At 52.1% G+C, this 69,355-nt stretch overlaps 2 protein-coding genes across 4 annotated transcripts; one reads left to right on the top strand and one right to left on the bottom strand.

The window, feature by feature from the left end:
* Positions 1-4,825: 4,825 nt before the first annotated feature.
* CISH (cytokine inducible SH2 containing protein) lies at positions 4,826-10,368 on the bottom strand. 2 transcript variants are annotated; one of them, XM_046646145.1, is made up of 3 exons: positions 9,811-10,016; positions 6,645-6,865; positions 4,826-6,414 (listed from the first exon to the last, which is right to left on the bottom strand). In XM_046646145.1, exons 1-3 carry the CDS (start codon positions 9,930-9,932, stop codon positions 5,882-5,884), a joined length of 876 nt encoding a protein of 291 aa, XP_046502101.1. In that variant the 5' UTR covers positions 9,933-10,016; the 3' UTR covers positions 4,826-5,881. The 2 variants fall into 2 exon arrangements, with proteins under 2 accessions (XP_046502101.1, XP_046502111.1); XM_046646155.1 differs by lacking the exon at positions 9,811-10,016 and adding an exon at positions 10,036-10,368 and having other exon boundaries at positions 4,827-6,414.
* A 5,800-nt stretch (positions 10,369-16,168) lies between these two features.
* MAPKAPK3 (MAPK activated protein kinase 3) lies at positions 16,169-45,669 on the top strand. 2 transcript variants are annotated; one of them, XM_046680337.1, is made up of 11 exons: positions 16,169-16,291; positions 16,565-16,841; positions 36,969-37,108; positions 38,366-38,430; positions 38,889-38,968; positions 40,779-40,902; positions 42,111-42,186; positions 42,526-42,650; positions 43,118-43,203; positions 43,478-43,558; positions 44,294-45,669. In XM_046680337.1, the coding sequence occupies exons 2-11, from the start codon at positions 16,617-16,619 to the stop codon at positions 44,444-44,446; spliced, it is 1,155 nt and encodes a 384-aa protein (XP_046536293.1). In that variant the 5' UTR covers positions 16,169-16,291; positions 16,565-16,616; the 3' UTR covers positions 44,447-45,669. The 2 variants fall into 2 exon arrangements, with proteins under 2 accessions (XP_046536293.1, XP_046536286.1); XM_046680330.1 differs by having other exon boundaries at positions 16,191-16,306.
* Positions 45,670-69,355: the final 23,686 nt, after the last annotated feature.

Below are 69,355 nucleotides of genomic sequence, written 5' to 3'. Positions count from 1 at the left end.
GGCAAGGTGGACAGACTTGGAGAACAACAGGTTGGGGAGTGGGGGTTGTGAGGGTTGTCTCCAAGATGGGAAGAGCATGGACGCATGTGTAGGGGGCAATGAAGAGTCCAGGTCTGGACACAGGGAGTCTGGGAGGGCAGGCACCAGGCTGTTCATGTTGCCAGCCAGCAGGCAGCAGACTCCAGTTCACAATTGTAGGATGAGGGGGACAAGCCCTGGCCTGGGATTCAAAGACCCCGGCTCTAACCCCATATGCCCACTTCCTCTCTGGGTGACTGTGGACAAGCTACTTTGCCTCTTTGGGTCTCAGGCTTGCATCTTTGAAATGAGGGACAGACCCAGAGTCACCTGCCCAGCTTACCTCCTTCACCTGTAACTCATCTCTGAGGGCACAGACTACTGAGAGCTGGGAGAGTAATAGGCCTGAGGGAGACCCACCCCAACGTCTAGGGCAAGGGTAGCAGATGGCTTACTCTCTACTGGAGCTGTCAGAGAAGTTGCTAGAAGGTTGGGCTGGCCTCACCTCCACTCCAGCCCATGCAGAGACCAGACCAAAGTGTCTGTTCCCCAGGACTAGAACCCAAGCCCTAAGTTGACGAATGATGCCTGAGGATGGAGGGCTGGGCTTGGAGGGCAGCATTAGAGCTGATGGGGAGAAGGGCTGTTTATAGCTCAGGGGAGTTCCAGCCCAGCTCCACTGCAGCCCCCATGGGGACCTCAAGGGTCATCGACACCTGCCAGGCCCACCTCTCAAACAGGATTAAAATAGTGGACAAGGAATATTACAATGACAGCTGCAGCAGCTGCCAGGTTGAACCCTATCAGGCTCTCCTCAGCACCACCTCATAAATCCTCCTGGGCCTCCCATCCCCCCTCTGAGAGGTGCTGTCACTCTCCCCACTTCACAGGCAAGGAATCTTCTGAAGTTCAGTGAAGTTGAAGGAAACTCCTAGAACCAAGTGCACAGTTCATAGCCCAGACTGGAGGGGAGGTTGGGGTAAAACCAGGGGTGGGGATTGGGGGTGCTAGCCAGGTTTGAACCTCCAGGGACTTCCTCTATCTTGAGTCTCAGATGTGGGAGCCTTAGCCTGCTGCCCAGAGTGACCATTGGAGTGACCCCTTGGGTAGCTGGCAGTTGGGGACGGGGCCCCACACCCTGCAGTCAGGGGTGGGGAGGACACATTTGCCATGAGAGGCTGTTGAATTTCTGGCAAAGCCCGAACCTGCTTTATATTAAAACTGGTCTAACAGGTTGGTATGACAGGGCTGCCCAAACCTGCACAGGCTCCACTGCTGGAGGAAGAAGTCCTTTGGGAGGTCCCCAGAATCCTCCTGCCTTCTTGTTCAGGCCTTGTTTCAGGCCTCTTGCCCCTCCACTTTACTGTGGGCAGCTGTGCAGGGTGAGACGGCTCCCAGCTGAGAGTGGAAGCAGCCCAGTCATGCCCTCGGCCCTATTCAGACCTGTGTTCAGCCCAGCAAGACTTGCTCAGTGGGCAGATTAAAAGCTGGGCCCAGGTGCAAGGGCCCCGGTGCAAGGGCCCCGATGATCCAGGGGGTGTTAGGACACTTGGTGATCTTGGTCGAAGCATCCCAGCAAGACCTCTCACTGATGAGAGAAACCTGGATGACCTAGTGGCATCTCTGTTCCAAAGTCATTCCAGAAGGGTGTTGTGAGTTCAGGGAGGGACACCATGCAGGATCAAACGCCAAACTCTCCTCCCTGTGGTCTGGTAGAATCCTCCAGCCCCAGCCCCTGTCCTCCAGAAAGCCCTCCTGAATCACCCTGCCCCTTCTGCATGCCCTCAGCACCTTGTGGGGGCCAAGGCTTCAGCATGCCAGCCCCTGGGAGGCAGAGCAGAGCAGTGGTTACACAAGCAAGGTCTTGAATCAGGGTTTGAACCCTGGCTCTCCCCCTCACAAGCTGTGTGACCCTGAAAAAGCCACCACATCTCTTAGTCTTACCTCTTCTGCTTTGAATTGGGACAACCTCTGCTGGTGTGCAAGCCTGCGTGAGAACTCAAGGGGCACGAAGCCAGCCCAGGATCACAACGTTGCAGCCTTCACCTCCTCCTCCCTCTCACACCCTACCCTGCCATATCCCATACCTCTTAAACTCCTGTCTGGCCTCCTGCCCCCAGGCCCTTGTGGGGCCATTCCTGCCCAACTGACAGGTTCACCCCTTAGAAATGAGCATTGGATCACAGCATTTCCCTGCTAAACTCTGAAGAGGCGCTCCACACACCAGAATAAAATCCACGTGCCCCCCTATCCTCTCCACCCTTCCTCTACCTCCTCAGCCTTCCTGGGCAGCCATTCCAGACTCCTTACTCCTGATCACACCAGGTTTGTTCCTGCCTCGGGGCCATTGCTTTGGTGGTTCCTTCTACCTGGGATGTCCTTTCCCTAAGTTGTCCGTCCAGGTTCAGTGCCACCCTGTTCCACAGCTTTCCCTGACCCTCTCATCTGCAGCAATGTCCCCACACCCAAAGCCACTCTCTGCCCTGCCCACTGGTGTGCTTTTGTCTCAAAACCTTCCTGAGCGCCCATTTGTTCACTTGTTCATTGTCTCTTGCCCACCAGCCCATGAATCCCACAAGGATGGGGACTGTGTCTGTCTTGTTCCCTGCTGTGTGTCCAGGGTCTAGCTGGAGTCTGACCCAGTTGGTGCCCGAGGAGCATGTGTGCTGGTAAAGGACTCAATCAGTAAAGGGTTGCCATCAGTTACCGTCTGTATGTTGTGCAGGCTTCTGTGAGCCCACCAGATGGCTCCTCTTTCTCCCCAGCCAGTGTCAGCAGGGCATGCCCCTTTTCCTAGCTCAGAACCACCCAGGGGTAAGTGCATTGCCTAGCGGATTTTCAGCATCTGTTAGGCTGGGTCTGGGGCCCGAAGGCATGCCCTCACTTGCCCCTGTCCTAGGCAGGCATCACTCACTCCCCTGATTGGGAAACACGAAAAGAAGATTGAAGCAGAAAAATATCAGAGGTCAGAAGTAGCTGGCAGCCCCTCCCCAGGCAAGAGTTGGACCCTGGCTTGAGCTGAGGCAAGGGTGAGGAGGATAGGATTCTCTTAGCCATGCCACTGGCTCCAGAGACCCTAGCATGCAGGGACACAGGCATAAAACCAATGTCCAAGAGCAACTCTCCTGAAAGCTGCCACTGTGGCTGCCTGTTCTTGCCATCTCATGTAGCAGGCCAGGGGCAGATGGGCAGTTGGGACCCCTCGGGGTTAGCTCTGTTCTGTGCCTCACTTCCTTAGCCAGTCCCTTGCCCTCTCTGGGCCTCAGTTTCCTTACCCATGGAGTATGGGTAATATTTAGACCCACTCCCAGGGTTGTGGTGAGCACTACAGAGGGTGTAAAGCACTGTCCGTTGCCAGCACCTGGCAGGCCTCCTGAGATGTGTCCCCCTCTATGGACAATGAAGAGTTTCTGGGCTTCTCTTGCTACAGCAGCTTTCTGTCTAGGCTACACAGCACCAGGTAGGGAACAGCCTGCCTTTGGCTCCTCTGTGTCCACTACTCGCCCTCTGGGTGACTTAGATCTGGGAATGGAGCAGACTGAGGGGCCAACTCAGGCATTTTGGGAGTCAGAAAAGGGCTGGGATCCAGGCTGAAGCAATGAGGAACCACAGACATCCCTGGCAGGGCCACGGTGACCTGGAGGAAGTGTGCCATCAGGCCCTGCAGTTAGCAGCAGAGAAAGTGCCAGCTTGGACATTTGGGGCCTGGGCACCACTCCCAGTAAAAGCAGCCCTCATCTACCTCTGGCTCACTCTCCCCCAGCATCAACTCCATTCTTTGCCACGACTATCTCCATGTCCCCAAGGTGCTGTGCCTCCATAGTTCTTGCTTTTTATCCTTTCCTGCCTCCTCCTTGTTATCAACATGTCACTCTTCACACCTCCCTGCTCTCAATCTGCCAGGATTTGCCTTTTCTAATCTGCAACTTCTAACTATCTAAGGGCTAAGAAAACAGGAAGGTTAGAACCATTTCTAAAATAAGGGTTAGAAGGCTATGAATGAGGTTCAGAGGAGCTTTCTTATGATGTATTTAAGTAAAGCTGCAGAAAATTTCAGGATGTAGTGGGATTATAGGCTGAAGTATTCCAAAGTCAGATCATCAGATAATGGAGAGTTTTCATTTTAATGGCTCTTCCACCCACTTCTGGTGTGCAGGACCCTGAATGAGAGAAGAGGGTCCCCCAACTCCAACCAGCCTGGGCCAGAACCCCACCAGCCTCCACCTCAGGCCAGGCCCTGCCAGCTTACTGGCCACTATCCCCAACTCAACTATTCTTCCCCACAGCACAGAATGACCCCTCCCCAGGCCTCTCTATGGTCAGGAATATGAGCTTCCCAGTCACGCCCTGGTGATTTCACACGACCTGTACCTTCTCCCCGGAATGGCTGGCCCTGATTCCTCTGACTGTTGGCCTCATCTCAAATATGCTACCCCCAGGAGTGGTCCACATCACTCATCCCCCAGAATTCTCTACTTTCAATCTTTAATTGGCATCTCCTGTTTACACATCTTTCAGGTCTGGTGCTCTTCTGTCCACCTGCCACCTGGCAGTGACCTGGGCAGTGACTCTGCAGGAAATCTAACTGGCCTTCACCTCCTGCCTCCCATCCTCCAAGGGGAACAAAGGGGAATGAGAGGAAGGCTGTTCCCTGTCCCATCTATTTTACAATGGTTCCCCCGGCAGGGCCTGCTCAGCCATATAAGGTCTCTAGGCCTCGGCTGACTCAGATGTAAAGCTGAGGATAGTGATAATAAGATCAAAGGGGACAAACTATGTACAGAACTCAAAAGAGGCCCCAATGGGTGTTCCTTAAATGAAAGGTACGGTTTTATTGTGATTACAGAAAAATCAGTGGAAGAAAAAGACTACCAAACTTTTTTTTGTTGTAATAATTATTTTATAAAATCTTATCAGGTGTGTATTTCTTCCCCTTTCTCATGTGCAGGCACCTTCCTGGGCAGGAAGCAGCCCCAGCAGAGCGCGAGCGGCAGCCCTTCAACCAGCACCCCCTTTCCTGACACAGCACATGTGCTCACGTGGGGCCTGTACCCCAGCAAGACCAGCTCTGCGCAGATGGAGCTCTGCCCTGCAAGAGGGTGGAAGGCAGGCTCTGCTGGAGACTGACACTTTGGTTCCAATTTCTTGTCCATTCACTCACCCTCCTAAAACAGGGCTGCGGGCAGAAGAAGGTGGACACATTGACAGGCAGGTGGGTCAGTGCCAGGACTTCCAGGACTGCCTTGGGTCCAGCAACATGTCTCAGGATGGGGCTCTCCGTAGGGAGGAACCAGAGAAGCTGGGGCAGAGCTGGAGTCTCCAGAGCACTCAGGGCTCAGGGCTGAGAGGTGGGGTTGGCTTACCCTGAGACCAACCCAAGAATAAATAAATAAATACTATATAACTGTGCAGTCCCCAGCCCGGCCTGCTCCCCTGCTCCAGGGGACTGTTACTGTCAACCTCAGTTCCTCTGGCTGCCAACCTCCCTGAGATGGCTGGCTGGAAGGAGGGGGCCCGCCCCGCCCTATGGACTAAGAAACCAGGGTTAGGAAAGTCCACATAGTTCAGGAGGCCACAGCAAACCTGTGCCCAGCCCACAGGGTAAGACGAGGTCCTGCCTGTCTCCCTCTCTTCTGACACAAGGCTCACCAAAATGGAGCCACATGGGAGCTGGGGGCACAACCTCCAAGCTGTGTGACATTTCCCCCTACCCCTCACCTCCAGCCTTGCTCCTGCTGGCTCTTCCTGCCAGATCCATGCAGGCACCAGGATGACGGGAGGAGGGACAGTGGGAGCCCAAGTCCAGCTGGGCCCAGTGTCTCTAGGGGATGGCTGGGTAAGGCTAGGCGGATGCTTGGCTGAGTCAGAGCTGGAAAGGGTACTGTCGGAGGTAGTCAGCCATGCGCCGGGGCAGTGGCAGGCAGTCCACGTCGGCCACCAGACGGTTGATGACAAGGCGGCACAGGTGCTGCAGGCTGCGGGCACTGCTTCTGCGCACAAAGGGCTGCACCAGTTTTAGGTGCACAGCAGTGGCCGCAGGGGCAGGCAGCGTTGGGTCACCAGGTGCATCTTCCTTAGGGGTAGGCAAGGCCGGGGTGGGTGCAGGCTCAGTGCTGTCACTTCGGGTGTCAGCAGCACAGGAGGCCACATAGTGCTGCACAAGGCTGACCACATCTGGGAAGGCCAGGATGCGTGGCCTGGACAGGCAGTTGGAGTCCAGGCGGAAGCTGGAGTCGGCGTACTCAATGCGCACATTGGTGGGGCCGCGAGTGGTTTTGACTGACAGAGTAAACAGGTAGCTGGGGTGAGTGCTGTCCCGTACTAGGAATGTGCCCTCTGGCATCTTCTGCAGGTGTTGCCGGGCCTCGCTGGCAGTAATGGAACCCCAATACCAACCTAGGCAAGTGAAGAGGGGACCGAGAGACTGGTCACAGTGGAAATTAGCTGGGGACACCAAACCAGGGCAGGGCTCTGTCTCCCCCTTCCCACTTTCTGGGCAGGGCTGTACCTCTTCCAGCAGACTCTCCTGGGCAGGGGCATGCCTCCCAAATCAGACTCAACAGGCAAAGCCAAGCTTCCCCTATCAGACTTCCCAGGGCAAGGCCTGTCTCCCTCCTCAGACTCACCGGATTCCCGAAGGTAGGAGAAAGTCTTGGCTATGCACAGCAGATCTTCCTCGGGGTCCAGCACCTTGGGCTCACTCTCTGGCTGGGCTGGGGTCTCCTCTACCACCTCCTCCAAGAAGGTCCCAGCAGGCAAAGGCTGCATAGCTGGCTCAGGCAGCTCCAGGGACTGGGCCCACAGGGGCCGTTGCCCAATCTGCTCCACGGCCAGCAAAGGACAAGGTCTAGAAGAGGGTGGATGGGCAGTGAATGGAGGCCCGGTTCTCTCCCCATTTCCAGAAATCACCTACACCCAAGACTGGCACATGACATCTGGCCAGTTCATCTTACTCTGAGCCTGTTTCCCCTCTGCCCACCCAGGGGCTCAATGAGACCAGTACTTCACCTCCTACTTGTCATCACAAAAGGCCCCTTGATGGCTTCCCATACATGTGGTCCTCTTTTGAAAGAGACTTCTCCACCCTCCTGCATTTATTAAACAGTACTCTCTCTTTCTCTGTTTTGCACTAACCAAAAACACGGATCATTAACTATAGGCATTTCTAGCTCACAGTGGCCAGTTAGCGTCCCCACCACACTGATAGGATCCAGTGCAAAGAAGCCTCACATTGGTGCCCTCCTGGCTGAGGTGGGCTGATTAAATGGCACTGGTTCTGGTTGGGTCATGGGATGGGCCTGCGTGGGGTCCTCCAGAGAGGCCTCAAGATTATGGTAGGAGGCCTGAGGTCACATGCTGCTACCTCCCCACAGATAAGAGTATCTGTCACAGGGACCTGGGTCCACACTGGCCAGGACTTAGAGGCTGGAACAATCTCCCCAAACAGGGGAGACTCCTGTTCTCTGCTCCTCCAAGCCCAAGCTCTGAGGTGGACAGTGGCCTATAAAGGCACTGGTAAGTCCCACCTCCAATAAATATGAGCTCCCACCAAAGGGCAGGGTACTCATCCCACATTCCAGATCCCACCCTGGCAAGTCAGCTGTACTAGGCTCTATGATATTTTACAAACCTTGCCCTTCACTAGGCCTCAATTTCCACCCTGCAATGAGGGGTCCTACCACCCCAGATACTGACGGGTGCGGCCACTGGTATTCTTAGATGGCTACGCCTGGGTTGCTGAGTTGGCCTCAAACAGAGCAGTAGCTTCCCTCTAGGGTAAGCCCACCCAGCCAGCATGGTGATCCTGGGGCTTCCTGGGAGTGAGAAGCAGGGCATGGCCCTGGTTGCCAAGGAAGAGAGCGCTGGTCCTCCCTCCCTCCTCACAAAATACATCCTCAGGCTGGTCCCCTGCTGGGCCTTTGAAAACAAAGATAATGAAACCATGGGCCCTGCCCTAAAGGAGAACTTACAACCCAAGTGAGAAAAGCAAAAGTGTCATTGGGGAGTCAGGGTCTGCCTGCTCCTGAGCTGAGTCTGCCAGGTTAAAGGAAGGAGGGGGAGGCATTCTGGGCAGAGATGACAACAAGGGTAAACGGTCCCAGGTAGTGCTTACAAGGCAGGAAGAGCTAGGCAGGAACTGATGGCAGGAACCAGATAGAGGAGTCAGATCTGACAGTGTAGGTTATAGGTGACCCTTAGAAGATTTTAACAAATCAGGGCCCCATGCCCACTCATGAGGAGAAGGGGCAGCAAGACCCTGGCACACCAAAGCCTGCCTAATACTTTTCCACACCCAACCTGGCTGCACTATGGGAGCTCTGGAATCCCACTCGGGGAGCTGGAGGCTGAGTTCCAGGGAACTGACTTGTGGCCTGCCTGCTGGGGCCCAGAGTTCAGCTCAGGCCCAGGAGCCTTCCAGGAGCATGGTAGTAGCTAGGTGGTCAGGCCAGAGCCTCTGGGGGTAGCCATGTCCAGGCAGTTTAGCAGGGCACATGAGGGCCTGGGCACCTCTGGGGCCGATACGGTGTGTAGGTGTGTGAGTGGCTATATTGGTCCCCACAGGCTCCTGGTGAGTGACTGTGTATCTGAGGAGAGGTGTGTCCAGGGCTGTGTCATCGTCATGGCAGGGGAGGTGGCTGGTGTGTTCCAGGTGTGGGTGGCCTGTACGTGTGTGTGCCTGCTGTGGAGCCCAGCCTGTGAGTCCTGCCTGGGGACGCATGCCAGTGGGGCACACTCAACCCCGAGGGAGGAACCCTCAGCAAAGCTAGCAGCCCAAACCTACAGTTGGGAATCCCTGCCCGCTACCCCAAGAGGGCACCAGCTGGTCTGTGGCTCTGTGTGTGGTCTTAAAAATCTTACTCCCTGACACCCAACATGCGCTCTGAGGCTCCAAGGGGAATTTCAGCTGGAGCAAAGTGAAAAAGAGTGTGGGACCCAGAAACTGGGAGGGTCCGAGGAGGAAGGCAGTAGTGGGGGAAGTGTTCAGGAGTCCCGAAATTCAGAGAGGAGGAAGGTTGATGCTGGAGACAATCAGGGAGAATTACAGGACAGTCTTCCTGGCACCTCCAGGTCTCCTCCCTAGAAACAGGACTGCTCAGAGCAAGGGGCACTTCAGCCTTGCCCCACCTTCCACCCTTCCTCACTTGGTACCACGCCAGTTCTGATAGCAGCCACTGGGCCACCCGGCTCTCCCTGGGTGTGGAGCACCCAGGCATATCTCCTTTCTCTCTCCCTGGAGTTTTCTGAATTCCTGTCAGATCAGTCTGGAGAGCATCAGACTCCTTTGATGAAGGGGACGCTGAGGCTCTGGGTGGAAGGAATATGCCAAGAATGCTCAGCTGAAGCCAAGACTCTGTCTTATTAGCTCTCACCCCACCTCCACAAGTCTTTGGGAAACTGGAGAAGGGAGGCAGAAGCTGAAGTCTTTCTCACAATGGGATCCCAGGCTGGGCTGAGAGGAGGGGTGAGGCGATGGTAGGGGTACCCCAGGAAGGACCAGGCCAAATCCAGACTTTTCCAAGAACTGCTGGTCAGTAGGTCAGCCTGGGGAGAGGCAAAGATCTCAGGCTGGCTTCCCAAGAAGAGCCTAATTTGCTAGCCCACGGCAGGAGAGTGGATGACAGGATAGAGAGGGGCAAGGGCTGGCCCAAGGTCACCACTAGGTCGTGTGGCTGGCAGGCTAGGGTAGAGCGCTCTGAGCCCAGAAGGGGGTCTGGGCAGGTGAGCCACGTCTTGGAGGACGCGCTGCCGTTGGCGTCCACCTGCTCCAGCCAGAACCCAGGCTTAGCTCACCCTGTGTTCCTCCTGTCGCCAGCCGACCTCACAGTTGCCCTACCCACAGTGCGAGTAGAGGTGGTGACGGTGTTGTCACCATTCCCTGTTGTCACTCCCGAAGTCCTTCCGCGCCAGGTCATCTCCGACCCGTCAAGTCCTCTCAATACCCGGCAGCTAGCATGAGGCCGGTACTCCCCGGTGTTCGGGCGCGGAGGCTGGGCGGGAGCACAGAGCCGCGCTTACCCCTGAACGCAGAGGACCATGTCCCGGCAGCGGCAGCTCCGGAGCTGGGGCTCGGCCGGACGGCGGCGGCTGGAGGGAGCCAGCGGGCGCGGATCGCACTCGTAGGGCAGGCTCCCGGGGCGCACAGGCGGCGGGCAGGGACTGAGAGGCGGCAGCACGGGCGGGCCAGGAGGACGCGGGGGGCGGGCAGGGCCGGGAGGGCGGGGCTGGGCGAGCTACCTAATCTTTTGTCCTCTGTGTCCCAGCCCTTCCCGGAAGCGACGTCTTCCTAGAACCGCCGCCTGTGCGGCCGGACTGGGGATGGGCGCGGTGGGGAGGTGTCAGCTCCTGCCTCTGGGGCGGAGGGTGACTAAAGGAAACACCTTTGACAGATTTCCAAGAACTTTCCAGGAAAATAGGGCGGGGCCACACGCGCCGACCAATCGCCTCGGAGGAGGCGGAGCCAAGTGGCCAGGGCGGGCCAATTGCAGTGCGTGAATCCGAGGCGGACGTGACCCAGCGGCGTTGAGCGTGACCTAGAGACCAGTAGTGAAAGACCCAGTTGAAGAAGGCCAGGGATGGGAAGGGAGAGGGGCAGGGGTCCTACCTCTCCCCCCCACCCCCACCCCGAGTCCAGACTTCCTTTGGGCGCTCCGCTTCGTCGGGCACAGGGCCCCTTATCTCTCTGCAGAACCAGTGGCAGCGCGAGGGCGGGGTCATGGGCCTGTCCTCCCAGCTAGCGGCTATTGCAAGGCGGTCTGTCTGGTGTGAAGCGCCCCCTCTGGGCCGCGCTTGGATCCCGCCCCCCGTACTCTTTGTGGGACGGTGGGAAAGTGGGTGGCTTGGGGTGGGGTTTGGAGAGAGACACGGCCCGGGGAGGAGTGCAGGGGGAGGCCTTAGATCAACGATGGCCCTGAGCAGATCCACGGGGGTCAAGCCTGCGGCCACCACAGCCAGAAGAATCCGGGAGAGAACGATTTCTCTGAAAGAGATGGGTGTGAAGGCACATCCCAACCTTGTGCACCAGGCAGGGCCATCCAGTCTCGGCCCCACGCTGGCCTCTGGCCGGCCGCCAGCCAGGGAAGAAGTGACTACCGACTTGGAGAGGCAGGCACGGATGGTCAGCTCTAGCTGACCCCACAGGACAGTCCACATGTGTCTCTGGGTTGGTGGTCCCCTGCCCCCAAATGTGAGAAAGAGACCTGGAGCTCCAAACACACAGAGATAAACTGAAGTTAGGAGGATAAAGATAGAGGGATGGAGCAAGGACACCTGCTGCAATCTACATGAAGCAGTTGCTGCGTTTGATCCTCAACAGCTGTTATTGCCCCCATTATGTAGATGAGAAGACTGAGCCCCGAGGAACAAAATGCCTTGCTAGGAAATAACAGGGCCAGAGTTTGATCCCAACACCAAGTCAGAAGTGCATGCTTCTACCCCCCACCCACTCCACCTTTTCCCAGTTCACTGCATTCACCAGGGAGCATCTGGAAAGGCCATAGGGGCTGTGCACACCTCCTCCAAGTCTTTAGGCCCAAAGGAGAGGGAGAGAATTGGACAGGTAGCAGGGTCCACTTCCCCTCACTGCCCAGTGTGTACCCCCAGGTTCCCCAGAAAGAAGGTAAACGTCAGGTTCCCCTGGCAAGGATGACAGACTCCTGGCAGTGTTCAGAAGCCTGAATGATAGTATCCAGGCTTTTCCCAGGGCAGACAGGGCTGAGCTTGCCCTGCCTGGGGTGAGGAGGAGCACAGAGGGGATCCAGCAGCAAAACCCAGTGAGACAGGAAACAATAATTAATTAAGATGAGAAATGACTTCAGGGGACCAACTTCTCTGTAAATTTCCAGAAGGGAAGTTGAGCTTCAGTGTAGCCCTGTGAGCCCCTTCTGAGTAGGCCAGAAGGTGGTTTCTTGGGATGGGGCCTGATGTGGAGACCTCATCACTCACTTTGATGGCTGGGGCACCTGGAGAGCCCAGCATGGGGCCTCTGTGTAAGGTGCTGTCTCTCCAGTAGGAAGTCTGCTGTCCTATTACAATGAAGAAAAAAGGGCTTCACAACTGCCAAGCAACAGAGCTAGGATTTGAACCTGGGTCTCTATGGGGCCAAATCCCAAGCTCTCTACCCCAAGACTCTTCTACCTCCCTCTAACTTTGACTGTTTTACTGAATGCTTACCATGTGCCAGGCACTCTCAGGAATTTCTAGCTTCATTTCATTGTCTAACTACTACATATTGTCCCCTCTGTACAGGTGAGGAAGAGGCACAGAGAGGTTATACTGTACCCTAGATCTCACAGCTAGCCAGTGGTGAGTTGGGGCTTGGATCCCAGGGCCCTTCCCCCACCCCCACTTCCTCTTGAGGCACCTGCGACATGCCAACTCTTAGGCGTCCTTCAGGATCCAGTTTTAACCTTCTCATTGACGCTTACTTGCCCCAGGCCAGTCAATGTCAGAGCACCATGGGTGTCCCCTTGAAAGTGTCCCCTACAGAAATCAGTGATTGCACAGTTCTGTGTGTAAACTAACGGGTCCCAAGGGTTTTGCCTTCCACCCACCCTTTGTGAATTTGAGTGTTACGCACCTCACCTGTGGTGTGCTCCTGTTTTGCCCCAGGCACCTGACTGCCCCATGTGTTGTGGGTCCCTCTGGCCATCTCATTATCGCCTCTCCTGCCCTGGCTGCTCTGCTGGCACCCCTGCTTTGACTGCTGGGCCCACACTGCCACCCAGTGGCAATTCCTCCAGCTAGTGGCAGTTCCTCTTGTGGGTTCACTTGCCAGATCTCCCTAGGTATTTTTGTTTGTTTGTTTGTTTTAAGATTTTATTTTTCCTTTTTCTCCCCAAAGCCCCCTGGTGCATAGTTGTATATTTTTAGTTGTGGGTCCTTCTAGTTGTAGCATGTGGGATGCCACCTCAGCATGGCTTGGTGAGCAGTGCCGTGTCTGCGCCCAGGATCCATGAACTGAACCACTCAGCCACGGGACGGCTCCAACCATAGATTTTTTCCTTCCAGGATAACCCCTCCCCTGCACTCCAGGGATTGGCCTTGCGGGATCTTCCTACCCCTCCCTACCCAGAACGGTCCCAGCATGGGTCATGAGAATACACAGCAGTGCCTTCCTCCAAGTCTGGCTCATTTGGTTTCTACATTCTCACCATGTGCAGCCTCTCCTCTCCTGGAAGGATAGTCCATAGGTGTATGTATGGGGGGGTTGGGGGTGTATATTCAGTACCTCCTCCCTTAGGCACGCATTGGACCCCCCACCCCCCATCTCTGTAAGCTATTCCAAAGGCCTTGGCCCCCATCCCCTTGGACATAAAGCTATCACGGAGGGTTGTGTGGCAGAGTCTGCCACCATGAACCCACCCCTGCCCCAACCTAGCCATCCCAAATACTGAATCCTCCCATCAGTGTGCAGTTGGATGTGGCAGATGGTTACTGGAACATGAGTAGCGAGGGGAAATCATGCATCCTGACTCTTCTAGGTTAAGTGAGCAGTTGTAAAACATCTCTGATGGGCTCATGTGGGGAACGTGGTGCTTGTGTAAACACTGGCATTGGATATGGAGACTGCAAGAGGAGAGGCATCGCCATTGCTTACTTTTTACATTTCTGTATAGTTTGAATTTATTATAACAAGCAAGTTTTATGCAATTAAAAATTTATGGGGCCAGCCGGGTGGCACAGCAGTTAAATTCGCACCTTCCGCTTCTCGGCGGCCCAGGGTTCACCAGTTTGGATCCTGGATGTGGACATGGCACCACCTAGCAAAAGCCATGCTGTGGTAGGCGTCCCACATAAAAAGTAGAGGAAGATGGACACGGATGTTAGCTCAGGGCCAGTCTTCCTCAACAAAAAGAGGAGGATTGGCACCAGTTAGCTCAGGGCTAATCTTCCTAAAAAAATTTTTTTTTAATATGGGGCCAGCCTGGTGGTGCAGCGGTTGAGTGCACACGTTCCACTTCGGCAGCCCAGGGTTCGCCAGTTCGGATCCCGGGTGAGGACATGGCACCGCTTGGCAAGCCATGCTGGGGTAGGTGTCCCACATGTAAAGTAGAGGAAGGTGGGCATGGATGTTAGCTCACGGCCAGTCTTCCTCAGCAAAAAGAGGAGGATTGGCAGCAGATGTTAGCTCAGGGCTAATTTTCCTCAAAAAAATTTTTTTAATATAAAAAAGAGACCAGTTAAAAAATACAATTACAACATTTTTAGGACAACTGTAATCTAACTCCATTTTTATAAAATAAGATAACTCAAAGACCACAGCATATATTGAGTTGCCCTTGGAAGGAACAAGGAGCCAGCCTCCATCCTCAGCTGCCTAGCACTCTGCTATGAGTGGGACCCTGCTTGTCCAGAATAATACCTGCTTAGCTTCAGGTTTGCCTGGCCCAAACCAGTGGCCTCCAGAGGGAGGGTTTGTCTCCAGTCTTTAAGCAGCAGATGCTTCTGGATCACAGGGCTTCCTCCAAGGCTCTGAGATCTTGGATCAGATTCTCAAGTGGGGCTCAGGGACAGAGATTTCTGGGTCCAGCTGTGCATAAATGTGTGTGCATGTGTGGTGTAAACATATGATTGTGTATATATGTGTGCATATGTGAACGTGCGTGAGAGTATGTTTCTACATGTGGATGTGGGAGGGGGGCAAGGAGGCACATGACAGGAGGGCATAGTTTGAGGGTGAGAGCTGGGCCCTGGGGTTGTTCTTGGGGGTTTGGGATGGGGGCTATGCTGTGATAACTACTGACCTTGGGCAGGGCTTGACCTCTCAGGGCTTCTCTCTGTCTTTTCTGTCTGTCCTGTAGACCATGTAGGATGCGTATGACCCTCCCTCCTCAAGTCCCACTGAGGTCATGGGGTGCCCAGGCAGAGCACCCACCCAGCATCTGATCTGAAAGAAGGTTCAATACGGTCAGTTAAGGCTATCATCAGGGTTTCTGTTTCACCGAACCCTGCTAGCTTGAAAGTCACCTCAAGGAGACAAGACAGAGCCCCCACACTCTCATCCAGCTCAATGTCTGCACACAGTGGGTGCCCACTCTCCAGGACCTGCAGCCCAGGCATCCACCGCCACATCACCAGGCCCCAATCCTGAAGCTAGAAGAATGGCTCAGACTCCTATGGGTGAAACCGAGGCCGCAGTGCCTGCAGTCCTGCTGGAGGCCTGTAGATGACAGCAGAGGCCCACTCAGGGATCCTGCCTGAGTTGCCCCTTCTCAGTCCCAATCGAGCCACCTAATTCAGGGGGGTGGGAGAGATGTGCAGTGGTAGTACAGATTTGTCCAAGGAGACAGCAACACCCCCTGCGGCTCTAGATGAGTTGTTTCCTCTCAGGGGGCCTCAGTTTCCTCATTTGTGAAATAAGAGTTGTTTAACAGCCTGTGATGGGAAAACTGGCTCGAAATATGGTCAAAATATGTAAGATAGTCTCTCAGAATAGAGACCTAAATGTGGAAGGGAAACACATAGCTAATGGAGAATATCTGTCACTGGAGTGGGGGGAGAAGACTTTGTGAACACGACACCAAAAGCCCACACCATAAGGTGAAAAAATGATGGATCTGACCAAATGGGAATTTAGGATTTCTGGTTTAAGAACGCTGTATCCCAAGGGGAAAAATAAGCCACGGATGTGAGAAGGAGATGCACAGAGGGGAGAGATGTCAGTGCCAGGGAGACGCCTAGAGCCACCAGGGACTAGAGAGACGCGAATCACAACGAAATGCCATTTCACTGGGGCATGTTGGCAAAAATTGAGACTTCAGGTACGCGGGCGGTGGGCCACCACTAAAGTCGCAAGCCTCACACACCAGTGTTGGAGGGCCGCCTGGCACCGTGCAGAGAAAACACCCAACTCAAATGGCTACCTGAGGTTCCAAGAGAAACAAGACTTCCTGCGCTGTCACTTGCTAGGTCGCTAGTAATATCTGAGGCTCGCACTGCCCATGGGGGACCTGGCTGAGCTCGCGCGGTCTCGCCCAGCTGCTGCTACAGCCTACGAGGTTTCCGCCCCTCGAGAAGCCACGCCCCCTATTTCTGTCCCGCGTCTCTGGGGCGGGGCCTCGCAAGGGCTTCTGCCCCGCCCCATCCTGCCGGGGCCTGCCTGGCCCTTTAAGGCTGACCTAGCCCGGCCTCAAGTTGGGGACGCGTGGGGGAGGGGGGACGGTCACGTGGGCCACCGGCGGCGCGACTCCGCTCAGGGAGCTCGTGGCTGCCGGCTCCTGCGACCGCCGTCCCTGCCCCTCGCCGGCGCCGCAGCCAAGTGCACTGCCGTCAGGTACGCTCTCGGCAGGTACGCCCTCGCTGGTTCCCTCCACCTCCCGCTCCCGGGACCTCGCGGCCACTCTGCTCCCGGCGCCCTTCCCTCTTGACAGGTGCCTGGGCTGGACTCGCTTGCGCCCAGCTGCGCGACCACCGCCCCCTGCCGCGCGTCCGCACTCTCGGGCAGTTCGCTCCACATTCCCAGCCCTGTCCCCGGCCTGCAGCCCAGTCTGGCTCAGGCGATCCGAGGAGGAATCTGAGCGGAACTCACTCTTCTCCTCTCGCCTAGGTGGCCCTGGACGCGCCAGGCTGGGGCCGCCTCTGAGCGCCCCGCGGGGGCCATGGATGTCGAGACAGCAGAGGAGCAGGGGGGCCCCGCGCCCCCGCCAGGTGCATCCTGCGGACCCGGCTCAGCCAGTGCTCCGGCTCTCGGGGGGCGGCGGGAGCCCAAGAAGTACGCAGTGACCGATGACTACCAGTTGTCCAAGCAGGTCCTGGGCCTGGGCGTGAACGGCAAGGTGCTCGAGTGCTACCACCGGCGCACAGGGCAGAAGTGTGCTCTGAAGGTCAGTGACCCCTCACCGCTGCGGGGGTGACCCAGAGGGCCCAACAGCAGAGGCCTGTGGGTGCACGATATGCCCGGGGCCCCTGCTAAGCTTCTTATGCACAGTATCACATTTCATTTTCATATTCCCCTGTAAGGTCAGGCTTCTGGTCCTTCCTGCTTTACAGATGGGGAAACTGAGGCTTAGCCTAGCTAAACTCAGGGTGTTCCGCGGAGCAAGGGGTGGAGTCAGGATGGGTAAAACCTGCTGTACCCGGAAGCAGGGAAGGAGTGGCTCTTGACTCAGGTTCTGGCTGGGCCTATGTGTTGGGCCCTAAGGGGGGACCTGGCTCAGTTTAGCTGCTCCTTCCATGAGAAGATCTTCTGACTGGAATGGGTCTGAGTTTCCCTCTCCCTGAGGCTGAGTCCCCACCAAGATTTGGGGTGAAACTACTTTTCTTCTGTGGCCCCTGCCTGCCTGGGCTGAAATGGTGTGAACCTCCTAGGGCTGACTGGTGGGCTTGTGCCCATCGCACCTGTGGGCAAGAGGCTGCTGATAGGCTCCAGCTGAGTCACTGACCCCATGTTGAAAGAGGCAGGCCCTGCCCCAAGCCTGACTCACCCTGGTTCCTGGGCAGAGGGTGGGCCAGCCATCTAGCCATGTCACACCGCAGGCTCCCTGGAGGCCTGGCTAAGACCTCACTGATACAGGTGGAATCCGGGGAGTTCTGGGGGTGGCTGATCCAGCCAATGTAGTTCTGGCTTAAGTCACTTGGGTCTGGGCCCAGGACCCTACCCTATACCCGGAATCCCTTGAATTTTTCATCACTGGGAACTTTATTCAATTGCAGCTTGTGTCAGCAGCCACCTGGATGGGTAGAGCATGGCAAGGAGAGTGGCTTCTGGAGGTGGGAATACAGCAAAGAATCTTCCCATTTTATAGGTGCTGCAATTATGAGCCTAAGCTCAGAGTCCTGCAGATGTGGTTCTGATCTCTGGCCTGCATTTGCCAGCTCCATGACCTTCGACTAGGTCCTGGACTCTTGAAACCAGGTTTCTGCCTCTGTTCGGGGGGGAAAGATAAGGGGTTGATGTGAGCTTGGAATGAGATGACACACCCAGAGTAATTGGTTCAGGGCCTGGTGCAGGCCTGGAGAGGCTACAGAACTTATTTAGGCCACAGGGTCTGCAAGTATCTGAGCAGTGACCTGAGCCCAGCTCCCTGTGTCTTTCCCGGGGCACTCGGGCTGATAGAGGGATCATCTCCCCTGGGTGGTCTTGGAGGGGATCACGAGGGTGAGTCCAGAGGAGGCTCAGGGCTGGGCTGGTGAGGCTGGGTCCCAGGCACAGCTCCTTTACCTACTAACCCAACAGTGGAGTGGGGTTGGGAGACCCTTTTGGAGCTCCAGGGAAAGGATTCTCTGAGTCCTTCAGGAAAAGGTGTCTCTTCTGAGGGGGATAGTGGCTAAGGGGGTGAGAAGTGAGAGTCTCTACCCCCTCCCTCAGCACCATCTCAGCCCCTTCACTTGTTCCGGGGTCCGGGGGCAGACTGGGTGGGTGAGGGGCCAACTGAAGCCAGAGAACCTCTTCTTAATACCAAGGCTTTAGCCCTGTGAGCCAGGGCTGAGCTCTGACCAGCCCCTGTGGTGCTCCAGATGCTGAGTGAGGCACAGGTAGAGTGGGAGGCCGGAGTTCGTGGGACCAGGAAGCACCAGCTTTAAGCAGAGTTGGGCCTAGGCCCTTCCCTATAGGTGCTGTGTCTCACAAGTGACTTGGGGAACTTCTGACTATACCAACTTCCAGAGCACCTCCTCTTGAATCTAGGGCCTCAGTGCTTTCTCTGTGCTCAACTGGGAACTGGGGCGGGCCTAGAACAGACCCCCTACTCTACCCTTTTAGGCTTTATGGGTGAGCATGGCTAGGGTTAATGGCTTTGGGCCTTCAGGACCTGGTCCTAAGTTGGCCCTCAAGGGGTACATGGGTTAGATGTGGCCCTCACCCCAGCACCTTCCTCCTCTTGCCCTTTCCTACTCCCCCTCCAACGACCAAGCCTGGAAGTCCCTATCCACCTACACAGGTCCTCATTATCTTCTGAGATGGGACTAGCACAACCTCTGGCACATCATACCTGTACTGTGAGTGTTGACTCTAGCCTTGAGGAGGGAGGGGGCATTTTTTGCTTGTAGCCTCTGCTCCCTGTACAGGAGGCCCAGGGCCTAGAGACCTCAGCATATGGACACGCCTAAGCCCAGAGAGCTCAGCCAGTCCATGAATGAGTCTTAATCCTCTCTCTGCCTCTGCTTAGCCTTCTCCCTAGCTGCCTCAGGTCAGCCTAGTTTGAGGCCCTGGTCTCTGTGTCCTTCTGCCTTCCCAGACCTACATCTCAGGTTCCCAGGCTGGGCCATCCTTGTCTTGTAGCGTGGACTTGTTCAGGCCATCTCTGCCCTTCTTGGTGGTCCAGGCCCAGTGTCCTAGCCTCTCTCTATGCCTGTCCTCTCAGCCCTGTTGCCCAAGATGGCAGATAGTGCTTAGCATGAAGGCTAGAACACAGCAGGCACTCATAAAACAGGAAGAGCTGTGGTCACTGTCCCTGTAGCTGTTGCCGTTCTATGGGGGCCCTAGAGGAGCAGGCTCTTCCTTCCCAGGGAGCTGGGCCTCTTCCCCTTTCCCTCAGCCCCTGACCATTGGCTTGGTCAGTCTCCGCCTCACTCACACTCAGCAGGTCCCTCCCTTCTGCCTCTAGTACAGTCATTTACTCTCCAGTCCACCCTAAGCACTCGCTGCCTTTCCCTTGGCAGGAACTGGAGGACTGCCTGCCGAGTATGGGGGGCAGGGGACCGCCTCCTACTGATCTTGCTTGTGCCCCCTCCCAGGCCTAATTGGTTAATTGGCACCCCTTGGCTTCACTCCTAACTGAGCACAGCCCTGCAGATCTGTCCCCCATCAGTCACGCCACCACATCTGAGACCCACCCCCTGCCTCCTGATCACATATATGAAAATTGGGACCTGGGGCCGGCCTGGTGGTGTAGTGGTTAAGTTTGCGTGCTCCACTTTAGCGGCCCGGGGTTCACGGGTTCAGATACCAGGCACGGACCTATGCACTGCTAATCGTGCCATGCTGTGGCAGCATCCCACATACAAAATAGAGGAATAGCTCAGTGACAGTCTTCCTCAAGCAAAAAGAGGAAGACTGGCAACAGATGTTAGCTCAGGGCTAATATTCCTCACTAAAAAAAAAGATAAAAAAAATTGGGACCTGAAGTTAGTGGTCAGAAGTCATGTGGCTTGATTGGGATGGGGGATTATAGTAGAGGCCAGAATTGCCTCCCTTGACTTCCTGCCCAGCCCACTTATGGTCCTCAGCCTCCTGGCAGGCAGAAGTGACCATGGCGCTAACATGAATAAAAGCAATAAAAGGACTTGAAGAGGGGCTGGCCCTGTGGCCGAGTGGTTAAGTTCGCGCGCTCCGCTGCAGGCGGCCCAGTGTTTCGTTGGTTCGAATCCTGGGCGCGGACATGGCACTGCTCATCAAACCACGCTGAGGCAGCGTCCCACATGCCACAACTAGGACCCACAACGAAGAATATACAACTATGTACTGGGGGGCTTTGGGGAGAAAAAAGAAAAATAAAATCTTTAAAAAAAAAAAAAAAGAGGACTTGAAGAGACAGAGGGGTTCTGCGTGTGGGAGGAGAGATGGAGTCTTCTTTTCTGCCTCTGCTCTCTGGGCTCTGGGGCTGGGGGCCCTCTTCTCTGACTACTGGAGCATGTTGGAGGCTCCAGGACCAGTGCCCTCCTCTCCCCTTCTTTGTCAAAGACAGTGGAGTGGAGGAGTGCTGGATCCACATGCCCAGGAGATTCCTGCATTGTTGCATGGGCAGGGCTGGCCTGTTTGAGCTGGTGCTATGGAGCTGGATTTGAGGGTGGGTGGGGCTGTCTGGCAGGCCAGGTACTTTCTCATTTGGCAGCTGCCACCCCCTCACCTACCCTCTCTAGACCGGTCAGATCAGCCTCTGTGGGCCCACTTGTTACTGAGTCAACAAATCAGGAAGTGGAGGGACTGGCGGCCTTCTACAGCAGAATCCTCAGTAGTGGTTTCACTGCACCTGAGCTTCTCCCCAGGCTCCCCATCTCCTGGAAGGAAAGAATCTGAGATGCTCTTGTGCTACCATGCTGGTGGAACCTTCTGAACTGCCAGGTGCGGGCAATTTGCTTTTAAATGTGGATCCTAGGGAAAGCATCAAACCCTAAGAAATGCAAATAGCGCACTTTTCAGCAGATGTTGATTGCTTTGAGATGTTTCCACCCTGGCCAGCTGGCCTTGCTCATAACTTTCAAAGCTGTGCTCCCAGCTTACTGTCAAGATACGCTCTGCTGGGACTTCCAGGGTCTTTTCCCCATCCCATCCAGGAGCTGATGTCACCCCTCCAGGCTTCAGGCCTTGGTGTTGTGGATTCTAATGTTCTCATAGATGACTAACAGTTTTCCAGAGCATTCTGTCTGGCAGGCCTGGTCCCCAGTGCAAAACACGTGTTATCTTACCTAACTCCTGTCGTTCCCATTTTATGGATGAAGACACTGATATTCAGAGAGGTGAAGAACTTGCCCAAGGTGCACAGCTGGTGAGTGGCACGGCTGGGATGTGAACCTAGGCAGTTTGATGCTAGAGTCTTAGCATCTAAGTCATCCCCTGCCTCATGCAAGTTTATGGGGACTTGGGAGGATCTCTGAGACTTGGCCTCTGGAAGGATGCTGGCATTGTCCTCCATGGGTCCACTGGGAGCTCTGGCAGCCTCAGCTGGGCCCCACGTGATGCTGCTGGTGTTTGTCTATATCTTCCCAACTCTCCTCACTGTTTGGGACTCTGTGCTTGTTTAAGTGGATGGGTGGTGGTCCTGCAAGGCCAGCACGCAAGGACCATGATGGCTATGGGGTTGCCTCAGAAAGGTTGTGTGGTTCATCTCAAGCCTTGTGAGTTGCAGACAGGTCCAGCTCAGCAGAATCCAGAGTGCCACAGGAAGGAAGTCAGGTTGGTAAGTGGGCGAGAGGAAACTGCAGGGCTGGGCTGGCCAGGGGAGGTTTCCTGGAAGAGATTGCCAGCTTTCATCCAGGTTTCCAGTCTGAGAAGGATGTGGGTGACAGAGGAGGGCACAGGGTGTGTAGGACAACATGCCCTGGTTTGGACAGCTCAGTACCTGCTGTGGAGTACCATTTCCCCACTCATAGTCTTGTGTCCAGCAGGATGTGGCTGGTCTCAGTGCGGGGCTCGTGTCCAGGCCCTGACAAACCCTGGGGAGCCATGGAAGGACTAAAGGGCTCTGTGGAAGAAGAGGCATTCTCGTAGGACCTTGAAGGATGAGGAAAAAAGGTTGTCAGTGACTCTGCCTCTCCATTTGCCCACAGCTCAGAGTCATAGCTCACCCCACCAGAGGCCTCTGTCTGTCTTTGGTGCTCTCCCTCACTAGATGGGCAAAAATCCTTCCTCCTTCCCCCGGAGTTTTCTTTCGTAGCATCCCCAGGACCCTTGTGGAGGGCTATTGCTGGAGGTGCTGTATAGGGCTTCTGGGTCTCCTGTGCTGTCATTGTTCAGTTCAGGAAGGGCCTGGTCTCCATGACAACAGAGGTCTGTTCTATCTCCGCCAAGGTTTGCACTTGGAGGAGCTGTTTTCCCACTTGGATCCCTCATCTTCCTCTCTTAGAGCCTCCTTGGGAGATCACCATGAGAGATCTCTGAGAAGGGGCAGCAGGTGGAGCATCTGGCTCTGCAGTCCCCCATCCTCCTTTGGCCTCAGCCTGGCGACTGGCTGCCTTGTGTCCAAAGATGACAGCCACCAGGCAAGAGCTGAGGATGGTGGTGATCCCTAGGTGAGGGGGCATTCCCAGCGTACCTTTGCTGTAAGAGTGTGCACCAAACCCTTCCTGCATAGGTGAGTCTGCTGCTCTCAGGGCAGTGAGGCCATGGCTCCCAGGGGCTCCTGTGTTTTCCCAGGAGAACTTTGGTTTCTGCTGCCCTCACTCCCATCTGTTCGAGATCTTGTGTGGCCCCACATAAGAGGCTGCCTGAGGTTGAGAGAGGAGCAGGGCTCTGGGCTTGAGATTCTTCCTGCCACTTTCTCCCTGAGTGACCTTGGACAAAAGGCAGTTTCAGAATCTATTGCAATACCATTGTCTTTGTGGTGCAGTTAAATCCTGGGTTTGAGCATGTGACAGGAAGCAGAATTCAGTCTCGGAGGCCATAACTATCCCCGAGTTTCTGCTATGAGTTAGCACAGGCCAGCAGACACTTTCAGAGGACGGAGTTCTCATTTGGGGCCTCCTGGGTGCATTTTCTTTGGTGGCACATTATTGGGCTTTATGAGAACTCACTTGGGCTCACTCAGCACCTGGGGAAGCCAGCCCCTTGTGGGGTGGGAAAGAATGGTGTGAAAGGAACCCTCCCATCCTTTTGGAACTAAGTGGATTAGGTCCTGTGTAATTGTGACTAGAATGCTGCTGTGTGGGAACCAAGAGGGTTTGCTTAGAGCACGAGCACAAGGCAGCTGTTTGGGGGAACAAGGAGCCTCAGGAGGCCTTTTCAGCACTGGACAGGCCAGAGATGCTGAGAATATTGATTTTGGTTTTTTTGTGGGTTTGATATTAGAGTTTCCTTTTTCTTCAGGCTAGGGCTTTGTCCTTGCTGCTTTCTCCTTGTGGCACTTTCTATCTTTCTATCTTCTCTGCCTCCTTGTCCCTCTCATTTCTTCTTTCCCGTCTCTTTCTTCTGCTGTCACTCAGTCTCTCCCCTCTCAGGCCTTGCCACTAATATTTGTCTCATAGGTCAGGCTCTGCTGGGCCTCTTCTCAGCAGCCTGCAGGCTAAGGGCAGGCGGAGGACACATGCGGGGCTGGTCAGGTGCTGTGGATTCATTCTAGTCAACCTGAAAGTCTCCCCTCTCTCAAGGCAGGGTGGGGGTAGGACAGGAAGGAGGAGCACCTGGCTGTATTCATGCCAGTCACAGTGTCCTCTCCTGCTGTGGGCCTTGATCAGGTGCTGGTGGCCTTGGCAGATGGAGCAGCGGAGTCAGGAGCATTTGGGCCAAACTCGTGACCCGAGGCATCCCCTGTGGAGTGTGGGAAGTCAGCTTCAGCTGCCACCCTGTTGTTGGGTCTCCTTATATGCCTCAATGGTCTGAGACTTTTTCTTGGGACAGTGGTACGAGACCAGGAGCATTATGACTCCCGAGGATTCCCTGGCTAAGGTTGGAGAATCTGGGGTCTGACTTGAACCGAGCCTCAGAGCCAGCCAGAGGAACCTGTGGAAGGGCTGGGAGGGCTTGAGACATGAGGTGCAATCTACCTCCATTTTGGAGGGCAAAACTGCATGTGCACTACCCCCACACTAGCTGGGATGAGCACCCCAGAGCAGCTGACTCTAGCCTGCACCCTGCACCTGACCCCCCTCACCTCAGTGAAGCTCAGAGGTTGTTTTCAGGGGTGATGGGCTAGGGCCTTGATCTGCTACACCCATCGCCCCATTCCTAAGTGTTCAGCCTCCACGAGGGACTCATAGCTTGTTTTGTGGATGTTCCTCCAACGTAAACAAGCCCCCTTCTCAGGATGTGGCAGAGGGACTGGCAGGTGCTCTCCATGCTTTCTGTTAGGCAGTGGCACATGGGGTGCGGTTGGGGTGGGGCATGGGGATAAGAGCATCCGCTTATCCCTTGAGTGCTTCCCATGTGCTAAACACGAACACAGCAGAATCTAAGAATGGGTGGTTTTCACCCCCATGTCATGGATGCAGAGACTGAGGTTCAGAAAGGCAGAATAACTCAGTCAGGGTCACATAGCAGGGGCATGTCCAGCCAAGTCATGGCTCTCAGCCGTCCCTCCCTGTGTACCAGGCTCAGCCAGGGATCAGGAGCCAGGTCCCTCTCCAAAGCTGCAGTCTGCCCATCTGTAAGATGAGGTGCTGAGTGTTTTGCTTGACAAGAGCCCTTCTGGCTGTGAAGACCCTTTTTGATGGGCAGTGATCCTGGGCAGTGCCAGGGAAGCAGGCAGGTGGTGGGGTCCACCTTGCCTCTCGCTAGGGCTGCTCTTGCAAATAGAGAGGCAGCATGGAGACTGGCTAGAGGGTGCCACAAGATGCCTCTCCTAAGCCAGCTAGAAAGTGGTATTGCCAGGGAAACAGTCAGCTTGTGGTGACAGCACTAGCAGGGTCTATGTTCTGCTAGGGACAGGGGCTCTGGGGTTATGACTCAGGTTCAAAGACTCCTCTCCACTGTACTCCATGGCCTAGTTAAATCCTGAGTCAGGCTGAGCCTGTACCAGGGTGCGTCTTTACCCTAGGAAGGCCTGAGAGAGTGGGGATGAGTCATTGCAGCCCATTCCAATGCAGGAATGTCCCTCAGTGCTGCCAGGCTACCACCCTGGTCTCCCAGAGGGCCAGTCCTTCCTTCTTCCCCAGCTTCCTCTTCCTCATGGTTGTGGCTCCATGACATGATCAGAGACCAGGAAAGTTTCCCAGGAGCTGTCTTGGTGTTGGAACCCTGGGAGCCCTCTAGCTGAACAAGAGCAGGAGAGAGACAGGGGCCAGGAGCCAACGGCCAAGGGAGTTGGAAGCCAGTCCCTGCCTCCCCTGGGAGGAGCTTGAGTAGGGCAATGGCTGCCTGTGCTCACCCAGGCCTGTGTGGGGAGCTACAGGGACGTGGATGAAGCCAAGGGAAGTGAGAGAGAGGCCAAGCAGATATGATGTTGGCTTCAGGAAGAGAGGTCAGGGGTGGAGTCAGAAGCTTCCCTAGGTTCCCTGTGCCATGCCTCTGGGAGTGGTCCAGTAAATCCTCCCGACCCCCCACTTCTTATTCTTTTGTTATCTTTGTGACATCTCCAGGGGGAGAGAGACCAACTGTCATTCTTCTGAGAGCCAGAGGCTGTCAGGTCCCTTCTCTCCAGAGCTGGGCAGAGGCACAGCCTGCTGGGTGCTTCAGCAGGGGTTGCCTGGGCATGACCTCACTGGCCCTGGTCACTTCCTGCTTAGGAAAGGTGGCCACTGCCTTCTGTAGCCCTGTACCAGTTATGCAGGGATCACAGCAGCACAGTTGGGGAACAGACTGTGGCTGCGGTGGGGTCTCTTCATGAGGAGGGACCATTGAAGGGATATTATTTTTGAGATTAGAATAAGACGCTTGTCTTATTCTTCTTGTGTTTGCTAAAATTTTCCAGTCTTATGATGGCAATGTCCTATTTTTATACTACCATAGAAGAAATAGATCTAGGGTAGTGTTTTACCAATGGTGTAGCTGATTTTGACAGAAAAATTCTTTTTTCCTCTGAGAAGTTAAAGGAGGATAATATAAGCTGGACTTCTGTGTGTGTACTCAGGGGGCTGACAAGGCACCTGTGTGGCCTCTCCTCAGCCCCCTATGGGAAGGCTGTGGGCAGAATGCTGGGATCTGGCACCTGCCTGTCACAGAGGGAGTTCCGACCCTGCCAGTTACTCAGTGAGTAACCTCCAGGAAAGCCGGGAGTCAGAGCTCTCTCCAGGCCTTGTCCCGAACCTGTACAGCAGATGCTGCCTGTTCCCCTCCCCTCTGTTGCCCTTTGTGAGGAGAGTGCATGCACATTTCACAGCTGGGGAGCTGGGACTCAGGAATGTTGAGGGACTGGCCCACGGTCACCACATAGTTTGCAGAAGGGCACATTGCTCAAAAGGAGGCATGGGGGCCAGCCCCATGGCCTAGTGGTTAAGTTTGGTGCTCTCTGCTTCAGCAGCCCAGGTTCAGTTCCCAGGCGTGGACTGATACCACTTGTTGGCAGCCATGCTATGGCAGCCACCCACATGCAAAACAGAAGAAGATTGGCACAGATGTTAGCTAAGGGCACAACTTCCTCAAGCAAAAAGAGGAAGATTGGCAACAGATGTTAGACCAGGGCGAAACTTCCTCAGCAAAAAAAATAAAAAAGATGCATGGAGGAGTTGAGGGGTATAAAAGTGCCACCTGAGAGAGGAAAGATGTGTCTCTTCTCCAGTCTGCCAAAGCTGAGAGCTGGGTTAGCTCCCTGGCTTCAGTCCCCAGCTGTCTACCTTGCTTCCCACCCATCAGGGTCCCTTCCCTGAGATCAGCCATTACCACTCTCTCCACCCTGGAGGGATTGCTCCCTCCTCACTGAGCCTTTCACAGCAAAACAGGATCCATAGACTCTTTATTCTTGGTCCACTTTTGCAAAGCCCAGTCCAATCCTGCCCCTCTCAGGATCTGAGACCATTTCCTGTGAGCTGCTGGATTGGAGGGGATCTGCCTCCCCTGGGTCCCAGAGGCTGCATCTGGATTTCTGGATTTCCCCAAGTTCTGGAGAACAGGGAAGTGAAGAGTGTGAGGCCACCTCAGGGCAAGACCCAGGGGAATCCTGAAGCCAAGCAAACCTTGAAACCCATTTCCACTCTGCATGCACTTGGCACTGTGCTAATCTGAGCTGTATGTTCTCATTCCATCCTCATGGCCACCTGGGAATGTGAGTACTGTCACTGTCTCCATTTTCCAGATTGAGCCAATGAAGCTCAGAGAGGTTGTATGGCCTGCCCAAAGCCACAGGCAAGTGGAGGATGGCCTCTGCACCTGGTATCCAGGTCTGACCTGTAGCCCTGTGGTCACAGCTGGTCCTTTATAGTGTATAGTTCCTGACCTGGGGCACTGGGACCCACCCAGGGGTGCCCCAGTTAGCACTCATGTTCCCACTGTCTTGTTCCCTCCCTGCCTGGGAGCCCAGTTCAGCTCCCTCTTTCTGGAAGCATTCTTCGCCTCCCTGACTCCCCTCTACCCCTCCCCAGATTGGCACTTCTGGCTTTGTTTCCAGATTGTCTGTGACTGGTGGGAAGCAGATAAACTGAGGCCACCGAAATTTAGCAAATTGAAGGAGTCTTGTGTTCCTGAGACTTGACAGTTTCAAAATGCATATTGGCTTTCTTGTCAGCAGAGCTTCCTGGGAAGGGTGGAGTTTCCTGAGAAGACAGTGGGCTTTGAGCCTCAGCTGCTCCCTCCTTTCTCAGCACTCTGGTGGGAGGTGGTCAGGGAAGCCCCCATCCTGTTAGCTGTCCCCACCCCTACCCCCTACCCCTGCCATCAGGTACTGGGGCCTTGGCCTGGAGGGGATCAGCTGTTTGGGGGACCTTCTTTTCCTGGGTTCCCTTAGGAGGGGTTAATCTTCCCCATCTTGCCTGCTCTGACAGCATCTGGCTGGAAAGAAAGGATAAGGGAAGAGAAGGAGACAGGACCAGTTCCATAGGGCCTGTGTTCTCATCAAGCATCCTAATTGGCAGTAATTTATCCAGAGACCCCTAAATCCTTGAGGACAGAATGCCTGTGGCAGCGTTCCCAGCCCCAGCTCTGGGCCTGGCTCCCAGCAGGGCCAGTGAATGTTTGCAGGAGTCAGGAAGGGATCTGTAAAATGGGCAGGCGTCCATGGGCATGAGGGTTGAATCCTGGTTCCCAAAGGCCACCCCAGACTCAGAGGTGGCCACGTATGAACCACGTGACCAAAAGAAGCCAGAAAACCTCCCTGAGCTGAGTCTCCTCAGCTGAAAATGGTGGCTAATGATGCAGTTGTTGAAGGGCAAGAGCTAACAGGTATCATATGCCAGATACATGCAGGGGCTCCATGAACATCTGCCACTGTTATAATAACCACGAAGTGGCAGAGCCTGGTCTAGACTCACGGGTGTGGGTTCAAGCTCCACATATAAAAGGAGCAAAGCAGCTACATGCATGATCCCCTCTGCCTAGATGCCAACAAGTCTGGGTTCAAGTTTTGACTCTGACCACCCAGCTGTGTGACTTTGGACAAGTTGCTTAACCTCTCAGAGTCACAGTTTCCCCACAGGTAAAAAGATGATGCTGGTTCTTCTCAGGATATGGTGAACACTGAATGAGGTGGTATCTGTGACCAAGCACTGTGGCCAGCACAGCGCTGGCTAAGCACCAGGGAGAGACAGTTGTTATAAAGGGGGCACTAACACTGACCTGATGCCTTCAGTCCAGAGCATCTGGCTGGGGCATGGGCACTGGGGTCAGTGGTATCATGTAAGCCAACCTCCCTAGAATTTAGCCTCTCAGGTGAGAGGTAAATGGAGAGGGTGAGATAGAGGACAGGATACGGTTAGAACTTAATGAAGCGAGGTCTGATCTGGCGTAAGGCCAACTAATCCCTAGCTGCGAAATTGGTTCCATTAGCTTCCTTAATGAGCTACAAAAGCTAGGAAAATGAGCGTGTGTGAGAAGAATGGCACATGTCTGAGGCTCTAAGTTGAAACTGTGGCTAAAAAGTTAGATTTGACACTACCAGCAGCTCTCCAAATAGCACTAGTCCACTTGTGGGGAGGGGGAGGGGGAAGGCAGTGAGTAGGGGATGACTCCAGCTTTATGAGGAAGATACTGAGGTCTTCAAAAGGAAATTCCTGCTTCTGAACCCTGAATTTCAGGTCAGTCTATACCACCCCATCCCTGAAGCTATGGCTCTGCTCTGAGTGGCCAGAGCAGCCAACAAGGATCACACTCGTGGCCAGGGGACAGGGTGAAGCATGTTAATAACCCTCACTGGCGCTAACAGCATAGGCAGGGGTAGTCTCAAGAGCTGACTGTAAAATGAATCCTTCTATTGCCATGGTGTCTCTCATAAAATTAGAAATATATCTCCATGGGAAAATAATCCCAAATAACTACAACTGGGATCCAGAAGGGACCTTAGATAGGCTGAGTTGAAAGCTCTTGTCAAGGAAGGAGTATGGTAGGTTCAAAGTGCTTTTCTTATCTGCAACCTCCCTCTGTAGAGAATAGGGCTTCCCCACATGAAAACAGTATGAATGACAGGGGCCGGCTCCATGGCCGAGTGGTTAAGTTCGTGTGCTCTGCTTGGGCAGCCCAGGGTTTCTCCAGTTCGAATCCTGGGTGCCGACATGGCACTGCTCATCAAGCCATGCTGAGGCGGCATCCCACATGCTACAACTGGAAGGACCCACAACTAAAAATACACAACTATGTACTGGGGGGGCTTTGGGAGAAAAAGGAAAAAATTAAAATCTTTAAAAAAAAAATGAATGACAAACCTCTATTTTCCTATAACGTTTTTTTCAGTTCTGCTGCCTGAGTGTTTGGCACTGAGCATGTGTGCTGTGGTGTGATCCACAGCCCAGAAATGCAGCTCTTCAAGCATTCTGGCTGATCACCTGAGGCTAGGATGACACCCCCAGGGTGGGAGAAAAGGTACTGGAGGGACATACCAGCCCTTCCTGCCTCTGTCCTCTCCATACTCTGGCTCAGATCAAAGCTGGAATCCCAAGCAAGTAGAGGGCCTGGTGATGTTATCTCAGCCCTCCTGACAGTCGTGCCAGGCTGCATTGCCAGTGCTGGCCTCAGTCTTTATGGCAGAATCTGTGTTAGGTATGTTCAATTGAACCTTTCTGTATCTTTTGCAAAATTATTGTTGAAGGCGTTGCCAGAATCTTATATTTTTCTCTCGTATAAGGTCTGATGCTAAAGCCCTTTTAGAATTTGGTCTTGGAAAAAGTTCAATGAATGTCTTCATCGGGGGGATAAAAGCAGCAGAGCCTACCTGGTTTCTTTCTTTGCCAAGATTCTCAGGAAGGGGCCAGCCCGGTGGTGCAGCAGTTAAGTGTGCACGTTCCGCTTTGGTGGCCTGGGGTTCCCCAATGCAGACATGGTACCGCTTGGCAAGCCATGCTGTGGCAGGCGTCCCACATATAAAGTTGAGAGAGGAAGATGGGCACGGATGTTAGCTCAAGGCCAGTCTTCCTCAGCAAAAAGAGGAGGATTGGCAGCAGATGTTAGCTCAGGGCTAATCTTCCTGAAAGAAAAAAAAAAGACTGCCAGGAAGCTCAGAATTAAAATGTGTGCTTGATTATAGTTATGAACTTACATGGGTTTCTGGTACATTTTATCTTTCTCTTCATTCTAAAGAGAATCTGATGTTTTTTCTTTTATTTGGCTTCTATCATGCTTTAGAATTATAAAATGCCTCAAATCCTGTTGTCAGTGAGCAGGGCATGTAGAAATAATAGGACTTGTAGTGGTCCATGAGGCAGTGAGAGGAACTGGATCCCTGGCCTCCAGGAGGTTCCCTTTGCTATAGGGATGATGTCTGTTAGGCTGTGGGTTGTCATGAAATCCAGAGTTCAAATATCTTAATTTACTGCTGATGGGAGAAATTACAAGCCAGCTCTCTTCCCCCAGAAGGAATGGGTGTTCTGAGAGAGGTCACCGAATAGCTTGGCCTGGGCTGCAGGTTAATTGACTGGGGGTGTGGAAGTTGGGGTGGGGTGGGGGAGGATGCCTGTTCAGGCTGGTGGCCTTAGGGCCTCCTGTGTGTGTGAGACAGATGGACATACTATGAACGCTTGAGAAGAGCTCAGCCCTGGGATGAGCTGGAATATAGACACTAGATATGTGTGGGCAGGCGTATGGGTCTGCATAGGTGGCCCTTCCTGGGCTGGGAGGTGGCTGGAGAAGGGTGTTGGGGGCTGGTCCCAAAGCTGTGTCTTTACGGAGTTGCTGCAGACATCCCAGCTCTGTTTGATGCTCTAGGAAGATGGAGAAGGTGCTTTTACAGCTCTAGGCAACACGAGGTGATGGGCCCTGCGGCAGAGATGGAGCCTTTGGGAAAGAAGGTCTGAGCAGAGGGGTCTGGGCTTGGTCAGCTGCTTGGGTAAGGCTGTCACAGGTTGAGTTGTGGCAGCAAGACCCCCAGTCTTTCTTGGGCACCTCTCTGTGCCCAGTTCTCTGCTTTCACTTCAGAGAAATGGAAAATATTGGATGAATAAGTAGATAGATGAATGGGTCCCACTCTCTGGGGGTTCAAAGTCAACATTGCAGAGGCTGGAGATGCATACATACCCATGGTCCACACACTCATACACATCCCCCACACCCATGCTCCCTAATCCCATACACACCCTATGTATACCTCTACCCATGTTCCCATGCACACACTCTTCCCCCACCCCTGCTTGTGCACACACCCATGCACCTATGCACACATTTATTTCGGAACAAGTTTCCCGAGTCTTGCAAGCTGTTGTTTTGGTAGTGCCTCCCTGACTTGGGGCCACCCCCTCCTCTCATTTCCCCTCAGGGAGGGGTTGTCTGGATGCTCTCTCAAAAGTCCTGTCTCCTCCCTGTTCCTGCCTTGCCACACTCCATCCGGGTGGCCCCAGGGCAATGACTTCATCCTCCTGAGCCTCTTTTTCCTCAATCTGTAAATTGGGGCTGATGGTCCCTGCCCTGCTTGCTTCACAGGGTGGCACAGAGCATTCCCATGAGATAAGGGAAAAGAGTGTTTTGTAAACTGCAAATTGTTTTCCAGACAGTCAAATGCTGCTGTTGTTTTCCCAGCTTCTGAACTTAAGAATTCCTCCACCTATGTGTAAACCCTGTTCTTGGGTGGGAAGGAACACAGCATGGAGGTAGTGAGGAGACCTGGCCACTTCTGAGGCTCTCATTCTACCTAGTGATGCTGGAAGGGCACAGGCAGGTGTCTGTGGAGGCATGGGCCCCCTCTGCCTTCAGCCTTTGCTGGGGTCCGCTGTCTGATGGGGTTGGTAGGGGTCTGCCATCTGGCTGTGGACTCTTGGGCAGGTAAGAGAATTTGGCAAAGCAGAGTGAGGGGAGAAGGGAGAGGGGGAAACCACTTCATCAAAGCCTGAGGATAGAGCAGTGTCATGTGTTCAAGGAAATGTTATCTCAAATTGAATGCTTGTCTAACTTCAGTGGGGCCCACATCTCAAGTACAGCTGGGAGCCCCTCCCCTAGGAGAAAGCCAGGGTTCTGTCTCACAGGTGGGTGTGGGGGTGCCTGTTGGGCACTGGCTGGAGCCCTGGGGCTGCCCAGGAGCCATCACAGACTCTCCAGCTTTGGTGGACCCCTGGGGGGGGGTCCCAGGGGATGTAGGGTAGGAGTGTGGCAAGGGAGGGGGTCTTGTTAGGTTGTCAGAAGGCCATCCCATCTTCTTTTCTTCCCAGCTGTGACTGGGGACCAAGGTACCAGGTGGCCCTCATCAGGTTCAGGCATTTGGGTGTGGAGACCCAGCGGCTGCTCCATGGGGGCAGTGATGTAGGAATGGGGCTACAGTAAGTACTTTGCAAGAAGCCCCTGACCAGAGATCCCCCTGTGGTCCCCCTCCCACCAATCTAGCCCAAGCCCTGCAGCTTAACATTGGTGAAACAGACCCAGAGAGGCAAAGGACCACCCCAAGTTCACACCAAGAATAGTAGAACCTAGACCTCCTGTCTCCTAGCCCTCTGCTCATTCCCATGCCTAAGAAGATGGGGCTCTTCCTTGGGGGTACCTTTTATGAAGCATAGTGAGGACTCATGTATCTGCATGAATGAAGCCAACTTGTAGCAATGGCCTTGTGGGCTGGAGCAGTTGGGCTGGGCTCCTTGGAAGAGGAAGTTAAGTCTGGTTTACCAGAGGGGTGGGTGAAGTACAGTGGGGAGCAAGTTTGGCCTGGTTGTCATGTCTCTCAATTTTTGAGCCTTTCAGGGTCCTCCTCAATTTAATCTTATTCTGTCCTCATGATGAGTTGTGAGGGTTTTTTCCCTTTGTCCCCACTTTATCAATTTGTTCACTGAATCTACAAATATTAGCTTAGTCAGTGCTTTGTGCCAGGCCCTGTGCCCCAGTACTGGGACCCAGAGGTGACCAGGCAGATTGGCCCTGCCTTTGTGGGCCCATAGTCTGAAGAGGGAGGCAGCATGGTGCTGGCTCAACTGGGGAAACAGCCATGTGATTTGGGATTACTTCCAAATTACTTCCCCTCTCTGTGGTTTAATTTCTCAGTTAAAGAGGGGTGATAATGAAGTCCCTTCCTTCTCATATTTATAAGGTGCTCACAACAGAGCCAGGCACATCGAAAATGCAGTATCTGTATGTGTGTGTGTGTTTGTTTAAAGAGTTATCAAAGGAACCAGCTAATAGTAGGTTGTGAGCAAGTGCTGCACAGGGGGGAGATAAAAAGGGTGATGACGTGGGAGCTTTCTGGGGAGCTGGAAATGTTTTCCATCTTGATGGGGGTGTGGGTCACAGGGGTGTGTGCAATTGTCAAAACTCATTGAACTGGACTCTTGAGAGCTGTGCATTTTACTATATGTAAAGTATACCTCAATAAACAAAGCATATATATAAAGAAAGAAAAATAAAGAGAGAAGGGAGAATGAGAGACGCTTGAGGTCCTCTTTAGACAGAGTGGTCAGGGGGGCTTCTGAGAGGGGGTGACATTGGGATGATTCCTGGAAGAGGAGAAGGCTCTGGCTGTGGGGAAGAAAGATGAGGAAACTGAGGTTCTCATAGATTTGGGGCCACATTTGAGGTCAACCTGAGACATCAAGAATGACAGCCCAGGAGATTTCTTGGCAGCTGGGTCTGGGTGGGGTCAGGTCCAGGGCTCTGGCCCCTGTGATCTTCCCTGCAGAGAGGCCAGAGGGGGACATTTATTGTGTTTTCTGGGAGCAACCCTCTCCCCGCCTCTGTGCCTGTTCTCAGGGCCTTGGTACACAGGGAAGGACTATTTTAATCCTTGTGGGAAATGGATTCCTAAATATGGACTGAGTGGGATGGGAGGTGCTGAGAGGCTCTAACCTCAGCAAGGCACAGGGTGCAGGCCCAGGCCAGGAGCCTCTCTGGCCCCTCCTTGGCCTCACCTCCCTCCTCCTTTTCATCTCTCATCTCCTGTCTCCTTCCAGCCCCATGACCTCCCATCCTTTGATTGTTCAGGAGCCCAATGTTTTCTGCTAGGCCCCAGCCAGGGACCTGGTTAACCTGACCTGCTTCTGTTTTCAAGCTGCTTCCAGCCTAGTGGGAGGTACAGAAGCAAAAACCATTGGAGGAGTTTGCTGGGGGACTTTCTAGAGGAGGAGACATCTGAACTGAGGCAGGAAGTTTTCTGAAAAAGAGGGAGTTGGGGCCGGTCTGGTGGCATAGTGGTTAAGTTCGTGTGCTCTACTTCAGTGGCCTGGGGTTCACTGGTTCAGATCCCAGGCATGGACCTACATACCACTCATCAAGCCATACTGTGGCAGCATCCCACATACGGAACAGAGGAACCAGATGGCAACAGAGGAAAAAGAGGAAGATTGGCAGCAGATGTTAGCTCAGGGCAAATCTTCCTCACCAAAGAAATAAAAGGAAGGAGTTGATGCAATGGAGAAGGAAACAGGGCAAGAGTGCACGTGGCAAAGGCATAGAGTGAGGCGTGTTTGTATGTCGTTCTGGCCAGATCAAAATGTGTTCTGGGGCCAGGGGTAGCAGGAAATGAGGTGGGAAAGGGAGGCAAGCCCTGGATGCCAGGGAAGGAGGTGGCCTTTATCTGGAGGGTTGGGGTGGGTATTTAAAAGTAGAGAAGGGCCAGAGAGGGAGAGATGGGGCTGAGGACCCCATCAAAAGTGTTCCAGCTGTGGGCTTGGGATTTTATGTGAGAAGAGAGGACTCCAGTGTATGGGTGAGATGCCAGAAGTAGGGCAGAGTAAGGAGGGGGTTCAGAAGCCAGCCTGGGGGCCCCAACAGGACACAGTCATGTCCGGCTGGGGAAGAGGTGGTGAGGGCCAGGGAAAAGGGTTAGGAGGCCAGGCAGAAAAGCGATACAGAGAGCACAGAGCAGAGGGGGTGGACAGTGCATCTTGGGTCTTGTGGCTAAGGACTGGGGTACCCCTGGCCAGAGCCACCTCAGGACACTGTGGGGGCAAGCTGGTGTGGTAAGTGGAGGTGACTGAGCCTCTGCCCCCAGTGCTGTGAGCAAAAACCTTGTGCTTGGGAGTAGTGTGGGCATGGAACCAAGGGACATTCTGGGAGGCAAAGGCAGCATGAGCAAAGGATCTGTGCTTTCCAGGCTGGGAGTGTCTGCCCACAGCAGCCTCCATGTACACCTTGTCCCAGACTGGGTAATGGAGTAGGGACTCCAGAGCTGGTGGAAGGGCTTCCCCAGCTACCTGTACTGCTAGGCTAGGGTTGAGGGGAGCAGTGCCAGAGGTAGAGGTAACAGCCAGGGGGCAGCAGATGTGAGAGCCCACTGCCTTCCTCCCTGCCCAGTTTACCTTTGTCTAGACAGCTTGATCCCAGAGCCTACCCCACAGAGTGCCCTGGCAGAGGGGAAACCATCCTGTCCAGGGGTGGCCCAGGGTCCTGTGGTACTGAGCAAGATGGCTGATCTGAGCCCCAGTCTTGGGTATCAACCCTGGTCCCCAGCCCAGCTCAGCTAGGAAACAAATGTGGCTGGGCCTTGGGTAAGCAGCCCTGCCAGGGGATGGCTTGTCCCTGCTCTCCCCATTCTGGGCCACCTCCCCCTGCATGCTGACTTCTCCTCCTCCCCCAACGCCTCCTTTGAGCAGGACTACTCCTTGCTCATTTCCGGTGATTGGCCTTATGGTTGGCAGCCATAGCTCAGGGCTGAGTTAACCTGAGCAAGGATTCTGACACCCGCCCACCTGCTGCCTGCCTTGCTGTGATGCATCCTGTGGGGATGACTCCATTATTACTCCGTTTTACAGAGCTGTGGGCTGCAGCTTGAAGCTGTCAGTATTTGCCTGAGGTCACACCAAGTCATTGGAGGAATTCAGTCCTAAACCCAGATCTCATTCCACTAAGCTATCACCTCTCTCAACTAGGGTACTCTCTGTCCCTAGACTCTGCCTCTGGGTCCACAACCCTTGGACCATTCCATTGTAAAAATGAGGCTCAAGGTGTGTGTGGAGTCCCTGGCCTGGGGTCCCACGGTTGATATTTATCTGACTGCAAAACTCACTCAATTTCCATTTCACTTGCTGCCCCCGGGGAGGAGGGCAGGGACTTCTCTGGCCTCTGAGCCATTCCAAGCTGTGAGCCACCTCCCAGGGCCTCCCTGAGCTAATAGCCAAGCTGCTTGAAGCTGACCCTCAGTCAAGTCCCGTGCTCCAATATGCACAGGTCCAATGTGCTCATTGGACCACAAGTCAGGAAAACCTGGATTTAAATCCTTACTCTGTCCTTCATAAGCTGGGTGACCTTGGGCAAGTCACAATTCTCTCTGAACTTACATGTCCTTGTCCGGAAAGTGAGGGCAGTGGCACTATCTGGGTGGCTGTGGGGGAAGTGGGCTATGAACCTGACACTTTCTATGCCTACCTGCCCTCAGCTCCTGTATGACAGCCCCAAGGCCCGGCAGGAGGTGGACCACCACTGGCAGGCCTCTGGCGGCCCCCACATTGTGCGCATCCTGGACGTATATGAGAACATGCATCACAGCAAGCGCTGTCTCCTCATCGTCATGGAATGGTATGCCGGTCCACCCTGCCTCCATGCCTCACTGCTACCTCTGTGGCCCCCAGGCTCCCGCCGTTCTTCCAGGGGCCCTCCCTGTTCTTCAGATAGCAGCTTCAGGAGGCACCCCAGTCCCTGAGGGGTAGTGGAAGGGACAGCTGCAGGCCCTGTCCATGGAGCTGTGCAGCTGGCCACAAGGGCATTCCCACAAGGGCGGGAAGGAAACTACAGGGGCTCTAATATGGCCTCCCTGGGTGTGATTTCCACTCTACGAGGAGGGGCTTGAAGAGCTGTCAGAGAAGGCCACCAAGCCCTGAATGTGGGTGGGGGGAAATATGGGGAAGAGAGGGACATATATAGTCCCCTCAGCTTTCTCCTTCCTACCCAGATTTGCGCTCCTATGGTCCCATCAGATGCTGGGTGATCAGGGCCTAGAACCAGGAGCCAGCAGCCTCCTTCACCCTGGGCTTCTCCTGTAGCGCTGTGGCTTAGCCCTAGCCTTCCTCAGACCCTGGGTCCTGTGTCTGGGCCTCCAATTCCCCCCCATCTGCCTTTCAAGTCCTCCCCTCACCCTATAGGTTAGCAGCTCTTGAGTCAGATTTGGGGTTCAGATCCTGGCTCTACTCCCCACTAGCCGTGTGACCTTGGGCAGCTGTTAACCTCTCTGAATCTTTGTAACTCCCATGTAAAATATGGAAGAAGATCTTAATGTAGCATTCACCGTATGCTTGACTCCAATCTAAGTGCTCCATGTGTATTGCTTATTCAGACTTCACGACTCGGTGAGGTTGATGCCATAATCCCCATTTTGTAAAAGAGGAAGCTGAGGCACAGAGAGGTGAAGGGACCATCCCAGGGTCACATAGCAGTGCACACGAAGTGTTTGCCCAGGGCACAGCACATGGTAGGTGCTCAGAAAACAGTGGTCATGATGACGATAATTGACATCTCATTCCTTATTTGGGTAAACTGAAACTTGGTTGGGGATGGGGTACCCAAGCTCCAGCCAGGTGGGGGCAGTGCCACTGGGAACACAGGGGCTCCCTGGTGAGATCTGAGCCCACCACCCTTCCCTAGTTCTAAGAGTTCAGCTCAACCCACCCAAGCTGACAACCACCCATGCACCAGGCTCTGCAAGGTACAGGAAGGCTGACAGTCACTATTCTCTAGGGAAAGAGCTGCAGGGCCTGAGGCCTGGCCCCATGATTCAGGACAGGGGCAGGTTGATGCCTGATTCTCCCCCTCCCTGCTTACAGTCACCTTCTCTTACAGCATGGAAGGTGGTGAGTTGTTCAGCAGGATTCAGGAGCGTGGCGACCAGGCTTTCACTGAGAGAGGTACATGCATGCAGCTGGACCAGTGGGGCTGAGATAGATCACACAGAGTTACTGTGTGTTACTGGGCAAGGCCCTGCTCCTCTCTATGCCTCAGTCTCCTCAGCTGAATAAGAGAGGGTGTTACAGAGTGCCCATACCCCAAGGGGTTCTGTAAGTCTGTGACACCTTGTTGCAAATGGACTCTCCACAGCCTTGGGATGGAGACCTCAAAGCCTCTTGGTGCCAACTATCAGTTGAGCTGGGGAGAGGTAGCCCAGGTCTGAGGAAAGAGGTCCAGGTGGGCTGGGAACATCCCCAGAGGAGATGAGGGTGACTGGGGTGGGGGAATGGGATGGGGTTCCTGGGTGGCAGGAGTACTGTCGCCATCTTACACTGTCACAGGGGAGATGATAGAGTGGGGATTCCCAGGCTGCTTGACTTTTGACTGGCATCACTGACTCCCTCCTCTCTGTCTGCAGAAGCTGCAGAGATCATGCGAGATATTGGCACTGCCATTCAGTTCCTGCATAGCCAGAACATCGCCCACAGAGACGTCAAGGTAAGGCTCCAGGACCCAGGTTGGGGGACCAAGGAGGGGAGTATCATCCACAATTCCTGATGGCTTCCAGCACCCACTAGATGGAGGCCAAGTTCCTTGATTGGCACTCAAGGCCTCTGCCTCCTGGCTCAGACTGCTCTTCTCAGCCTCTTCTCCCATGGTTCTAGCATACTCATTCTGCTCTTGCCAGATGGGTCTCCTTGTTTCCTTCAAACACTGTGTAATCCCAATAGCCATAAGAATAACTGAGTGCCTACCTCAAGCCAGTAGGCTCTGACAAGCATCTCATTTAATCCTCACCTAACCCTATGAGATATATACTATTACCCATTTTACAGATGAGGAAACTAAGGCTCAGAGATTAAGTATTAAGTGTGTTGCCTAAGGCTGCAGTTGTTGTGCTGGGATTCATTCATTCATTTGTTCATTCACAATTACATCGTGAACATGTAATGTGCCAGGCCTCAGACTGGGGCTGCCTGGGACACTGTTGGGGCTTCTGTGAAGTAACAGCCATAGTTTCAACAGATTAGGCCCTCTACTGCCAGCAATTTAAGGGAAAGAAGCCATGCTGGGAGGCAAGGAGGAAGGAGCAGAGGCAGTCCCTGGGCCTGCTTGCCCTTTCAGTGGATGGGCTTCAGAGATATTCTTGAAGCTCAGCTCTCCAAATTTCCTGTCCAGAGAGCACTGGGTCTTAGAGGTCATCAGGATCAGACAGATGAAATGCAAACTGAGGCAGCCCCATATACACATGCGTGTACATGCCAGTCATCATCAGAGCAGAATCTGCAAGTCCTGGGCCCTCTGCCCCAAACCCAGAGCATTACCTCCCTAGGCTTATCTCCTCCTGAGCCTGGGCAGAGGAGAGCTGAGGGTCCAGCTGCTACATCAGGTCTTTCACCTGGCTGAGCATTGCCAACGCATACAGTTATCCTTTGATTCTTGATAGACGTGGAACCACGACATATTCACCTTTGGAAATCTTGCTTTATTTTGGCCATGGTTTCCTTTTTTTCCCAAGGGGAGCAAAGCCTTCTGGAGAGGATATTTTCCCTTGTGTAGACCAAACCTGCTTCCCTGTTTTTATCCCAGTCCAAGGTCAGATCATCTCAAGTAAAGCCTAAGAAATAGCTTTCACTGGCTCCAGACTGGAAACTCCATCTGACACCCCGTCCTTCTGTCCCAGCTCTGTTTGAGGGTCTCTCCTGCTCCTCTCCATGGGCCTAGGTCTACCCATTCATTAAAAACCAGCTTCAAGGCTGCCTCCTCCATGCAGACCTCCCCACTGCCCTCGTTTCTCAGGCCTCTTTTTCCTCTGCAACCAAGAACTGCCTCTGTGCAGTTCCTGGGGCCTAGGCAGTGGGGGCTTCTCCTTGAGCAACCTCAGGTGGGGATGCTCTGCTGGCTCATTCTGGGTTGGGTGCAGAACATATGCTTGGCAACACTGGCTCATGAGCAGCCTACCTTCCCCCTAGAACCCTCATTTTGGCATTTCATGGCAGCATCACCAACTTGGGCTCAGAAGTTCCTGTCCCTGGGCTCTCTGTGACACTTGGTTATTCACAGCCTTGGCTGAACACCTGCCTCAGTTTCCCCTCTTGGAAAGGCAGTATTACCTCCCAGCCACCTTGGTCTTCCATATTTGGCTCATGTTGTTTGTGGCCAAGGCCCAGGTCTTTTTAATGAGACGGACCTGGATCCTCCTGCATCGATTGGGGTGAGATGGGGAGGAAGTCTGGCTGAAGATCACCTTGGGACTCTGCCACCCTGGTGGCTAACTCTAGACCAATGTTTTCTCTTCCTGGCTCAGCCTGAAAACCTGCTCTACACGTCCAAGGAGAAAGATGCAGTGCTCAAGCTCACTGACTTTGGCTTTGCCAAGGAGACTACCCAAAATGCGCTGCAGACACCCTGCTACACTCCTTATTATGTGGGTGAGTCCTTGGGACATGGTTTGTACCTCCCTACCCCCAGTGGACCCTGCTGTGGTGTGGGACAGCTGGTGGGTTGCAGAAGCCAAAGGGTTAAAGCCCAGTAAGGAGGGAGGGGAGGACTCTGACTGTATGGAGGCGGTGACGTGGGGGGCCGGAGGCTGCAAAAATATTCTCCCAAACTTCAGCTTCTGCTTTTGAAAATAGATCCAGGAAAATTCTGGCTGTGGCCTGTGAGCTGAATGACATCACAGCAGCTCTAAATATATACGTGATAAAAGGCTGCCATCAGCTCGGGACGGAGCCCAACCATGGTTGTTTTTCTCCAGTTTTTATCTTCCTGGGATTCATATTCAGAAAGTGGGCAGACCTTTCCTCCTACAGTAGAGGGATACAGGGCACCAGCCACCTGCCTTGTGGGAGAGAGTCCCTTAGGCCAGGGCATGGATGGGACTTGGGGGTGTACACATTCTCATGCTTCCTGGAAAGCTCCCTGGTGCCCTGTGAGTGGGCAGCCCCCAGACTTGGAAAAGCCCCTGCTGAAAGTGCCCTTTACCTGAGTGGGGTGATGACTCACTCTACAGAGGGCTCTTTTCCCACAGGAGAGGCCTTCCAAGAAAGCTCCTTAATGGGGTGGGAAGCCCCCTGAGACAGCTGAAATTGCACTCCTTTTACCAGGACAAGTTTTGCAATATTTTGACTTAGAGATCTTCTGGCCTACTCATCTCATTGCACAGTTGGGAAAACCAGACCAAGGCCCCATGGAATGGTAGCCAAGCTGACCTTGGAACCCAGAGCCCTGCCTCCAGCCCCTCCCTGCCATGACCTAGGCTGTGCTGTTAGGGAGGCAAGGGACTCAGGGAAGCTGATGGGCTGAGGCCCTCTCGCCTATGGCAGGACCCCTCCAAGCCCCAGACTGGCCTTCTCTCCCTCTCCTCCCTCACCAAGGCTGAGTCTGGCCCAAAGGAGCTAGGAGGGTATCATTCCTTACAGCCCAGCCTAAAAGTGAGTTTATTTTTTCTGGGAGCTATTTTTCCTCCCCCAACTTCACACACATGCTGCCTTCCCAGAAGGTGCCAGACACCAGTCTGCTCTGCCCCACCCACCCCCAGCCTGGGCACCTACTCCCCACCTTGCTCAGGCTTCAGGCTCCTGCCTGGCCTCCAAGACCCTTGGGGCTGAGAGCCCACCTGTGCCCTCTGCCCTGGTAGCTCCTGAGGTCCTGGGTCCAGAGAAGTATGACAAGTCGTGTGACATGTGGTCTCTGGGTGTCATCATGTACATTCTGTGAGTACCACCACCTCCACCTCCTGCACCCCCCATGAACCTCAGTTCCACTTCTGCTGCCCCCCCCACCCCCAACCTTGGTGAGGGCCTTGAGTGGGTCACTCCTCATGCAGACTGCCCTTCCCTTTTGGTCATGGACACCCCTCCTTCAGGCTGCCTGAAGGCCTCCCCATGCCAAAGGCAAATGGCATTCCTAGGATGACCTGGGAGTCCAGAAGGCTGCTATTATTCCTGTGGTTTCTGGCTGTCTGTCTCCCTAGTCAGGGACTTGGGGAGGAGAATGGGTCCACTCTGACGCTGCCCCCACACCTGTGCCAAATGACCTCCGCCCTTCCCCAGCCTGTGCGGCTTCCCGCCCTTCTACTCCAACACGGGCCAGGCCATCTCCCCAGGGATGAAGAGGAGGATCCGCCTGGGCCAGTATGGCTTCCCCAATCCTGAGTGGTCGGAGGTCTCTGAGGATGGTGAGTGAACCTCTCTGCCCCAGCTTGCCCCGTTAAACCCCATCAGCCTTCATTCTGGGAGATACAACTTTGGTGTCAAACTAATTTATGTTCAAATCCTGGATCCCCCATATCCCAGCTGTGTGACCCTAGGGTCAAAAAGACCCTAATCTTTTTGAACCTCAGTTTCTATATCTGCTAAATGGGCTCAAAACTTGCCTCCTCAAAACTTCCCCTAACTCCTGTTGCTCATTCTTATTTTCCCTTTGGGGACCACAAACATGTCTGCCCTGAGTCTGTTATCTATTGCTGGTTAACAGATTACCCCCAATGCTTAGTGGCTTAAAACAGGAAACAATGACCAGCCCATTGTTTCTGTGGGTTAGGAATTTGGGAGCATATGCAGAGCTTGTGGTCTACGTGGAGAGATGGGGTGATGACTGGCTCTGAGGAACTTTGCAACCTCACCACTCCCCTCTCTTCCCCAGCCAAGCAGCTGATCCGCCTCTTGCTGAAGACAGACCCCACAGAGAGGCTGACCATCACGCAGTTCATGAACCATCCTTGGATCAATGTGAGTTCCTCCTCATCCTGTGGCTGGCAGGGTGGAGAGCTGGAACAGGGCTGCCAGGCAGGAGGTTGATGGCTCTGGAGGCCCTGGCATGGTCCACAGATGTGTAGTAGTGCCCCACCTACACCCTGACTTTGCCACTATTCCAGTCAAGCTCCTTTATCTCCCTGAGCCTTGGTTTCCCCATCTGAGACTGGGAGAAAGGGAGTGGGTGGAGGAGCTAGTGCTGTCCTAGGTGCCTGCAGGTTCTAATCCATGGGCTTGGGGCTCCTTTCAGCAATCAATGGTGGTGCCGCAGACCCCACTTCACACGGCCCGAGTGCTACAGGAAGACAAAGACCACTGGGATGAAGTTAAGGTGGGTGGACTCTGCCCCGGTCTCCTTGTATGTTCCAGGGTTTTGGAAAAAGTGACTCCAGGGTAATGGCTACCCAGAGCTTGGGTCTTCGGCCCTTCCCCCATACCTGGAGCACAAGGTGTCAGTGACTGCAACAGTGGTCCACCATGGCACTCAAAGCATTGGGCTGCACTACCCTATTCAGGGAGGTGCTCCTGATTCACTCCTTCAGTGAAGAGGGGCTTTGGGCCAGGGGTTCATTGAAGGGGTTTTGGTCCCAAGCTTTGGCCATAACGCCTCTTATAGTCTATGACATTTGGGAGGGTGGTCAGCCTGGTTTTAGGCTCAGCAGAGACCAGGTTTGAGCATATGGAGCAGCAGCTCAGAGCCCCAGGGCACCCACGTACAATCTTCAGGCCCCAGTGCCCTGAGTGCCCAACAAGATGGCCTTCCCTGCAGGCCTTGTGGTTCTGAACAGGTGACATTGATCTAGGTCCTTGTCCTATCTACCCTTGGTGTGTCCTAGGAAGTCTCCATACTTTCTGTGCCTTAGTGGATAAACTCAGTGTCCACAACAAAGGACTATAGTGAGGATTATGTGACTCAAAGAGATGAGCCCAGCACTGGGCACACAGTGGGCACTTGGGCAGCAAAGGTTGTCACTGCCATCACTGTCATTACTAAGTGGCTGCCCAGGCAGGAGGGTGATGGCTCTTGACGTCAGTGCATACTGACCTGCCCTATACCTGTCGCCAGGAGGAGATGACCAGTGCTCTGGCAACCATGCGGGTGGACTATGACCAGGTGAAGATCAAGGACCTGAAGACCTCTAACAACCGGCTCCTCAACAAGCGGAGGAAGAAGCAGGGAGGCAGCTCCTCGGCCTCACAGGGCTGCAACAACCAGTAGCTCATGGGGCCTTGGAGGAGCTGGCCTCTCAGCCTGGGGGACAGACTGGAGTGTGCTGAAGCCCTGACCCCCCAGCACCCAGGGTCATTTTTTTAACAAAAGGATTATTTTGTTGTGTTTTAATGTGTCACTTGGAACTTCAGGATGGGGGACCATGACCCCAAACCTCCTTGGGAACCCTAGAGAGGGGCCAGAGCCTGGGGGCCAGGGAGCCACCTGCTATAGCTGTAGCCCCTTTGGCCAGAGTGGCCCGAGTGAGCCAGGGCTCAGTCCCGCCCTGGGGCATGGCCTTAGACTTCTGGGCCAGTGGGAGTTGTGGCTTCCCTCCTTCCATGGAGACACTCCCATGTAGGGTAGGCAGATGGGCCTGGCCCTGGGAAAGGCATCCGGCCATTGGTTGCCATGGTGACCAGGGATAGAGTTGCTGTCTGTGAATGCTGAGTGAGTGAGCAAGGGAGAGAGAAGAGGCAATTGAAGTTCTGCCTCTGTCTTCTCGGGGAGGCTGATCTCCCTCACACTGCTTGCCCCTCTCAGGCTCCCCACTCTTTGGTGTCCCTGAGGCAATAGGGTTAGTCTGCCTGCCTCCTGGGTGGTTCAGCCCTGTCTTGCTGCAATCCCATCCCACAGGGCCCTTGGAGCTCTCCCTCCATGGAGTCCCTGGGCCCAGCCATCCTGTTACTACCTACCCCCTACCCAAAGAGTGGCCTCTCATCTCAACTGAGGGTGGGAGGTATTTTTAACCTTTTTCTACTGTGGAAAATGTTACTGTGACAAAAGCCATCACAGGATCCCAGACAGGACTCCATAATGGTTCATCTTCCACCCTGTCCTGATGGATGACAGGGGCTGTCTCTTGGTGTATTTTTATGAGAGTGGATGGCTGGGGGTAGGGCCAAGAGGCTCCCCATTAATCAGGGGTCTCTTTCTATATTCCGGGTGAGACCTGAGGCTGCTGACTGATGCTTAGAAGGTCTGGCCCTGGCTTCAGCCTGAGTCAGAGCAGAGAGGGTCCCTTCCTTGCTGGTTCAGGCTTACCTAGCCCCCCACTGCCCAGGGTAGCCTTCGAGTGCTAAGTGCCTGATATGGGCCTGATAAGTGCCTGACACTCAGGTTTCTGGTTCCTGACCCCTCTCACACTGGCTGGGAAACCCCAGACCACATCAGATAGGACAACACTGCTGAATTTTACATCCAGATATTAATAAACACCATTTTGGCATTTTCTTCTGCCTCCTGGGTTTCTCTTTGTCTACGTGAGTGGACAAAAGTGGCCCAAGGGCAGGTGCTCATGCCTACTAGTGATTTCACCCCTCCTGGAGAGGGTGCCTCAGTCCTAGTAAGCATGCCAGGCTGAGTCCAGGGCCACTGTGGCCTCGCCAGGCATGGAAAGGTCAGAAGAGCTGAGGGATGGCAGCTGCCCGATGCCACCAGCTCTGCGCCGCCCTGGTGCACTGTGTGTGTGACACCCACCCCCCCGCCCCGTGTGCGCTAGCGTCTGCCCACAGTGGCCACCCTCAGCTGCGTGCCAGCCTGCTGAAGGGCGGGCAGAGTGCCTGCTGCAGCGCTGAGCTATTTTCAGAAGCTGCCAGATTTCATTTGGCAGCGAGAATGTCGGGGAGGGGAGGAGGCGGGACGCTGGAGACTGTCTTTTGACTACTCCAGCAACAGAGCACTCTCAGCCCTGGGGAGCCCTTGTAGGCAGCCTTGAGGGGGGCCCTGACTGTGGCATGTTCCCCCAGCTCCTATCTCGAAAACTCCCAGTTTTCCAAGAGCTCATCTGGCACCCACAGCACTCCCTTCTCCACCCACTTCCCCTCAGGGTGTGGGGGAGGGTGTGGTGATGTTAGAAGGCAGGAATAGGCACACACTCCTGAGATGTGCTGCTTCCTAGCCTGGCGACCTTGGATAAGTCCCCCAACTTTCCCAACTCAATTTCCTTAACTCTATAGTGGGGATGATAGTGCCCACCCGGTAGAATCATCAGGGGGATCTGGGCAGATGATGTGTGTGAGGTACTTAGCGGGGTGCCTGGTGCATAATTGGCATCCAGCACCCATTTGCAACCCCAGCATCCTTAGCCATCAGGAAGGAGAGAAATACCTAAAGTTGCTCAAGGGAGAAGCAATCCAGCCTCAAATCTACCTCTGGGACTTTCCACCTGGAAAATTAGGTCTTCTCTACCCATGGGGTCTCACTCCCAAGGGCCTGCTCTCCAGAGCAGCATCATATGGGTTTCCTGGGCCTCAGTTCCAGCCCTGGGCTTTAAAGAGAGGGGCAACTCTTCTGAAGGGCCCTTGGGCTCCCCAGATGAATTCTAGGGGCCTTACAAAGCCTGTGGTTCAAACCAGCCCTTGTCGTGTACTCCATCCAGTGAAATGCTGGCCAGATGCAAAGGCAGATAGATTCTCTCTAGTCACAAAGCTGCAAGGGAGCAGACAAACTCCACTTGGCTACTGAGCACCACTTTGCCTGAGACTGGTGTTGGGTGCCAGGCAGGCCACTCATGGGAGAGAAGGACAAAATATCACACAAGTAAGTATTGAATCATGGGCTTGATATGGTCTGTGAAGGAAGGAAGTGGCTTGAGAAGGAGCTGTCATGGGACAGTTTAAACCAAAGAGGGAATTTATGCACCCCAGTGGCTAGGGAGGGTGCCTGATAGGTTACAGGATTGAAGGCAGAACTGCAGAGACCAGGGCCTTAGGGACAGAGGGACTCTGTGCACCCTTCAGCTCTGCCTGTCTGTGCTTCTCCCTGGGGCTGGCCTGGATCTTCTGCCTGCACAGCCTTCTCCACGTGCAAGACCACGGCTGCAGCAGCCTCAGAGGGAGGCACTTGCTCAGATGTCTGCATGCCAGTCCCAGGGAAAGAGTCTTATTGGCCATATTTGGCCCATTGCTGTTGTGGGGGAGGGGCATGCCCCTTCCTGTGACTGGAAACAGAGATAGTTAGCAGAGGAGAGGATGGAAGGATTGCCCCCATGTCTCCCACATCTGCTTGGTGGCCACTTCTAGGAGCCCATGAGGAGTCTGGCCCAGCGACAAGCCCAACCCAGGGCCTGACCCCTTGATGTCTGGCATCAGGTGCAGCTCCCACAAGCCAAGGCCTCAGTGTGGCTGCTGTGAAATGGGAGCAAATTCCTGACAATCACTTGGTATCAGGTGAACTAAGAAACCAAATGGCCACACATTCACATCCACCTGTTCAGACACAGGTATTTCATGGGCTCCATGGAGCTTCCCTGGGAACTTTCAATAAAGAATCCATAAGAGGCAAATACACGTGTGTGCGCATGTGTGTATGACATTTCTTTGCAGTGATACTCCCCCTGACCCAGCGGACAGCAGAGTTCTCTGTCTTGCAAACCTGGTGCTGGCTGGCTTCCAGCGGCCTGGCTCATTGCTATTCCACACCAGCTCCTCTCCGCCCTCAATTCAGCCCCTCCACTGCAGCATCAGAATTGAGTCTCAAAATGCAGCTTGCTGCAACCTCTGCAGGGGTCTCAATGCTTCCAGGCCTGCTTGAAACTCTGTCTCACTGGCGAGCATGGGGATGGGGCACAGGACCTGGGTAGCTGTGTCTGGAACTGGCTGCCTTGGGCTATGCCTTTGCATCACAGCTCATAGCTGCCACCAAACCCAGGGTAAAATTCTTCCCTTTGTCCTACTGGGCAGCCAGCATGTTCACCCCTTGGAATGGAGGCCAGCAGGCAGGGAAGGTTTTGGGAAGCCTACCTCCCACCCTGTGTGTGGGGTGGGGTGGGGTTATTTAGAGCTGGGAGACTTGAGCTTTGGTTTACATGAGGCCTTGGGCAAGGCTGTTCCACAGATTTTTGAGGCTCCCCATCAGTAAAACGAGACATCGATTAATCAAGGCCAGATCCTTCTGGCATCCTTGGCAGACATGCTGCCACCCGTTGATGAATTGTGAGAATGCTGTATGGTCTCACACACTTTGCTGGGCCTCAGTTTTGTTTCGTTTTTCTTTTGTTTTTAAATTTTATTTTTGGGAGGGGCCTCAGTTTTCTTATCTCTTAAAATGGGAATAATCCTTACAAGAGTGGTGATAAACAAATGGCAAGCAATAGGATGTGTTGGAGTATATGAGGAAACCATTTGGTGTAAAACTAATTTGGCCTAAGTTGAGCATGCATTGTATATCTGCTTTAAGCATTTGCTATGTCCCAAAGATAAGAACAAATGCCCTTAAGCTAAAGGTGCAACTTTCCCCACATTGGCATTTCCTTGAGGATAAGCATCTCCCCCTAGTCTAGAAATTGATTGCTGTACTCACCTGTGACCACTCAGCTCAAGACAACAGACCCGCTACCTGCAGTGTTCATCAAGATAGCAGAACTACTACCTGCTGTGTCCATCAATCACTGTGCTGACAGGGCAATCTTGTGACTATTGTAAAAGTGACTTTTCAATCATTTGTGATACATGCTCTTTGACTGTAACCACTCTGGACACCCTCACTTTGGAGTGCTCCATTCCTTTGTGGAAGGACTCTCTCGGGCTATATGGTCCTCAAATCTGGCTCATAATAAACTCATCCCAATTTTGATTTATAGATTGGTAATGGATTATTTGTGTTGACAGTAGGCAGGGCTGCAGTGGAGAAGGGGAACAGGGTGGCCAAGCCCAAAGGCCCTGGTCACTAGTACAGCCCAAGTGTCTGCTAGTTGACACACCAAGAAGCCAGCACTCTGCCAGTTCTGCTTTCACTCCGTTTCTCCTGACCAGGAGGAGGGAGACGGTGACTCAAGGAACCAGTTTCCTGGAGCTCAGAGCAGCTGATCAGAGCAGGTTAATTAGGGTGTAGGGCCACCTGCTGGTCACCCGGGTGAGCATTCAGTAGATGCCTACTGTGTGCCAGAGCCTGAGGAAGCTGTGGTACTGTCTGGGTAGGGGGGAAGACCACAATCTCATAATGAACAGCTACCATTTACTAAGTACCTACTGTGTGCTCGGGCTTTGCTGGGGCTTTACATGGGTCATCCCACTTAGTCCTCACATTGCCATCTAATGCCTGGAGAAACTGAAGCTCAAGCTACTGCTCTTTTTGCTAGAGGAGAGTAGAGGAAGGAATGCTTCTTTTGGCTGGGGACAATCATAGAAGGCTTCCCAGAAGTGGTGACATGCAAATCTGAATGGCAAGCCAGATTTGGATAGACAAAGATTTGAGAAAAGGGATTCCAGCTGGCAGGTATAAGGTGAGGCAAGGAGAGGAGGCAGGAATGGGATGTACCTGTGTGAAGAACAGAAAACAAGTCTGTTTACTGGGTGAGAGGCAGCCATGGCAAGAAGTTCTCTCATTTCGTCATCCCATCTCCTGCAGGAAGTCAGGGTGGGAATCTCAGGGGTGAGACAGTGGGCATCCGGTGGCAGCTTCTCCTTCTTAGTTCTCCAGGGCAATCTCATGTGTGGCGAATGCATTCTCCCCTCCCCGCATACACATGTGCCTCCCCTAAAGATATACCCAGCTTTTAATGCTGATTTGTCAAACAATCTGTCTACCTCCTCTTGCTGCTGTGGCATTTTCAGGTGGTTCCAGAGTTGGTTGTCGGGGGCCAGATCTTTTCATATTGGACTCCCTAGACCCTCAGAATGTCATTGAGGAGTCCCAGGGTCCTCCACCCCTGCTTCTAATAGTGCCATTTTGTATATTGGAGTTTCTCCTGAGATTTAATTTGAACAAGAGTTTATGTGCTTTAAAAAAAAGTTTGTGGACCACTGAACTAGACACTTCGAGAAATTTATCTCAAATCCTGCAGGTAGGCATTCTGATCCCATTTTACAGATAGGAAACCAAGGCTTAGACTGGCTAAGTAGCTTGCTGAGGTCCACGACTGGGCTCTGACATGGCAAACTGGCTACAAGATTATCCTTTCTCCCTTTGTCCCTGCCCCCAGAGAGTCCAGACTCCTTGAGGACAGGCGGACAACAGCCTCCTGCGCTGTCTGCACTGCAACTGAGTGCTAATGAGAGGAACAGAGATGGCTGGGTGATCATGGTTCTCTTAGGCAGGCTTGCTTTCCTTTTTCTGGTGGGGAGTTCAGAGAAAATTGGGGCAAAGAGGAGGTTATGGGGATCAAGAGGCATTGGGGAGCCTGTCTTATCCCCCAAAACCTGCCCCTGCTGCAGGAGCAGTGTGGATAAAGCAGATTACATGCCCATCCCAGCCTTCATCTGTGTTCACAGGAAGTCAGGGAGACCAGCAAGCCAATCCACCCTGAGACCTGGCAGAGATTCTCCGTGCAGGGGTGAGGCAGGCCCTTCAGCTACTCCCTGGAACAGCCCCCTAGTGTGGAAACCCTCCCCAGCGCAGCCTCACTTCCAGGTGATGGGACCTTGCCTCATGGGCCATTTCTCCCCACCTGGGCTGCTGGAGCTGGATGGAGATCTCAGGGTCCACTGAGGAATGGCCAGGTGAGTGAGAGCCCAGGCTACCCAGCTCTGGGCCTGGCCTGCTCCAGTCACACATTGGAGCCCATGTTTTAAGCACCTAGAATGAGCCAGGAACATCTCACACAAGACCTCGTTTACACTTCTGCTCTTCCATTAGTCCTCCTAGGCAGGGGATATGCCCACCTTGCAGACAAAGTCACTGAGGCTTGAGAGGCACTGGGATAAAGTGCCCAGGTTCCTACATGTGGGGTGTGGCAGAGCCAGGGTCTGAACTCAGAAGCATGGGGCTCTATACTCCCCTCCCTGACAGGAAGGCAGTCCCTGCCCAGAGAATCCCAACCCAGGTCTGACCCCTTCCCTGATCTGGCCTGGCTAGAGGTGTCACAAATTTGCCCCTCATTTTCCCTGATCTTCTGTGCTCTTGGCTGCCAGAGGAAGGGCTCTTGGGGGTGACCTCCCATGCCTTCCTGCCCCTGAACCTGAGCAGGGAGTGCAGGGCACCTCTCAGCATGTTTTAAGGTCAGAGCACTTCCCTGCAGGTGAGAGAGAAATTGGGCCAGCTCACATAGCTTGTGGTCCCCTCCCAGCTCTGCCCTGTGACCTTGGAAAACTCCCTTAACTTCTCTGAGCCCATCTCTTCATTAGAATGTGTGGACAGGGACACCTACCCTGGACTATGACACTGTGAAATGTAAGGCACGATGCCCTGCAGAGCTTAGAGGTCCTGAAAAATGTCACTGTGGGGTGTGGTGGTATATTGGGAAGTATTGAGTTGTAGGCTAAAAGTCTTCAGAAAGGAGGCTGTCTTCCTGGGAAAAGCTCAGTCAGTTCCTGTCTGATCGAGCTGCCCACCTGCCCTTGGGGCCTCTTTCTCTGAAGGTCCCTGCCAGGCCAGGGCATAGTGGGCTGTGCAGTGAGGCTGGCCAGGGTTTCTAGGGGTGATAGGTGAGACAGAGGAGGCTCTGCCCAATAGCAGCCAGACAGGTCCAGAGAATCCCTCCTCACAGGGTCATGAAGGGATCCAGGGATTGTGGGGCACAGGGCTAGTCACCCACTAACCAGATGAGGGGATGGGCTGTCCCAGAGTGTCTGCTCTGAGCAGGCTTCCCTGGGCTATGGGCTGGGGCAAGCTAGGCAGATGAACTCCTTCTCCAGTGACAGAGCCCATAGCCAAAGTGGGGTATCAGACAAGGACACGAGGGTCAGTGTAGGTCTCTGAGAAGGGGACATTCAGTTGAGGATGAATGACAAGAAGTTGGCTGTAAGAAGAGCAGGAAGAAGGGCATTCCAGGCAGAGAGAATAGCAAGAGCAAAGGCCCTGGGCCTGAAAAGACCTTTGAGTACCTGAGGAGCACAATATGCCTGGAGAGTGCTGGTCTGGTTCAGCCTCCCTTGGACAGAAGTGAGTGTGTGGGCAGCCTTATGGGGCCCCAGGAAATTTGGATTTTTGGAGTGTCTTTCTCTATGCCCTGCCATTGACCACCCTGAACAGAGTCTGGCCTATGGCTCAGGACGGCTTGGCCAGATGTAAATCAGCCCTCACCTGGCCCTCAATTCTACAGATGGAACGTCAGTTCCTGAGGTGGCTTTAATATCTAATCGTTGGCAATAAACTGAACCCACTAAACTGTGGATGCAAAGCTCGTTGGGGCTGTTAACACCGGCAAAGCCAATGGCCGTGTCTGTTTCCACACTGAGAAGATGCAATAAGATATAACTCACCTCGAGATAGATTCTGATCTAGATAGAGATAGGGCCCTGCCCTCTGGGCCTGGGAGAGAGGGGTGTCAATTCCTCTTAGTGAGCTCCTGTAACTGGGTTCATCTTATTGGAGTTATGTAAATGTTTGGGTGGAAGATCTTGGGGTGAGGGCTGTGTAGAGATTCTCAGCAATAGTTATGCACCATAATCTCAGCCGGTAGGAGACAAGACCCTTCTTTTCCTAGTCCATGTGTCAATGCAAGTTGGGAACCGGGGCTGGGAGCACTGACAAGGGAGGAGGGGACCCCAAGGTGTTCTTCCCAGGACAGGCACCCCTCCTCCTACGCCTGCCCTTCAGAGCCTGCCCTTGGAAGGTTTTCTTCCTTCTGTTGCTTTGGAGGTCAGGTGGGTTTCCTCAGAGGGCTAATTCCATGGAATAAATCCTGCCCACCTGAAACTGGGAGGGCTGCCTGGAGGAGGCAAAGATGTATTGGGTGGGAGGAGGTTTAGGGGAGAGGCAGGCAGCCAGGTTCTGCCCTCTAGAAGCGAGGCGGCCAGAAGTTAGCTGACTCATCCAAGGTCACACAGAAGGTTAGTAGTGGAGCTGTGAACAAAAGAAGGCTCCCTGGAGATGGCCCTAAGTTTGGGGGCAGGGAAGAAGCCATCATGACTGGAGGGACTTAGAAGAGCATGTGGGTTCCAGCTTCAGGGATTCTGATGTTTCCTCTTCAGAGACCAATTAGATGGAGGGAAAAGCGGTGCTTTTCGGGCCTCTGCACTTTCTCTCCTCTGTGTGTGTCCTCCTGCATTGGCCAAATCCAGCCCTCCAAGGACAGGAGTGGATCCAGGAACAGCTAAAATCAACACAGGTGGGATGGGCAGGTGGTTCTAGTCAGAATATGAGAAGATCAGAGCCAGAAAGTGCCTTATCACATTTAATTCCCATTTTATAAAAGAGAAAATTGAGGCTCACAAGCCAGCCCCTCAGCCTAGACTGTCTGCTCCCACGCGTGCAGCCTGCTTGTCCACTAGTGTGCTCACCTTCTTTTCCCTAGCTTCAGAGTTCCCTCTCAGGTCCTCCTGGCTCTCACCTTCTTCTGCAGAGCTGTTTTCCCTTTCTGCTTGTTTCTAAATAGGACTTTATCAGTGACTGTGCTTAGGGCCTCTATGCCTCTTAATTAGGCTTCCTTGGGTTTCCTTTCCAGAGGCTTTTGGGTGAAGGGAGTATCAGTGCTTGGCCCCGGGATCAGGTATAAGGAGCTCTGCCATGGCACAGAGAGAAGGACAGGTGTGCAGGGAGGCGGTGCTGGGGGTGCTGGGCTGCCAGTGTCTAGAGAGCCTGAAGGCCTAGGGGATATGACTGACCATCAGCCCTGGCTCCCATCCATCCTTGGTTAGAGTCTTCTCCTTGACAAGCCCTCCCTGGGGCATTCTTAAACAAGCTCCAGGTCTTTGTCAGGGAAGTCAAGCAGTTCTCATGCTGGCAAGCCCTTTGGGTTGCCCCTGCCCTGGGATTTCCTATCCAGTGGAAAGAGGAAGGAAAACTCACGTTATGGATGCTAGAACCCTCAGATCATGTGACCCTGGCAGCAATCCTAAGAGGCAGGTGCCCTTCTTACCCATTTCCCAGCTGAGACTCCCCCTGATGAACCAGGTCTGCTAAGGCTTCATAGCCCATGCTAGTCCCTTGACCCTAGGGTGCCCCTGGTGCTGCCAGAAGTTCCCTGGGGCCTTCATCTTCAGAACCTGTCTCAGTCTGGATGGCACTTACCTTTACTACGGGCTCCTTGAGTAATGCGGCTACAGCTTAGTTTGGGGACCTTGACCCCAGCTGGGCGCTCCTAACAGTCTCTCACTGGCCAGTGGGTGCCAGGACCAATGGCTGCTGACACTTTCCCCACTGCTCAAGAAGCCCTTGAGATTCTCTCTGAATCTAGACAAGAGCTCAAAAATGTAGGCCATACCCTAGAAGTGTTGGGGGTGGAGAAGAAAGTTTCCTCTACTGCCTTCTCTTCCAAAGTCTCTTCCACAGCTTCCAGACTTATCCTCACGAATGTCACGGTCCTAGGTCTGGCACTGTCTATTATAGGTTCTGCAGAAGGTTGAAGTTTAGCCCCTCAAAGACTCTGGCCACTGCTCTTTCCTGATAAAGAGAAGGGGTTTTTGTGTCAGGAAACACTTGGAGCTCTGTGGCTGGCTGCTGTGTGTAATCTTGAAACAAGTCTCTTCTCCTCTTTGGAATCTCAGTTTCCTTGCCTGTAAAATGGCTGCAGTGATCCTTACAGGGTTCTTGGGAGGGCTCAGTGTGAGAACATATGAGAAAACACCATAATCAGAGTCTGCTGCTCAAAGAGTTGAGTTACTCCAACTCAACTGGTGGGAGTGGGGGTGGGGGTGGACCATTTCTAGTGTGAGGAAGGAAAAAGGGTCTAGAGAGGAGGTAGCATCTGTTCTGACAGAAAGGGCTAGGTCGGCTAGGAATCCAGAGGCTCCTCTGCCTTGCCAAGGCCTCTACAGTACAGACATTGAGGGTGGTCTGCAATTTAACCAGAAGAGTTTCTAACAGTCAAAAGCTTGGGGTCCAGGGAGCCAGGAGAAAACAATGTTGGGAAGCCAGCAGCCAGCTTAGAGGAAACAGAGGGTAGGTGGAGGGAGAAGGAGATGCATTCCTCTTCTCCAAAGACCACACGTGTGCTCCTGAACTTGAGTCATCCCTCAGGCCTTGAGTGTTTGGGAGTCAGTCTCCCACCCTCTGCCCCCAGGACCAGTTGACAGGGATGAGGAGCCTTCATATTTGGTGAGGGCCAAGGACCACCTCCCAAACACAAGACAAACCTTGAAGGTACTATCTGGTTCTAGGCTTAAGGAGGGAAGACTTCAGCCCCCTGTTCCAGCCTTATCCCCTGGCAGTCTTGGTCCATCTCCCTGAGCACAGATCTACATGCCCTCCTGCTCTCCAGGGCCAGATTTCTGAGCCCAGCAGCCAGAACCTGCCTTGGACCTGATGAATGAATCAGATCAAATACATGCAGTATGCTCCCAGGCCTGACTTATCCAACCCCTCCAGACCACGCCAGAGGTAGAGCTATGGAAACATCCACACCTTCGTTCCCACAAGGAATAGCGTTGGGTCTGTGATAGGTTCTAAGAACAGACTATAGGTTTGTCAATTGGCCACTGTTATGGTCAAACAAGCAGCTTCCAAAGTTTGTTTTTGAGGTATAATTTATAAAAAGTGAAATCTTAAGTGTAAAGTTAGATAATTTTAAACTAACGAATATACTCCCGTAATGAGGATTCCAGTCAGGGATATAGAACATTTCCATCACCTCAGAAAGTTCCCAGTAATCCCCCACTGTGGATCGTGATCTGATTTCTATCACAAGAGATAGTTTTTGCCTATTCTAAGAAGTTCATATAAATGCAATGATACAGGATGGAAGTATGTAGGTTTTTGTGTCTGGCTTCTTTTGCTTCTTTTTGAGATTCATCTATGTTGTTGTGTTAGTAGTTCTTTCCTTTCTATTGTTCTTTTTTATTGCTGAGTAATATTCCATTTTATGAATATACCACAATTTGGTGCTTATTGGGTTGTTCCAGTTTTTGGCTATTATGAGAAAAGCTGCTATGAACATTTATATATAAATCTTTGGACTTGTGGATATATGCTTTCACTTATTTTGGGTAAATTCTTGGGAATGAAAAGGCTAGTAAATACCCAGAAGTGAAATTTCTGGACATACATTAAGTGTATGTTTAACTTTTTAAGAAGCTTCCAAGTTTCAAAAGTGGTTGTATCATTTTACATTCCCACCAGCAATTTATGAGACTTCCCATTGCTCCACATCCTCTTCAACATTTGGTGTTATCAGTCTTTTATTTTTCTGAGGAAGATTAGCACTCAGCTAACATCTGATGCCTATGTTCCCCTTTTTCTTTTTGCTCAAGGAAGATTAGCCCTGAGCTAATCTGTGCCATGTGTGCCAATCTTCCTCCACCTTATACGTGGGTCGCCACCACAGCATAGCTGACAAGTGGTATAGGTTTGCACCTGGGATCCAAAGCTGTGAACCCAGGCTGCTGAAGTGGAGTGTGCCAAACTTAACCACTGTGCCATGCGGCTGGCCCCTGGTGGTGTCAGTCTTTTTAGTCTTCGCTATTCTGATGGATTTGTAATGGTATTTCATTGTAGTTTTTTTTTTTTTAAAGATTGGCACCTGAGCTAACAACTGTTGCCAATCTTCCCCCCCCCAACCCCCCCGCCCAGCTTTATCTTCCTAAACCCCCCGTACATAGTTGTATATCTTAGTTGCAGGTCCTTCCAGTTGTGGGATGTGGGACACCGCCTCAACGTGGCCTGACGAGCGGTGCCATGTGCGCCCAGGATCCGAACCCTGGGCTGCCGCAGCGGAGCGCGTGAACTCAACCACTCGGCCACCGAGCCAGCCCCTCATTGTAGTTTTAGTTTGCATTTCTCTAGTGATTAATGATGTTGGGGAATTTTCATGTGATTATTGGGGCCATTTGTATATCTGTTCAAGTCTTTAACATATTTTCAAACATTGTGTTGTTTGCCTTTTTTTTTTAAAGATTTTATTTATTTATTTATTTTCCCCAAAGCCCCCCAGTACATAGTTGTATATTCTTCGTTGTGGGTCCTTCTAGTCGTGGCATGTGGGACGCTGCCCCAGCGTGGCCAGATGAGCAGTGCCATGTCCGCGCCCAGGACCCGAACCAACGAAACACTGGGCTGCCTGCAGCGGAGTGCGCAAACCCAACCACTCGGCCACGGGGCCAGCCCCCGTGTTGTTTGCCTTTTTATTATTAAGTTGTAGAAGTTCTTTATATATTCTGGATTCACATCCATTGTCATACATACGTTGCGAATGTTTTCTCCTACTCCATGGCTTACCTACTCATTTTCTTTCTTCCTTTCTTTCTTTCTTTCTTTCTTTCTTTCTTTTTTTTGTTTTTTGAGGAAGATTAGCCCTGAGATAATATCTGCCAATCCTCCTCTTTTTGCTGAGGAAGACTGGCCCTGAGCTAACATCCATGCCCATCTTCCTCTACTTTATATGTGGGACGCCTGCCACAGCATGGCTTGCCAAGTGGTGCCATGTGCACACCCGGGATCCGAACCAGCGAACCCCAGGCTGCCGAAGCAGAACGTGCCCACTTAACCAGTGCACCACCAGACTGGCCCCCAACCTGCTCATTTTCTTAATGGTGCTTTTGATGAGCAGGAGTTTTTTGGTTTTTTGGTTTATAATTTTTTTCTTTCATGAGTAATACTTTCTATGTTGTCTCTAAGAAATCTGTACTTATTCCAAGGTCAAAAACATATCCTTCTATGTTTTTTTTTTTCTTTCCTAGAATCTGTATAATTTTAGCTTTTACATTTGGGGCCATGATCCACCTGTAATTGATTTCTTTTGTATGGTTGGAGCTCAGGATTGAGGTTTATATTTTTCTATATGGATATCTAAGCGGCACCATTTTTGAAGAAAAATAAATATTCCTTCCCCATTGAATTGCTATGGCACTCATCAAAAATCACTCGACTGTGTATGTTTGGGTCTAGTTCTGGACTCTATTTTCTTCCACTGATCTCCTGGTTGTCTATGTATTTGCCAATATAGTACTGCCTTGATTACATTCAGTCCAGGAACATGGTGTATCTTTTTCTTTATTTAGGTCTTCAGTTTTTCTTAGCATTATTTTGTAGTCTTGCACATCTTGCATTGCTAATATTTTTAGTTTTTTGATGTTATTGTAAGTAGAATCTAAAAATTTAAAAAATTTCCAGTAGTTTATTACTAGTTTGTGGAAATACAATTGATTTTTATGTATTAATCTTGTGTTCTGTGACATTGTTTAATTTACTTATTAGCTCTAGCAGTTTTCTATATTCACAATAATGTTATCTGTGAATAATGACAGCTTTACCTCTTTCTTTCCAATCTTTATGCCTTTATTTTCCTTGCCTGTGCACTGGCTGGGACTTCTAATACAATGTAGAATAGCAGTGGCAAGAGCAGAGTAAGACTGAATAAGTAGCTGAGGCTTTGTTTCCTGGGAGGCCTTTCTTTTGACCGGAGGAATGACATACTGTGATTTACACTTTAAAAAAATCTTCTGGCCCCCTGGGAAGAATTGCAGGGGCAAAAGTATAAGCAGGGAGACTCACAAGAAGACTGCAGAATTCCAAGTGAGAAAGGGAGGTGGTTTGGCCTGGGATGACAGGAGATCTGGGATGTATCTGGAGTTGGAGTCTTAGAACTCACTCTATGGATGGAGGTAGGGGAAGGAAAAGGGCACCAAAGATGACTGCTAGAGTGTTACAGTGTTGCCTTGAGGTACTGGGGAGATGGAGGTGCTGTATCTTGAGACGAGGAGACTTTGGGGGGTATAGCTTTGCCCACTATCCTTTCAAGATACTATTAGACATCCAAAGTGTCAGGAGACAGCTGGAGTGATGAAGCTTGAGGCACAGCTTTTGGGAGACATCATGATTTAGATGGAATCCAAAGCCACAGCACGAGACAAGAGATGAGAGAATGTGGAGAGTGATGAAACGGAGAATTAATTTGGGAGCAGAGGTTGGGGAGGCATGAAGGAACCAAAAAAGTAAACTTAGAGGGAACATTGAGGTAGGAGAAACACCAAAAGAGTAGTTTTTTGGAAGTCTCTTGAAGCGAATGTTCCCAGAAAGAGATGGTCACTGTGTGGATGATGCTAAACAGGAAAAGTAGGACAAGGACAGAGAAACAATGATCAGATTTCCATCACAGACATCCTTAGTGGCCTTAATATGGGTATTTCAGTGCAGTGATAGGGCTGGAAGCTCAATTGGAGAGATGGGAGCTGAAGATATGGAAGTGGAGGCAGTGAGCACAGTGAAGGGGAATGGCAGCCTTTCTCCAAGCACCCAGTGAAGAGCCTTGAGGAGCACTAGGCATCTGCTGAGGGACCAAAGCCCTCACTGGCCATGAGAGAGAAAAATGGGCCCTGTGTCTGGAAATCAGGGCCTGGGCCAGCCAGGGTGGATGAGTAGATGAGACAGGCTGGGGAGAAAGAAGAGGGTGAAGCAGGCACAAGAATCCATGCCCAATACTGTCCCCGGCTCTCTATCATGAGTGCCCAGCTTCAAAAAATCCTCCATGCTCATAACCAGGAGGGAGGATCTCTGAGAAGGGTGGGAGGGTTGATTCCAGAGTACAGGGCAGCCAGTGCAGCCCAGCTCCACGTCCTGCCTATATGGGTTACTTTCCTGAGAAAGCTGCACTGCTTTATCCAGGCAAGTTTGTCATAAAAGCAACACAGACTCATTGGGAAATTGCAGAAAAGAGGGAAAGGTTTGCTTCTTGATATATTTTACTCTGGCTTATTTCTACATGCGATTGTTCTTGCATAATTATAACCATGTTGTGAACAGAGTTTGGGGCCTGATTATTTTTCACTGAACGTTACACAATAGACATTCTCCATGTTGATACATGTAGCTTTCATTGTTGTTATTAATTGCATGGGGTAATGCCCCATGTTCAACTAATTCATCCCCTACTGGTGGTTATTTCGGTTACTTTCAATATTTATAGACAGTATTGCATTGAACATTCATGTGAGTGGCGCTTTCCCTCGATCCATTTTCACAGAACTAACGTTTTTGGCGATTGTGATACCAACTTGCCACATTGCTGGTAGCGGGTCAACTAGACCCACTCCACTGAGAAACACTACATGGGGCAGCCTACTCTCATATTCCTAACTGCCTGCACACTGTCATTTAAAATTTTTCTTTTTATTTAATAGGCCAAAGAAAGGATCTCATTGTAGCTTCAATCTGTCTGTCTTTGATGGTTAGAGAAGATGCTCATTTTCCCATTTGTTCATTTACTGGTTCTTTTCCCCTCATGGGAGGGAACAGATCCCATCAAGTGATCTGCACTTGTCCCTTTCCTAGTGGCCTCTCCCAAAGGCTCACCATGCCCTGCCAGGACCATCCTTACCCATTGAAGTGATCCAAGGTCAAACTTTTGTGTCTTCCTGGACTGTTACTCCCTCTCCCACCAGCCAATTTTCAGGGTCACATTCTTCCTCTGGAAGACCTCATGTAATCCTTGCTGCCCAGTTTTCAGTGCCACTGTCTCAGGTCAGACCCACATCCTCATATCAAGGAACCATGGAATAGTCACAGCAGCTTCTTAGCCTGCCCAGTAGATTCTCCTCTAAGCTATCATTGACTCTGCCTCCGGCCACTTCCCCTGGGCCTAGAAGAGCCTTTGGGAAACACACCTTGACTGACTGACCAATGTAGTCTCTACTGACTGCTAGGAATTCTCTGTTGTCTGCCTCCATCCACCTGCCACCTCCCCCAAGGAAATCTCAGGCTCTGGTCACACTGGCCTTGTTGCTGCCTTTCATAGGTCTTTCTTGCTTCTCTCCGTTCCTTGGTTCATGAGACCTCCATCAAGAGTGCCCCCCTTTATTCCTGAACCATATTTAACCAAACTCATCCTCTTGGACCTTGTCTCTTCAGTGAAGCCTTCCTGGATTTTTCTGTTCTGCTTGGCATCCCTGTCCCTGAATGTCCATAGCATTTATAGTCTACAAGGGCTCTCTCAGAGGGCTCTCAATAAGTAGTCCCCTTTCCCCAATCCAACTTAGAACAAGTTGAGAGATAAAAACCCATATGGAGGCCAAAGCATCACCTTCTTCCTTGATGAAGGCTAGGGGTAGACAGCAGCTTAGTGTGAGGCCAAATGGGCTTGTGAACTGAGCCCAGAATTATGTGACTCCCTCTCTGTCCCCTAGTCTCACTTGCTCTGGATGAGTGAGGTCAGGGTATCACAGACAATGGAGACTAGCACATGGAAGGGAGCATTGGGAATGAGAAATCCACCACCCCCAGTCCATACCCCAGGGAGAAGTGCTGAATCCTGTCTTGAATTATTATGTAGTCACTTACAGTGGGTTTTGTTGCTTCAATTCCGCTGTGAGCTCCTTAAGACTAAGGTATGCAGAGCTTCTTATCCTTGCAGTGCCTCCAAGTGGGTGAAGAGGACTTGCTCTTTGCAAGTCCCTCCTCCTCCATGCATACCCATCCCAGCTAAGTCTGAAATTCTGTTCTGAGGGCCTCATTTCTCTATGGATACTGGCCTGAATAGATGGAGACCCTGTGGGAGCAGGCAGGGATGTTACCATTGTCATTCACTCAGGCCTCAGTCAGGAGAGTAATAGGCACTTTCCTGAGAGCAGGATTCCAAGGAGATGTAGGGCATGGGGGCACAATTACTCTTGGTGCCCTTGTATTAGGAATGAGAAGAGAGCCAGACAAGCAGTTGGGATGTCACAGGCATGACTTGTTTAACTCACAGTTGTGCTGAGAGCCTCCTTTGGGCCTTTACTGAACTGATTGATGAATGATTGGGTCATTCAAGGCCTGGGGGATTAATTATTTTTGGCTAAGCAGGGCTTCCCATGGACAGAGCCAGGTTACAAACTCCACTGCTCCACTGGCTGCTGCTTTCTAGAAGAATTTGAGCCCTCACAGAATTTGGAGCCCACCTGGTAATGCCTGGATTCCAGAGCTGTGGGTGCACACACATCACTGCACCATGTAGAGTTAGAAAAAGATTTCTCTAAAAATAACCACCGAGGAATATTTAATTTGATAGCAAGACTATGACTAATGTATGAAACAGAGAGTCTATGTGACAAGACACAGTACAATAATGGGGAGAAATTCATGTTTGACCTTTAAACCAGTGCAAAATGAAATAGAGCCAAGCCTTGGCAGCTGAGGACCTTTTGGATCTGGGGAAACTGGCTATAAGCAGGGGATATGATGGTCACGGAGCAGAATTGATGGGATATGCAGTTCTCAAGAGTGTTGCATCATGGAAATATCCCAGAGAAATCAATACCTTTTGGTATTAAATAGAGAGAAGGGGCTGGTGCTGAGCTAAGCGCTGGCTGGTGAGAGGCGGATGTGGGAGGCCAGCCCAGCTGGATGGGGGTGACCAAACCAGCTCTTACAGGCTGGCTCAGAAGAGAGGCAGGTTCCCCAAATGTGAGACCCAGCATTTCTGGGAAGCAATCTGAGCCCTCGGGGAGGGAAGCAAGGTTCTAATTGAGTGAATATCTACCCTGTGCTAGGTTCTGTGTTGAGAGCTTTGTACACATTATCCTCATAAGTATCCCTGATGTAAAAGCCATTATCATTCCCACTTGACAGAAGAGGAAACTGAGGTCAGAGAGGTTAAGCTAGTTGCCAGGGATCACCCAGCTGGAAAATGTCTGGAGCTGGATATGAACCCATAATCTTCAAGCTCTATTCGCTGTTGCTGGGTCACTTAAAACTTGAAAAAGCCCAAGGGCTGGCAGTTGCCTAGAGTGACAGGTTGGGGTTGGGGCAGGCTAAGTGTGGGTTGTGGTTTCAACGTGGGCCTGGTGATGAGTTCTCATGAAAAATTGCCATGGCTCCTGGCATGGCAGGTTTCGGATCAGGATCACTTTCCTGATCATTCCGTAATTCATGACTGCATATTATAAATTCTGATCCATCACCTTCATTGCTAATTGGAGAACAAAACAGTCTCCATTTCTCAGAGTTTCTCCTCCTCAATGGCAACAGGTTGAGTACTGGTCCTACTGCTCCCCAGGTCATGGTCATGCATGTTCTGAGTACACATCAAGGTATGGTCTCAGGAGAGAGGTCTTTGAAGATGTTTTTCTGTATCCTTTACTAAATCTTTCTCAAAGAAGAGATTGGCAGTAGTCCCTGATTGGATTCAGAGCCAGTTGTTTCTTGCTATGTTTGGTGATATTCTTTCTCAGGACCCTTAGCATGGGCAGGTCTGTGGGTGATAAGCAAAGAGTTGAGATCTCAGTTGAAGCAGTGAGGCCCAGAACTTTTCCTAGACTCAGGAGAGTTGGCTCTGCCAGGAGGTAAGCTACTCTTCCTCTCTGAGACTGGGAGATGAAGGCTGAGCCTATGCTCAGGTGTGCCATCTTGAGAATCAAGGAAGGATTGGCTCAAAGAGGAGAGGGAAGCCTGGAGTGGTTTGGCATAGCCTTTGTTGGGTGCTGGGAGAAATGGGGAACATGCAGTGTTGCCTCTGAGACCAGCACTCAAGGGGATGGGCCTTTGCCTAGATTGTTCCTCTAACAAGCCTAGGATCTCCTGGATGGGCCTGGTCTTACTCACTTCTCTCATCTCTGCTTCTGACCCAAAGCCTGGCAATGGTTGGTGCCCCAGTGTTATGGGACCCCAAAGACTTGGTCCTGCCTCCCACTTCAGCCACATTTCTCCCCACTTTCCACTTATTTGCTCACTTACTCATCACATTTTGGTCACACTGGCCTTTCCATTCCTCGGATACATCAAGCTCTTTCCTCACCAGACCTACCTCCCCAATGCTGTTCCCTCTGCCTAGAGAACTTTCTCCCCTTTACTTGACTGATTCAGCTGCATTGTCAGGTTCTAGTTTAAACATCATTTCCTCCAGGAAGTCTTCCCTGACTTACCAAACTAGGGCAGGCCCCTTGGTGGATGCTCTCTTTGTACTCTGCACTCTTCTGTCCTAGTACTTATGTCCCTAATTAGAGATTCACTTGTGTGATAATTGGTTTAATGCGTCTTCTCACTAACTAGATGTTAAACTCTGTGACAGGAAAGACAATGAACATCTTCTGCTCTGGACCTCGTCCAGAATAGGCACTCAATAAATATTTGGCAAATGAATAATTAAAATTTCCCACACTTCAAGGTGAATACTATGAGGAACTGGTGGTAACAGAGCCTCAGTTCCCTTTCTAGTCCCAGCCCCACAATAATTCAGAGATGGGGTAGGTGGTGCTACACCAAACAAACAGGCTTTGTTTTGCACTTAACTCAAGTGAATTGGTGAAGGCATTGCAATTGGTTGCTTTTATGTGTAGAGAAATTACCTCTGTCCTGATTTGCAATATCTGTGCTATTTTGGGTTGTTTTTCTCTTTTGGACCTATTTGTATTGGAGCAATAATTTCACCATTTGGCTACGCAGAGGCCCAATTAATATTACAAATATGGTCCCATAAAATTCACTTCTTGACATTAGAACGTTTTGTTGCTAATTACTCTCCAAGGTTTTTAATTTCAATTCCTCCTTGGTGACTTAGTGCAGAAATTCAAGGGCACAGTTATTTCCCCCAAAGGGAAAGGAGGACTAAGTAATGCCAAGTTTCTATCTACTTGCCCTTCCTTCCATGGGGTATGTTGTTTTTGACTCTATCTCTTCCCATTTTCCTGCCAGAAACAAACAACAAACAAACAAAAACCATATTGGAACAAAGACATAACTTTCTGCAAAAAGAAAAAAAACCCCACTCATTCACTAATATATTCATTCAAGCAATATTTACTGAGTGCCTACTATATGTTAGATCCTGTGTGACAGGCACTAAGGACACTAAAAAGAATACAGTATGACACTGTCTCCAGGTAGCTCACAGTCTTGAGTGGGCAGGAAGGAAGTGCTGAGAAGCCTGTGACATATCCGGGGGTGCTTCTCATGGTGGGGTTTGATAGCTATAGCCCATCCAGAAGTTCCACGTTAGTCACCAGCGGTTGAAATAAGGGAAGCGTTGGTCACTTCTCATTTGAAAAACCCTGGCTAACTGCAAGGAATCTGCATTTTAACAATATTTTGAATGGGTTGATAAAACAGGAACAGATGGTTAGAGTTTGTCATTTTAGGGAAAATAATGAAATATTGCACTGCTTAATCTGTCTCCTTTTTCACACTCTTCCCTATCCCTTCCCCACCACAAACATATCCAGATGCAACAAAATTTAAAGCAAAATATTAATAATAATCTTCTTAGTCACCTGGGTCTCTTCACCTGAAAGGACCCTAACTTTGTCAGCTATCTCTGTGTTAACCTTTATTCCAATGTTGCCTCCTTAGAGGAGGTTTCCTAAAAGGTACTGCTTTAGGGGAACATAAGGGGTGTTAGTGAAGTGAGACTAGCTTGGATGTCTCTCTGCCATGAAGAAAACTACCTCTGCAGATGCTTTCTTAACCAGAGCAGACCCCCTTCTAGAGGAACCCAGCGGAGAAGAGATGAGTTGGGTAACGCGTGTTCCTGAGCCTCCTATCCACCTGCCCTTGGCCTGCATGTGGGCATAAGCTCTAGATGCAGGCACCTCCCAAGAAGGCAGAATGTCACCACTATCACCTGCACTTGGACTTGCCTCTATACCCACTGCATTTCTCTGAAGTTTTCCCACTATTCTGCTTGGACAGAGCTTCAGATGAGATCACCTGCTAGGAGAAGAAGTGAGTGCTACTCTAGCACCATGGCCAGAAACTCTTGGGAGAATGAGCATCATGTGTCACTTGCCTACTGCTTGCTGACTTCAGTAGCAAGAGCCTCCAGGATGCTCCTGGATAAACATCATCTTTGTGGCCACACATTGTTTTATGAGCTGAGTCATCAGACTGGCTGGCTCCTTAAAAGCTGCTGTCTGATTCTCCAGGCAGCACAAAACAAGGAGAGAAGATATGAAGCATAGCTCATTGAGCTTTGTAGAGGACCAGCATTCTCCAAAGGGGATGGGGGATTTATCATTATGAAGTTTGTTTATGTTAAAAATTACTGATTAACTTAAGTTCCAGTTAAGACAAAAAGATGATACCACCTGCATTTCTTGTATATTATATGCAAAATCTATTTATGGGCTATTTTTTTTTTTAGGAAGATTAGCCCTGAGCTAAGATCTACCACCAATCCTCCTCTTTTTTTGCTGAGGAAGACTGGCCCTGAGCTAACATCTGTGCCCATCTTCCTCTACTTTATATGTGGGATGCCTACCACAGCATGGCGTGCCAAGCGGTGCCATGTCCGCACCCAGGATCTGAACCAGCTAACTCCGGGCCGTTGGAGTGGAACGTGCGAACTTAACGGCTGTGCCACCGGCCCAGCCCCTGGGCTATTTTTAATAGTCACCAGTCTCAAAGAATTTGTTGCTGAAAACTTGATTCCTTCCTCACTCATCAAGTTGCAATTTACCATCTGAGGCAATGAGTTTAACCCAAAAGTAATAGTGACATGTTAAGTCAAACTATTTGCAGACTTCTTTGTTTCTTAGATACGTAGCTCAACCATGTTTATCTTTTATACAGCTACTCAATAAGATGTCTCAATGAATTTTTAATTAAAGCCAATGTGCCTATATCATGGAAATTTACTCTAATTAACTCAAGTTTCTGAATTTGGAGATTTTTGACTTGCAGAAGTAAATTTCTCAGTTCTCTTTTCCAACCTATTTCATTATGGTCTCAGGAAACATACAGGCAGATCATTCACCCAAGAGTATACGTTGAATTCCTGTTAGGTGGCAGGCACTATGTTGCATGGGGTAAAAATAAATGAAAAGCAATCTTTGCCACTAAAGAAGGAAACAGATGTTTGTCAATGTGCAAAGTGGACACATTTGATCTCTTGGAGGAGAGGGGGACAAGTAGGCGCTACAGGAAAGGTCCTCATGGGAGAGCAAAAATCATTTAGCCAAAGGCAGTTGGGGAAGATTTCACGGGGAAAGCTGACCTTGGAGGGTGAGGAGGACCCATGAGTTTTGAGAGAGGAGACTATATGGGCTGAGGAATACTGGATGTAAGGCCCAGCCAGAGCCAGAGAATAGCCGACACTTGTGTCTGGAGTTGGAATGGCCCTGGGGACTTCTAGGAGAGCAGTTTCCAGGAGGTGACAGAATCAGAAACCAGACCTTCAGAGACTGAGAGTCAAATAAATTTCATCGAAATAAGGGATCTGGAGTGGATAATTCTCCTTTGAAGTAAGTTAGAGAGAGGGGAAGAGAGAGGAAATGGGGGATGAGGATACCCACAAGGCAGGTGTTCCTGGGATCATGGAAGGAGCCTGTGGAACAGAACAGGGTGAAAATGGGGCACAGGGAGCAACACTGGTGCAGTGGGTTCCTGGGGATCCTGAGAAGGAGCAGGCAATGAACCTGAGTGGTGATGAGAACATTAGGATGAGTGAGTGGAAAGGAGAGGAGGGCAGGGCAGTGAGGCTCCTGATTTTCAGAGGCAAGGTGGAGGTCGGCTCACATGCTGGGAGGGGTGAGAGCAGATTAAGAGCCTCATTCAGTTGAGTGGACTGAGAGCCTGAGAAAGAGCTCAGAACAGATGCTGTAGGTATAGGAGAGTGGGTGCATAGCGCTGCCAAAGGCTGATTCTCCACAACATGTGCTACGCCCTTTTGCTTCAACTCAAGAAAACAATCTAAATTTAGTACAAACAGGCTCTCTAGGAGTCTAGGACTTATCAGACGCCCTCCTTCTCACCTTGATCCCCTTTCTTTCTCCTTGGCTGGTTGGGATTAATGCCCTCTCATTCCTGAGCTGAGGTGTGCAGTTGTGGATTGGGACTGTCTTCATCTGGGGAAGTCATCATCTAAGATGGATTCAGACTGAGAATAAAAGAGTAAACTTTGGGGAAATCAGTCCTTAGGTTCTGAAACTGTCGTCACGTACATCAGCCAATGGAGAGCAACTAGAGGATGAAATATGAGCTTTAAGGTTGTTTAGAAAGTCTCTGTAACTTGGCCCTACTTGCTGGATAGCTCCCTGGAGAAAGCTTTGTGGGAATGTGACTTCATTCCATGGTCCATGTTCCATAGTGGCCACTGGGCAGGGGTCTATCTTCCTGGAACAGTTAGCTACATAAACAAGGATCTCTCTTTTATTATTTCTTGGACCAAAAAAAAAAAAAAATGTATCTAGTTATCGAGAAACTCAGTCACTTCCAGAACATTTTCCTGGGGCAGGATTGGGCAGCCTTCATTGGTGGGAGGAGTCTATAGGTCAGGAGCTGGGAGTCTGTGGCAATAATCCAGGTGAGCACAGTTAGGCCTGGGAATACTAACCAATCATAAAGGACATCACGAAGGAAGAATCAACGAGATTTATTGATTACCAAGATATTCTTATAGTAGTCTTGTTTCCTACTCAACAAGTGTGTGCCAGGTGCTAGGCTGGGTGCTGAGGTACCAGAAAGGTGACTTTAGCCTGGCGCTTGCCTTCTGGGAGCTGACAGTCTTATGGGAGAAATAAGACACAAATGCATAGCTGGAATCACAGGCAAAAGAGCGAAGGATCCAGTCTGCTAGCTGCAGAATCAGGGAAGGTTTCCTGGAGGTGAGGTGATGAGCTGGGCTTTAAAGAGGTGGGGTGTCCAAGAGTGATAGCTAGGGATGACACCAGGGTTTTGACTTGGTAGTGCTGGTGACAGAGATGGATGGATCTGCTGGGATTACGGCTGGGAACACCATGTGGTCCAGATATAAGTGGAAAGGAGAAGTCCTGCAGTTGCCAGGACTATCCTGGTCTTTGATCAGTGGTTGACCTAGGGTCACAAGGTGATAGCTGTAGTTGTAAGAGTGACCGGATTCTTAGGGAGGAGAGAAAGGAGTAAAGTTTCAGGCCCTAGCCAGAGACTCAGAATGACTTGGGAAGCAGAAACCTAGGAGCAGCAGAGAAGGTGCCCAGGGTAGGGACCCGGGATCCCAGCGAGGAGGTGCTTCCCTCTAGGAAGGCTGCTGTGATTGTTCAGGCCCAAATATTTACGGCGCAGGCCAACTCACCGAAACAAGAACCAACGAGACGTCAGCTGTTTCGCCTAGAAGGCGTCCCAGAGACCAAAGAGCGAGGGGCACGAATATGCCCTACCTGGTTGTCCCGTCACGGCCCCACCTTGAGGGCCGAGGAGATGCTCAGGGTGGCTCGCGGGACC

The sequence above is a fragment of the Equus quagga genome, chromosome 1 (assembly GCF_021613505.1).
Source record: "Equus quagga isolate Etosha38 chromosome 1, UCLA_HA_Equagga_1.0, whole genome shotgun sequence".
In the NCBI taxonomy this organism is placed as follows: domain Eukaryota; kingdom Metazoa; phylum Chordata; class Mammalia; order Perissodactyla; family Equidae; genus Equus; species Equus quagga.
The sequence above is the reverse complement of the archived record's forward strand: the minus strand, read 5'-3'. Positions and strand labels throughout refer to the sequence as shown.

Excerpts from the sequence above, each read along its gene's own strand:
- CISH (XM_046646145.1), bottom strand. The coding sequence starts at position 9,932 with ATGACCTGGCGCGGAAGGACTTCGGGAGTGACAACAGGGAATGGTGAC. Across the intron at positions 6,866-9,810 it reads GGCGACAGGAGGAACACAGG|ACCTTGTCCTTTGCTGGCCG; the intron begins GTGAGCTAAGCC and ends ACCCTCTTCTAG. Across the intron at positions 6,415-6,644 it reads CTCCTACCTTCGGGAATCCG|GTTGGTATTGGGGTTCCATT; the intron begins GTGAGTCTGAGG and ends TCACTTGCCTAG.
- MAPKAPK3 (XM_046680337.1), top strand. The coding sequence starts at position 16,617 with ATGGATGTCGAGACAGCAGAGGAGCAGGGGGGCCCCGCGCCCCCGCCA. Across the intron at positions 38,431-38,888 it reads CCAGGCTTTCACTGAGAGAG|AAGCTGCAGAGATCATGCGA; the intron begins GTACATGCATGC and ends CTCTGTCTGCAG. Across the intron at positions 42,187-42,525 it reads GGTGTCATCATGTACATTCT|CCTGTGCGGCTTCCCGCCCT; the intron begins GTGAGTACCACC and ends GCCCTTCCCCAG.